This window comes from Salvia splendens, chromosome 12 (assembly GCF_004379255.2).
Source record: "Salvia splendens isolate huo1 chromosome 12, SspV2, whole genome shotgun sequence".
Classification (NCBI taxonomy): domain Eukaryota; kingdom Viridiplantae; phylum Streptophyta; class Magnoliopsida; order Lamiales; family Lamiaceae; genus Salvia; species Salvia splendens.
The window spans coordinates 12,599,403-12,671,491 of record NC_056043.1 but is presented as its reverse complement, the minus strand read 5'-3'; the positions used below and the strand labels follow the sequence as shown (position 1 = coordinate 12,671,491).

At 38.7% G+C, this 72,089-nt stretch overlaps 2 protein-coding genes and 2 long non-coding RNA genes across 14 annotated transcripts; 3 read left to right on the top strand and 1 right to left on the bottom strand.

Moving 5' to 3' along the window:
* Positions 1-12,671: 12,671 nt before the first annotated feature.
* On the bottom strand, positions 12,672-14,797 carry LOC121759191. Its single transcript, XR_006041606.1, has 2 exons — positions 13,098-14,797; positions 12,672-12,988 (listed from the first exon to the last, which is right to left on the bottom strand). It is a non-coding gene; the product is annotated as an uncharacterized LOC121759191 (long non-coding RNA).
* Positions 14,798-44,455: 29,658 nt separating this feature from the next.
* LOC121757951 lies at positions 44,456-51,659 on the top strand. 11 transcript variants are annotated; one of them, XR_006041279.1, is made up of 7 exons: positions 44,456-44,755; positions 44,835-44,928; positions 46,098-46,178; positions 47,988-48,187; positions 48,384-48,533; positions 49,526-49,599; positions 51,146-51,659. It is a non-coding gene; the product is annotated as an uncharacterized LOC121757951 (long non-coding RNA). The 11 variants fall into 11 exon arrangements; XR_006041278.1 differs by having other exon boundaries at positions 49,517-49,599; XR_006041274.1 differs by having other exon boundaries at positions 48,384-48,758; positions 49,517-49,599.
* Positions 51,660-52,119: 460 nt separating this feature from the next.
* LOC121758781 (WAT1-related protein At3g28050-like) lies at positions 52,120-60,368 on the top strand. The gene is made up of 8 exons (XM_042154174.1): positions 52,120-52,552; positions 52,625-52,690; positions 58,087-58,200; positions 58,302-58,542; positions 58,629-58,787; positions 58,947-59,098; positions 59,218-59,400; positions 60,139-60,368. Exons 1-7 carry the CDS (start codon positions 52,368-52,370, stop codon positions 59,372-59,374), a joined length of 1,074 nt encoding a protein of 357 aa, XP_042010108.1. The 5' UTR covers positions 52,120-52,367; the 3' UTR covers positions 59,375-59,400; positions 60,139-60,368.
* Positions 52,697-54,933, top strand: LOC121758780. Its single transcript, XM_042154173.1, has 2 exons — positions 52,697-54,237; positions 54,777-54,933. The coding sequence occupies exons 1-2, from the start codon at positions 53,061-53,063 to the stop codon at positions 54,812-54,814; spliced, it is 1,215 nt and encodes a 404-aa protein (XP_042010107.1). The 5' UTR covers positions 52,697-53,060; the 3' UTR covers positions 54,815-54,933.
* Positions 60,369-72,089: the final 11,721 nt, after the last annotated feature.

Sequence of the window (72,089 nt, the reverse complement as noted above, 5' to 3'; positions counted from 1 at the left end):
GTCAGTCCTAATAGTTTTAAAATATTGCACGATCTGCCCATAGCATGTACGGTCAAACATAGATTTGGTGATAAAGATGAACGGTGGATTTTTGATTGTGGGGCCACTGACACGATGACCCATGATAGGAAGGATTTTGTAAATTTTGTGGTTCTATGAAAAGTCAGATTCAGACTGCAGATGGGGAATTAACGTTAGTAGAGGGGAGTGGGACAATTGAGATTTCACCAACATTAAGATTGTCGAATTGCCTATATGTTCCCAAATTGTCTCACAAGTTAATGTCTATTAGCCACGTGACGAAGGAATTAAATTGTACATTGCTAATGCACCCTAATTTCTGTGTATTACAGGATATCAGGACGAGGAGGATAATTGGGTGTGGCACTGAGCGTCAAGGCCTCTACTATGTTGATGAGATGGCTCACTAAGGCAGTGCCGCAATGCTGGCTCACGGATCTGCAACTCGAGATGCTTGGTTGTGGCACAGACGTTTAGGTCATCCATCTCTTGGTTATTTTAAATATTTTTTTCCTAATTTTTCCCATCTCAAGGATTTTGAGTGTGAATCTTGTGTTTTGGCGAAAAGCCACAGACAGTCTTTTAAGTCTTCTGAAACTCATGTCAAGAGTCTGTTTTCTTTAGTGCATGCTGATGTTTGGGGCCCTGCGCCCGTTATTGGTGATCATGGTTTTCGATATTTTTTTATATTCATGGATGATTGTTCAAGGATGACTTGGGTATATTTTTTAAAGAATAAATCTGAAGTTTATGAAAAATTTGTCCTTTTTACAAACTAATCCAAACTCAATTTCAGACAACCATTAAAGTTCTTAGGTCTGATAATGGGAGGGAGTTCGTCAATAAGGAAACGACAAATTTTTTCACGGAAAACGGGTTAGTTCACCAAACCTCATACCCATATACCCCCGAACAAAATGGAGTAGCCAAGAGGAAAAATAGGAAAATTATGGAAATTACTCATGCATTGTTTTTTGATTCCAATGTTCCAAAATTTCTTTGGCCTGAGGCGGTTGCCACGTCTGTTTATTTGGTGAATCGTCTCCCTACAAAAATTTTGAAAATGAAGACCCCGTTACAACTTTTATCTTCTCTAGCCAAGGTGCATGAACCTCTTACCTTACCCCTTAAAATATTTTGATGCTCCATGTATGTCCACGTTCCCAAACACGAGAGAACAAAATTTTCTGCATGCGCCATAAAATGTGTTTTTTTGGGGTATGGGATCAACCAAAAAGGTTATAGGTGCTTTGATCCATCGTCTAGGAAGATAATAACAACCATGAACTGCAATTTTTTGGAGTGTGAATATTACTAAATCATTCTTAGTGGTCAGGGGGAGAGTAGTAAGACTAATGTTGATAGGACAAGTGGACCCCTAAACTGGTTTGTGCCATCACTAAGTGACTCTGCTGCGGAACCAACCGAGACAGTTAGCACTACCGCCGAGCTTGTCCCATCGGCAGTAGAGCCTCCTCAACTACCCACAGTCCTCCTCCAGTGATATCCGAGGTAATATCTGAAACTGAAGGCAATAGTACAAATATTTCTAATGACTCGGCTGTAGAACCAACCGAAGATGCAGAGTCAACCGAAAATGCTGTGATCGATGGAGATACCGGACAATATACACTTCTGTATCGAAGCACGAGGGGCGTCCCACCCAAGCGATACAGTCTAGAACGGATCTCGAAGAAAAGTAGATATTCAGTGGCAAATCTGGCTAAAGCAAATCTGACAGAAATGGCAGGGGAATTTATGACGGCTCTGTATAAGGAATAAGAGGTTCCCAGGTCGGTAGAGGAAGCAATGCAGATTCCACTTTGGAGAGAAGCAATGCTAGTAGAAATGAATGCACTAATGAAGAGCAAAACGTGGGAAGTATGCGCGAGGCCAGAAGGGTCTAGACTAGTGGGATGTCTACAATCAAGAGGAAACTAGACGGGTCTATTGAACGCTACAAAGCAAGGTTAGTAGCGAAATGCTATACTCAAACCTATGGAATTGATTATGCAGAGACCTTCTCACCAGTGGCCAAGATGAACACCATCCGTGTACTGTTCTCTATTGCTGCAACAAAAGACTGGCCACTACACCAGTTTGATATAACCAACGCCTTCCTACATGGTGAATTGACTAAGCCCATCTATATGGAAGCTTCGCCAGGCTTTGAGGGAGAATTCAAGACAGGAGAAGTGTGTAAGCTTAAGAAGACCCTTTATGGGTTGAAGCAGTCACCAAGGGCGTGGTTTGGAAAATTTATTGAAGTAATGAAGAAATACAGATACAAACAGAGTAACTCAAATCATACCCTGTTCCTAAAGAAGAAAGATGAGAAAATCACCTGCCTGATCATCTACGTAGATGACATGATCCTGACTGGAGATGATGAAGAAGAAATAAAACAGCTAAGGAAGAACTTATTTGCCTAGTTTGAGATGAAAGATTTGGGTCTCTTGAAATATTTTCTGGGTATTGAGGTGATGCGATCTAAGAAGGGAATATTCATAAACCAACAGAAGTACGTTCTAGATCTCCTAACAGAAATATGAATGCTAGATTGCAAGCCCGCAGAAACACCGATGATGCAGAACCATGGTCTCCCACTGACTGAAGGGGCAGAGCTTGCGCACCGAACAAGATATCAACGTCTGGTGGGTAAACTTATTTATCTTTCTCACACAAGGCCGGATATTGCATATGTTGTGGGAATAGTGAGTCAATTCATGCATAAACCTCAAGCCGACCATTGGGAAGCGGCGTTAAGGATTGTGCGCTACTTGAAGGGAACTCCAGGACATGGGATATTGTTTGAGAACCATGGGAACTTAGCAGTACATGAGTTCACCGATGCTGATTGGGCAGGGAATCCAAACGACCGAAGATCTACCGCAGGGTACTTTACATTCGTGGGAGGTAATCTTGTGACATGGCGAAGTAAGAAGCAAAAGGTGGTGGCCTTGTCAAGTGCAGAAGCAGAGTTTCGTGGGATCAAAAGTGGGCTGACAGAAATCCTATGGATAAAGAAGCTAATGACAGAACTTGGCTTGATGCCAAACGAGCCGTGTAGACTCTTTTGTGACAAAAAAAACAGCGATCAACATATCTGAAAATCCAGTACAACATGATCGGACGAAACACGTTGAGGTAGACCGTCATTTCATTAAGGAGAATATAGAATCAAAAGTGATAGACCTTCCATTTGTTCGCTCAAGAGATCAACTAGCGATATTCTTACAAAGGCAGTGGATGCAAGAAGCTTCAGTGAAGTATTGGGCAAGTTGAAAATAGGAGATCTCATTGTTCAACTTGAGGGGGAGTGTTAGAAATTAGCAAAGATCGTGCGAAGATTATACGAAGATTATGGAATTAATGTAGAATGATTCTTTCCTGATTTATAGCTAGGGTAAATCAATCAAAATCATACCATATGTACATAATCTCCTTACCTATAGTAGGCGTGTATCTTCTACATTTGACACATACTTGAATGAATAAAACATAGCCTTCTTCAACACATCCCCATCACCAGTTCATCATTTGACCTCATGTAGCTCCTCATGTTATGCTGTGACGCGTTCTACCCCTCACTCTTCTCCTTTGCAAAATTTGTATAACGATTTTCGTCCAAGGGTAGTTCAAAATCCTATTGAGACTGAGGTTGATGTTGATCAGGACAAGCTTGGTCTTGGTAATAACAGGGATCTTGAGTCGGCCAATCCTAATTTGATAATGTCGGAAAGTGATCTCCTTCTTCGGGAGGGTAGGTCTGATAAGGATGACTTGGGAATGAAGGGTAATGACTGGAATAGTCAGGTTGGTATGTCGGTGGGCTGAACTCATGGCTTTGAAATTCAGGGTGAGGTTGGTGGTCTGGAAATCCCATTTTCCATGTGGGCATTTGGGTAGCAATCAGATGAGGTTCTGTATGGTATGGGAAAGGTGGGTACTCTTCTGGCCAGCTCCATTGAGATGGAGCTCCTCTGTTCTCCCATTCTCCACCGTGTAGGCATCAATATTGATGCACCTCTCCTTGTCCTCCAGGATTACAGTTCCTATTTGAACTCCAGATCTCTCATGTATTCTGGCGATGGCTCACTTGATCAGTTTGGAGGGTTTGACTGACGGAACCTGTAGATGTCTTGACATAATCACTAACTGGAGTGTTTCCTCTAGCTTGTCAATCCGGCTCTTCAGCAGATTGTCATTGTCTTTTGTGGGAGTACACTTCACTCTCTCTTGCAATGGTTGATCGATATATCATCGTATTCCCTTTTTGCGTTTAGAAGCCCTTCCATGACAATTTTGGCCTTACTCAACCTGAGTTTGTAGAAACTTCCTCCGCTTGATGAGTTCACTAGGTCCTCGCTCTTTGCGTCCATCCCTTCGTAGAACCTTGAGTACACCTCCACTTCCATCAGGTTATGATTTGGGCAAGCATCCAGAAGTCCCATGTATCTGTGCTAGTATTTACTCAAGCTTTGACAAACACAGATTTTGCATGTTTTTAAGGACTAGATTTGACTTGTTTTAAATGTCAATCATGCAAATTATGTTCTTAAATTGCATATGTTATACATTTGGTATTTTTGACGTGTTTGTTGGTAAATGATAGAAAAAGGTGAAAAAAAGGCCAAAGTGCAGCAGCCTCTGTTTGAGCCCATTCTGCCAGTGATTTTGAAGTCAATTCAGTGCTTACTACATGCCATTCTCTTCGTCTTCAAAAGAGCTTCGCGTGGATATCTTGCATGTCTCAATCGAAGTTCTTTGGAGAAAGTTATGACAATTCTACGAACGTTGCACAGTGCAGTCAAAGCTGGCGGGAATTTATGCGGAAATTCACGGAAGAAACTAAATTATTATATTGGGAAGCCAAATCTCTCCTATTTCTTGTAGGGCAAGAAATTTATCAAAAATAAACCTTTTTCCAGCCTATAAATACCTCTGAACCTAATTCATAATCTTTATCTCAGAGCCTCCAATCCTTCCCCCTCTCTACACTTCTTCCATTCCATGTTCCACCCTTAAATTCATCCATCTTCCATTGGAGCGGAGTTCTGCAGATCCAGGCAAGAGAAGACTGAAGATTGAAGATTCAACCTTGGGTTTTATCAATTTCTTTCATGTCTCGTACTTTATTTGTAGTTTTTACTTGTCTATGAGTTAAACATCAATTGTGGAATTTTTAGTGAAGATATTCGATTGATTTTCCTTGTTAGCTCTTGTAGTTATTTGATTTATCCTTGCGCTTTCTATATTCAATTGATTAGCTACCTCTTGAATACATGTTAGAGTTGATTAGAGTACTCGGGAGACGAAATAGTAGACTTGGAAAATGGATAATTCACACTTTAATTCAATAGAACTCGGGAGAGTTGAGGTTTCACGTGAGGTCATTGGTCTTAACGATCTTTTAGGAGTTAGATGTAAGAGATTTAAAGGGGACTTTGATTTCAACACCTAATCTATGGATTTCTCACCTCGGGAGAGGGTTTAATCCAGTTAAGTGACCGACTTAATAACTCTAGAGACCGTAATTCAAGAAAGTCGATTGTGTTTTGGATGCTAATATTCTACATTCCTATGTCTGCTTTGTATCATTGTTTATATGCTTTCTTTTTATTTGTTTATTTATTTTTTCAGTCTAGTTTAATAAAATAAAATTAAAAAAACATTCGTGTCTTTAAATAGTATATGACGCTTAGTATATGATAGTCAGTTGCAATTTTATTCCATGTGTTCGATATCCCGGTACTGACCTTTAGCTATACTAGCTCAACCCTATACACTTGCAGGTATTTTTAGTGCTAATAAATAGTGCATCAAGTTTTTGGCACCGTTGCCGGGGAATATTATTGCTTTAAGCTGATATTGTAAAATGGTTGATAATACTAATTTAGAGTGTAATATTTTGTATAGTTTTATTTTAATTTTTTTTTGTTTTATTTGTTTTGCAAGTAGCACGAAGCATAACAATGGATTACTCTCCGCTCCAGTACAAGATAGAATTATCTGCTACAACACTTGATATGCTCCGTAGAGCGTGGGTGAGATATATACATTTGATTGCTCCCTTGTTTTTATTAGTTTTATTCTTTAGTTTTCTCCTCCGTAGAGTTGATGTTTCTCCCTATAGTTGAAGTTTAAAAGAAAATTTATAAAAAATCTTTTCTTTTAACTTTTCTTTCTCGTTTTTTTTTCGCTTTTTATTCTTTTACTTCTGATTTTCTTTTTTTCACTTTTTTCTTTAAAAAAACGTAAAAAAAAACCTCCTTCCCCTCTTTATATTTTATTTTCTCCACACAATTCACACACCCATACTCCAAATTCACACCACTTAATCACATTTTTTGGATTCCACTCATTCTTATGATCAACTGTCAACCAACCAAGGTATGTTCTTCTTTTAATATCTGAGCTTTGATTTTGAATTTTTTTCCTTGAATGGCCTTGTTGTTGATTTATATATTGGAAGTTTGGATTGGGGCTTGATGGAGGATGATGAATTTGTGAGTCTTGGATTTTTGGAATTAATTATTGTTGGGTGTGCTTGAGTGTGTTGATCTTGTTGGATGAAAATTGAATATCACTTTGGTTTGATTGTTGATACACATAGTTCATGTTCATAGCATTGCGATGCTATTTTATCTTGCATGAATTGTGTATATTTCTAGAGCTTAAATTTTTTTGCTTGATCTTAGTCTATTGTTGAAATTTTTTGCAATTAATTGGGGGATAGAGAAGATTACGGAGGATGACAAATGAACATGTTAAGGTAGATAATTTGATTTGCATATTTTATGTATTGATATGATTAAAGTTTAGGGGATTGCAACATGTTATGCATTGTACTCTACTATAATTTTCTTCATTCTATGCTCACATTGCGAAATTGTAGGTACATAAGGCATCCCAAAGAAAATCCCGAGAATTGGGGATATTTTAGGAGCCTCAAAGAACGTCAAGCTAAAGACGTTAACCAAGCGCTTGTTAGGAGGCAACCCAACATTGGTATCTTTTTTATTTAGTTTGATTTGTTTTCTTAGTTTGCTCACATCTCCACCGACTTTTCAAACTTATTCTTAACATAGTTTTGAATAAGTTTGGGGGGATGAAGTGGTGGACCGTGAGTTTAGTTGTTTTTGTTTGTTTTTATTTGTTTTTTTATAAATAAACCAGAGGTGAATCTTGTCATGAGCATAACATAGAAAATTTGGAAATACTCATGTTTAGGAACATCAGACCGAGTTGCTTATGATAAAATTTTCATTTGTGTGTTGGTTGAGTTGACTTGATGCATTGATTTGAAGGTTTAGTGAAAAGGTGCATGAATAATGAATTGCTTGTTTGCCTTGAATCATGCTTATACCTTGTAAGACTTGAGCCATAAACCTATTTCTTGTGTGATTTATCTGCATTCATGTATTTGTTTCTAGAACTTGCTCCTAGTCTGCCTAAGTTTACATAGTGTTTAAATGATAAAAGAGGAAGTTAGGCCATCCTTCTTAGCTACTTTATATATCCAAATTTATGACCTTATTCAAAATATTTTTCCCTAGCTAGTCACATTGAGCCTTTAAAGCCTTTTTTCTTTGGAAGCTAAATAAAAGGGAATATTCATACACTCTTGGTGAATTTTAGTTTATATTTTGTGAAAAGAGTTGGAGAGATAATGTAGAAAGAAAAGTAGTGTGCTTACTTGTGAAAAGTGCATAGACATCTGTGGTTTGAATGCGATAATTGGTTGTGCATAGAAAGAAAAAAAAGAAAAGATGTACAAAAGAAAAAAAATGAAAAGAAAAAAAATCAAAGGAATTTGGGAAGTGAGAAGAAATTTAGACAAAGTCTAGAATTTACTGAGATTCGAATTGTTGGTGCGGTGCTATGTTTGATGTAGTAGAAATTGACCACTTTTGCTATGTTTGGGATTAGTCACTTTTTAGTCATATTTCCTCACCTTACCAAAGAGCCTACATTATAACTGAAAATAAAGACCTTTCGGATTTTTTATTTTAATCACATAAAGTAGAGGATGGATTAGACATCGAGCAAGCCTATAGTAAACTTTGCATGTTGCATGATCTGAGAGCATATATTCTTTACCTTATACACTTTGAGAGTGAGTGATAAACACACTTCTAAACACTTGTGAGCGCATGTACTTCAAGGTGATCAACGAGCTAGTAATGAAAATGCACTAATAAGCTTTGCTTGATTTGATTTGTATTCTTGTCACACTCTTTATCTCTAGTTACAATTTTTGAAGCAACTATGAAGTCTAGTTCTTAGCATCCATGTTTCTTTAGTAGTTTTTCTCTTGTTTTGTTTGAGAACAAACAAATAATTAAGTTTGGGGGAGTTGACAAACACAGATTTTGCATGTTTTTAAGGGACTAGATTTGACTTGTTTTAAATGTCAATCATGCAAATTATGTTCTTAAATTGCATATGTTATACATTTGGTATTTTTGACGTGTTTGTTGATAAATGATAGAAAAAGGTGAAAAAGGGGCCAAAGTGCAGCAGCCTCTGTTCGAGCCCATTCTGCCAATGATTTTGAAGTCCAGTTAGTGCTTACTACATTCCATCATCTTCGTCTTTGAAAGAGCTTCGCGTGGATATCTTGTATGTCTCAATCGGAGTTCTGTGGAGAAAGTTATGACAATTCTACGAACGTTGCGCAGTGCAGTCAAAGCTGGCGGGAATTTATGCGGAAATTCACGGAAGAAACGATATTATTATATTGGGAAGCCAAATCTCTCCTATTTCTTGTAGGGCACGAAATTTATCAAAAATAAACTTTTTTTCTAGCCTATAAATACCTCTGAACCTAATTCATAATATTTATCGCTGAGCCTCCAATCTTTCCCCCTCTCTACACTTCTTCCATTCCATATTCCACCCTTAAATTCATACATCTTCCAATGGAGCGGAGTTCTGCAGTTCCAGGCAAGAGAAGACTGAAGATTGAAGATTCAACCTTGGGTTTTATCAATTTCTCTCATGTCTCGTACTGTATTTGTAGTTTTTACTTGTCTATGAGTTAAACATCAATTGTGAAATTTTTGGTGAAGATATTCGATTGATTTTCCTTGTTAGCTCTTGTAGTTATTTGATTTATCCTTGCGCTTTCTATATTCAATTGATTAGCTACCTCTTGAATACATGTTAGAGTTGATTAGAGTACTTGAGAGACGAAATAGTTGACTTGGAAAATGGATAATTCACACTTTAATTCAATAGAACTCGGGAGAGTTGAGGTTTCACGTGAGATCATTGGTCTTAACGATCTTTTAGGAGTTAGATGTTAGAGATTTAAATGGCACTTTGATTTCAACACCTAATCTACAGATTTCTCACCTTGGGAGAGGGTTTAATCCAGTTAAGTGACCGACTTAATAACTCTAGAGACCGTAATTCAAGAAAGTCGATTGTGTTTTGGATCCTAATATTCTACATTCCTATGCCTGCTTTGTATAATTGTTTATATGGTTTCTTTTTATTTGTTTATTTATTTTTCAGTCTAGTTTAATAAAATAAAATTTTTAAAAAAACATTCGTGTCTTTAAATAGTATATGACGCTTAGTATATGATAGCCAGTTGCAATCTTATTCCCTGTGTTCGATATCCCGATACTGACCTTTAGCTATACTAGATCTACCCTGTAAACTTGCAGGTATTTTTAGTGCTAATAAATAGTGCATCAAGCTCTCACCATACTCTTGGGTAGCCTATCTGATTTCCCTTCGAAGTGCATTTGTTTTTGCTGCTGGTACAAATTGGTTTAGGAATTCCCTCTAGAAATCTGACCATGTCTTGATGATGTTTCCAATCCTCTAACCCAAGCATCTGCTTCGCCCTTCAGAGATAGGGAAACGACCCTTAGCTTGAAATCCTCCTCACTTGACCCCATTGGCTTTTTCTGCACTCTACAGATTTTGCTGAACTTATGAAGGAATTCAATTGGGCTTTCAGTACTTGCTCCCAAAAACACAGGTAGAATGGTCAACAAATCTGGTTTAACACATATAGCTTCCCGTTCTCAAGTGGTGGAGATGACAGGTAGTGGTTCATTATCCAAGTGGGCACAGAGTGAACTTATCTCCAGATATTCTTCCTGGCCACAAACCATGGTGGTCTCCTTCTTGTCTGGGGTGGCTGTTGATTCAAGTGGACTCTTGAAGGTGATGTCCTCACTTTCTTCATAGTTAGCATCCGAGTCACTTGGTGGAGTGGAAGGGGATTTGTCTTGGTCAGTGTTTGGCTCCACTCCTTCTTCTTCCTCTGTTTGTCTCCTGAACTCGGTGCTTTCAAACTGGGGAAAACAAAAAACAACAAAATGTTTATTTACAAAATTTACACTAAGTTTCTTAAATAAAACCTGAGACGCTCCGCCCATCTATGTGTTCTCTTGCTACAGTTGTCCCCTTGGTTCACACCAGCAGGGAAAATGCTTGATCCACATAGATAAAGATATTGATTCTTCACTGTAGTTGCTCTAAGTTGTCTCTCAATTAAAATCAAAATAAAGAAATAGAGAAAATATCAACAATATTCACACCAAAGTGTCTTACAATAATGTAGGATAAACGCCATCATCCCCGGCAACGGCGCCATTTGAAAACCCTGTCTCTTGTTGTTCTCCTTCATTCTCATTATCTTTTGGTGTCATTGTGGATTGCTCAAGTTGGACTGCCAAACTGATCCGGTTGGTCAAGTGTACGCCTTCTACCTGTGAACACGGGTGACTGGCCCTGGGGTAAATCCAGACTGGTCAACTTGACTTAATCTGTCTTGAGTGAGATGAACAGAGTAACTCAGAGTATTTTCAAAACCTTAACACATAATACTATTAACTAGTATAGGGAAGTAAGGATCGATCCCACAGATATAATGTGTTTCACATTTGTTGTTGGACACGAAATGGGAATGGCTGCAGCCTCGCTTTACAGGGGTGGGTTAAGTTAACTACTTGACTTGAGAGACTAAACTAACTAAACTGATCCACTTGCTAAAACTTAACTACATCTACCTGATCAACCCAACTAAACTTTCTCGAAATGGACAAACAGCATAAATGGACGACTGTCAGTCGCCTGCAAAGCGTACTGTAAAGTAAAACTTTTCTAACAACTTCATCTTCTTCACAAATCAACATGAAAAATAGAGTAAGAGAAGATCTGAACAATTACGAACAACGGAACACCATAACAACTTGTAAACTTAAATCTACTCCTAAGATCTAAACTACGAGTATGTAAACAAGAAGCTAAACCATGATCATGCAGAAATAGAAACGCATCTATGAGATCTAAACGTCCTAAGGTAACTCATCCATAATTTCTTCACAATTAGACAAAGACCTAACACGAAAACTCAGATCTGACTGAATCAAAACACAACCAAACACTTTGAGCTAAGACATGCATCATGAAACGGAAATCGAAAGTAGATCAGAGCATTCATGCATGGTAAACAAACATTCTAACAAAGATCGAAACCAAAACACTAGATTTACTAAATAAAAAAACATCAAAAGTCAATAACATCAAAAGTAAACTGAAAACAAGCAAACGAAAACAGGAACTTGTTTCATCGCTCCTTCTCGAAGCGGAAATGCCGAACAAAATGATTAAAAAGCAGAAGACCAACACTAAACACAGCTAAACTAAACTAAAACAGGAACCAAGTGTGCAATCTACGGAAATCTGGAGTGTGGAGTGTTGGGAGCTCCCATTTCAGCTCTGTAAGAGAGCTGAAAACTACTGAGCGTCAAGGGTTGGAAGCTGCCTCCTTCCTCCTTCTCTTTTTCCTTTTATAGGAAGGCGTGAGGTCTTGATCCTTAGAGCATTTGTTCTCTAAAAAGTTTGCTTTACCCTTTGCCCTTGGGGATCTTTCTAGTGTGACGGGTCAGTCTTCAAGTTGGGTGCTCCTGCTGCACGCCAATTGATTCAACTTGATCCGTTTGCACAGAAAATTTGACTCCTTCTCCTAATCCATTCGTCCGCCCAGTTGATCAACTCGTTTTCTGAAAATGGCGGACTTTCATACACACCTGGCTCAAAATTAGACGTTAGTTCACATAATTTGATGTAGTTTTATGATAGAACACATGCGTGAAACGAGGCTAATCAATTATTCACTAAAAAAACGCTAGTTAGTAATAGAATTAGTGACGACAATCAATTCTTCAGCAAATTAGTAACGTGAAAGTCAAATGCTACAAAGTACTAAGACCCTACTTAGTATGAAGTAATGGAAAGGGGGAATGGAATGATCGAATACAAATTGATGGAATGACTATTCCCAAATGGGAATAATCATTCCATCCATTTAGCTAAGGAATGGTCATTCCATTTCATTTCACAGAAACCCTCCCCCAACAAAATACACACACAACAACACATACATACACACACACAGCAACACACACAACACCACACATGCATACGCACAACACCACCCATGTACACTGTAATACCCGCTCATTTATTTGCTTAAGTTTTAAGATTTTCTACCAGACTTTGAAAAGAAAATGTCACATTACCCTTTTGTTGATATACTCAAGTGATGATAACTCATGAAGCAAAAAGAAAACGCGTGTCGAACGAACCAAAACATTTTCATATATTTATGAAACATAACAAACGCCGAGAAGAATATGAAGATCCCATTCCCGAACTAAAGTTTTTGCATGCATCTCAAACAATACATTAACTTACATGATTAATTACATGTGGGTTTATGAATTGAAGAAAAAAAGAAATTATGGATGCTATTACAAAATACACATGTATGGGCCAAAAAGCTTAAGAAATTAAAATTCTATATAGCTTGCACTTTGGGCCTCTTCTCCCCAAGCCCGAATCGCACCCCTCCAAGACAGGTGTCCGATCAGCCCGTCAGGCCCAGGGCAGCGAGCCCATGTCTCGGGCAGCAACGTGGCGGCCAAGTCACTTTTCACTCCTGCAAGATAAAAACAAGTTTTAATGACTAAGGAACAAGAGAAATTAAAGAAGCTTTTGTTAGAAGAAAAGAGACAACCCTCTTTAGCTATAGAGGACCAAGGACTTACCCAAGAAGGCAAGTCAATGCCTGCAATACCCACTCCTCAAAACAGCACCTACAGACTACTTTTCCCTACAATACCACCCCTGCAATAAGCAAACAAGTGATTTTATGAAGGGAGTACTTGTGCTTCTAGAAAGAAACGAATGTATTAATTAAAAGCTTAGTGAAGATTTTCAAAAGGAGGATTCATCTGCAACATGAAACCAAAGAGTCTTGGCAGCCCCATTAATTCACCCAGGTACACCAAAGTTTGTCTATAAAAACCCCTTCATACCACCTTTGAACACTCTCCCACATACTCTAGTTTTTCCTACAGCAATAGTGAGTTTTGAGAGTTAAGAGAGTTTGAGTTCTAGGAGCAGAGGCACAAGAGCAGTAGCTACTTTCAAGAGGTAACACTCCTTCCTCCATATGATAAAAACATGAAAGCATGAACACTTGAGAATCAAGTAGGCACAGCATACTAAGCTTGAATCATGTCAGCAGCCACCCTTTACTGCTACTTCTTTCACAGATAGAAACTTATAATTTCAATCACAAATATAGGTCTTAACAGCTTCTTCACTCTAGGAATCTTACTCCTAAAATCTTTTGTACAAGGCAGTCTACCAATTCTCACAAAGAAACATTATGCTTAAATTATGCAAGTTAGCAACCTTCATGTTTTTCAAATCAGGACTCTTTCCAGTGAACTAAACTTTCTACAAAATCACGACTTTAAAACACAATAGCCAAGATCTCCAACTTCACAAAGCTCCGACATGCTCAAAACTGGAAATCTAGACTAAGATGTAAACTAAGAACTTAAATACGAGACTTAGCTATGAGGAGAAGGGGCGGCCGGATGAGCCGCAGGTTGCAGCGGCGCGGGTAGACGATGGCTGCTGACTTCGATCACCGAAGGACGAAGTCCGGCGCCGTGTCTCACGCCAGAGTCAGCGTCGAAGGCGACTCTGCGAAGATGCTGGTGACCGCGGCTCGTCGCCGGTCCATAGCTGGTGACAGTGGCGGCTGCCCAGTGATGCAGCCGAGAGAGAGAGAGTGGGGGAGGTTTGAGCAGCTGAAGGGGCTGCCTGGGAGAGCAACGAACAACGTCGGTCGACCGCGAAAGGGGTCGCTCCGAGCGTGAATTCGCCGGAAAAGACGAGAGATGGAAGAGGCGTTGTTCAGCCGAGAAAGAGAGAGCTGGACGGAGACGGAGGGTTCTGGCATGAGCCGCCGGCGACTCCGTGACGCCGAGGAGCTGGAGCCGACGACGCTCCGGCGACTAGGTGGAGCGGCCATTTCGCCGAGAGGAAGGAGGGAGATGGAACTAGGGATTTCTTCCCCAATTTGAGAAATTGAAAATGAGAGATGAGAGAGACAGATAGAATTGAGGTTGAGGGTGTATAAAGTTGGGTTTGGTCTTTTGTTTGATTGGGCCATTTCTTTTTCTTTATTTTTGGCCCGAATAATTTCTGTAAATGGGCTGAAAATAATTAGGGAAAAGAGTTGTGATGCCTTGTGTTGGGTTGAAATTTAATTAGTTTGGGCCTATGGTTGGATGCTAAATTAAATCTTGGATTCGTCATAGTTAAACGACCAAGTAATTGATTCCATGAGAGACCTTGCTAATTAAATCCCGAGATGATTAATTAAATTCCGGATTTATGTTAGTGTCCGAACAAGAGACATGGAAAAAAATAATGCTCCCAAAATTAATGGAATTATTTCTTGAATCCCTCACAATGATTTAATTTAGGTTCGAGGATCCTAGAATTTTCTTTCTAGAAAAATCAGAGAAAGAATAAAATGAGCACGCACTTAGGGTGCATTCACGTTTAAATTTTCTTGACTTCTTAAAGTCTAATTAAAGTATTACTTTATTTCTAAAGGGACGTCTTCACACGTCGTTTAAGACCAAGTCAAGGAATTTTCTGAAAAAGACTTAAGCTATCGAAGTGGGCATTTCTTTCAAAATGTGAACTTGCCTTTTAGCATGATTATGTGAAAAATTATGCTATTTATGTTTTGTCATGCCTTTTATGTTTTATGGAATACCTATCTGCTTGGCTATGCCAATTATGTTTAATCGAATTCGGGTCCCAGTAGGGCCGCAAACCCTACTCCGACTAGTGTACACATATGGGGATCGCGTGCTAACTTTCGAGTTGGTCGGTCTAGTGACCGTCGTGGAATGTGGCCACATTCCTAGTTCACATACGTTTCAGATATCGTATATATGTTATGTGATTGTGCAATCAACTTTACGAACAAAAGAAATTTTAGTGACTCGGGCCTTTTAAGTTAAAACCCCGTGTTCACTCAACTGGCTTACAAAACTTTTACGAAAATTATGTTTCGGCAATGTGCCCACTGAGTATACCAAGTACTCAGCCCTGCATGTTTTTTTTAACGTGCAGATTGAACGTGAATGGGCGAGAAGTGGTGTTGAGCAATTGGCGATAATAAGTTAGCCTAGGATGTCCAATACATTATGTCTTCATACGTGATGTATTGTCTTGAACACTTCCGATGCAGATGTATTTCTCTTTATGTTATGATTTTCGGAATTTGTCATTGCTAATCAAACACCAATGTCTCTACTCTGATTTACCTTATGATGAACCTCTTGAGTTTCTTATGAATGTCATTTCAGTCTTACTAGTCATATAAATGTTCACTTTCCCCTTTAATCTTATATTTAGTCACGATATAGCACGCTCACTATCACTAGTAAGATGTGGTCGTGACATATACACACACCCCACCACACGTACACACACACCCCCACACATGTACACACACATCACCTCATATACACACACACCACCAAATACACACACACACAAGAACATATGCACACACACAACACCACACATGTACACACACAACACCACACCGCCAAATATACACACACCCCAACACATATATTCACACATCAACACATACATACATCACATATGCACACACTCATTTACGTGTATGGTACAGAATAATATAATCCAAAATATTTGGCAAAAATATTTTTGAATAAATATTTTTTGATATAATCAACATATTAATTATTCATACTAATTCATTCCATTCCATTCCCATATCATTTGTGTTACCGAGCATAGGATTAGAATCAATCAAGGAATAATAATTCAATTCCATTTGTATTCCATACATTCACCAAGCACTAGAATGGAATGGGGATTCCGTTCCATTCTCATCTTCATTCCATCATCCCAAGAAGTCCCTTAGAATTAAACTCCTGACTAACTCAAGTAGCAATCAGCTGAGAATGAGACCTCCACAATAGATCATGTATGATTTGAAAAAAAATACAACGGTAAATTGCATCAAAAGAAATCTGAAAATAAAGCATAAACCTAAACAAGAATGTTGATTGACTACTAATCACAAGTTACAGATTAAAAATGAAGGCTAAGTATATTAATCAAATAATGTGAATTATGGAATTTACCCTTGTTGGACCACAGCCAAATCTTGGAAACAGAAAAGCTCTCACCTTTAACCGTACTGTTAATCTTGTTCCCCTCCTCACCACAATCTATGGCAGAATGCAACCTGCAGCTCTGAATCAGCCACCACATACTGAAAAGATCCCATGCAATATCAAGATTGGTGCAGCTGGTTTCCCCCAATTCCTAAATTTGATTCTCTTGCACCACAACTCCATAGTTACTACACCTCAATTTCCTAAGCCTCACGGAAAAAACCCTTTTCCCACTCAAAACAGAGCTACTCTCGAACACAAACACCAGGTTCTCGAAGGTGAACCCGGGGCTCAAGATCGCACTCTGACAAAGCAAAATATTTTTGGCAGCGACTCTTGTGTGTGTCAATTGGCCAGGAGGGTACCTAGACCTAGTCGTGTCGTTGGGTCTGTGCCTAAAACATCTTGTCAACAAAAAAACCTCAACCCACTTCTACTGGCTAGTATAGTGGAGTAAGGGTCGATCCCACAGAGATGGAGAGGACGTGTGCAATTGCAAAGACATCTTGAAAGGGTTGGTTTGCTACCACGCTTTATGGGGTTGAGATTGAAACTAGGCATGAAATGAAATGAAATCAAACCTATATCTAAAATGGGAAACTTGAACTTGCAAACGAAAACAGAACCTATGCCAGGTGAAAATGAGACCTATACTCCTCCTGGCCAGTAGGTTTGGGTGGGCTCTAAACGCTGCATGCTAAAGAAATTAAAGTGCATGTGTAAACTAGGGTGCGGTGAGAAGCTACTAGACGAAACTTATTAAAATTGGCTAGACAAAGGGTAAAGGGAATCAAATGACATGCCGGCAGACTATCTGTTAGGTGTGCAGAAAAGCTAAAAAAGTGCAAGTACAAAAGCAAAAAGCAACACAAGTGGTCTCATTCTTTGATTGTGACATTTTCTTCTTCACTAAGCTAAACTAACAAGATCTAACAAACTTCATTGATGAATGTTAAGCTCAAAAATTTGTAAATGCAATATTTAACTTGAAATCGATAACGAAAGCAAGAAAAACTGAGATCTACGCAAATTGGTGTAGCACCTCGGAAAATTGTGACTTTTTTTTATTTGATGGCTTATTTTTTTAATTAATGTGGATGATTTGTTGGTGAATGCTATGTGAATATATGAGAACATGATTGTGAGATCTTTTTGAAGCATGAATATATGTGTTTGGATGAATGTTAGATAAACCCTAATTAAAATTTGTGAAGCATGAAAACTGTGGTGTTCGGACAGTAGGTTCCGACGAGTGTTTGGCTGACCAAACGATCTTATTTTGGCACGAATTTATAACTGAGTAAAATTTGAGATGTCTTATGTGTTGTGTATAAATTTCAGCCTCTTTTTACGAAAGATCAATTTTAAATGAATTTTTAAAGTTAACTGCGCAGTTCTGTCAAACATTATATTCTCGTCGTGTGAGATTCTATTTTTGATTTGACCGACCTAAAGATGTGATTTTGATGTGAAATTTTAATTGAATATTCTTTGATGTGTCTACTGTATTGTGGTAAAATTTCAGCCCCAACGAAGGTCAGATGGATTTTTAGTGATTTTTACAAAACGACCGCGCAGTTCTGCCAGATTTCTGTCATGTTAAAATAATACTTGTAATCAAGTTTTGAGTGAATAAATGATACATGTGTGATTAAGGAAAGTATCTTATGGCGTGATTATGTGTTATACGTTGAGGTATACTATGGGGTGTTTCTTTATGTTGGTGAACGTTTGGGATGTGTAATTTAAGAAACGATGAAAGGAACGATAGGACATGCATGATAAATTGTATTGATGGAAGGCTGATTGTGTTGTATTATGTGGTTATGATGTTGATAAGGGTTGTTGTGCGTACGTGGGTACGAAGAGCATGGATTTCAATAAAGTTGTGAACCGTGTTTGTAAGCAATCGAGGTGGGCTTTCTTTTACAAATCTTTTTATTTTCTGAAAATATGATGTGGTGTTATAAGGGTGGTTTAAAGTGTTATGTCATGCCATGATTGTTTTGATGTTGAGATTGTTGCCTGATGCCTAGTTCGTTTGAGCTTGCTCCGTTTGGCTATAGGGCTATGTTGAGATTGTGCTTGATGCCTAGTTCGTTTGAGCTTGCTCCGTTTGACTATAGAGCTATGTTGAGATTGTGCTTGATGTCTAGTTTGTGAGTTCGCTCCATTAGGCTATAAGGCTATGATAAACGAATTCGGGTCTGAGTAGGGCCGCAAACCCTATCAGGCTGTGTACACAGGTGGGATCGGGAGCCGTCCTTGCAAGTCGGCCGGTCTCGTGGGCGAATAGTGTGGCCATACTTTCGTCGCACTATGGTAAGAGGATGTGAATGATTGATTGATTGATTGATGAGAAAGTGGGGAGATTGTTTTGTCTGGCCAGACTATGAAAATGTTTTTGTATTCTCGATGATATTTCTTAACTACATGTAAAACTCGAGTTCACTGGTATGGATGACATAACTGTTATAAAATATTTTCGGCATGAGCCCATTGAGTACAACAAGTACTTAGTCCTGCATTTCTTTATAAAATTTTGCAGGTTGAGCGGGATGTTGCGATGGATGTTGCGTGAGCTTTAGGAATTCCCGGATGCGTCGTGTCTTCATACATGGGCGTCATCCTATGACTCTCCTTTGATACTTATTTTTTCGCTGCCTTATTTCGAATCGTTCTTGATAAAGTCTTTCATTTTTCCCCACACTACGTTATGACATTATTTACCTTGATACATTAATCTGTTGTTTAACTATTCGATAAACCAAAATATTTCTTTTTGAAGTTAATTGGGTTTTCATATTCAATCTCGTCCTTTATTGTTGTCTTTCATTGCGTCCCCCTTTTCATCCCAGCTCCTTAGTCCCCCCTCGTCACGTTTTCCCCGTTTTCACTATCCTTAGTAAGAGCGGTCGTGACAAAGTGGTATCAAAGCTTCGTTCTTTCGCTTTGGTCCGAGAGTCTTCTTTCAGATTAAGTCTAGATTAGTACCCCTAGACTAAAGTGTCACGAAGGCTTAACAGCCGAAGCATCACGCTCAACCACAAGAAAGTGAGGTATGTTTTAAGTTATTGAAAGAATATGAAATGTATGATGATATGATAAGGGTGTATTGGCAAGAGTATGCAAGGGTATGGAAGTTATGTGTGAATATGCTAATGTGATGATACTATTATGTTAGAACGTAAGCATGAATTGTGTGATGTCATAAAGGTGTGTTATGTGTGAAAGTACTATGACGTGAGAGTTAGCAGATAAGATGAAAGAGAAGTACCCCGATTTGTTTTTGTGAAACGACCAAATTTCGGGACGATATTTCTGTTAAGAGGGGAAGGATGTAGCACCCCGGAAAATTGTGACTTTTTTTTATTTGATGGCTTATTTTTTTTAATTAATGTGGATGATTTGTTGGTGAATACTACGTGAATATATGAGAACATGATTGTGAGATCTTTTTGAAGCATGGTTATTTGTTTGAAGCATGAATATATGTGTTTGGATGAATGTTAGATAAACCCTAATTCGAATTTGTGAAGCATGAAAACTGTGGTGTTCGGACAGTAGGTTCCGACGAGTGTTTGGCTGACCAAACGATTTTATTTTGGCACGAATTTTTAAATGAGTAAAATTTGAGATGTCTTTTGTGTTGTGTATAAATTTCGCCTCTTTTGACGAAAGATGAATTTTAAATGAATTTTTAAAGTTAACTGCGCAGTTCTGTCAGACATTGTATTCTCGTCCAGTGAGTTTCATTTTTTGATTTGACCAATCTAAAGATGTGATTTAGATGTGAAATTTTAATTGGACATTGTTTGATGTGTCTATTGTATTTTGGTAAAATTTCAGCCCCAACGGAGGTCGGATGGAATTTTAATGATTTTTACAAACCAACCGCGCAGTTCTGCCAGATTTCTGTCATGTTAAAATAATACTTGTAATCAAGTTTTGAGTGAATAAATGATACATGTGTGATTAAGGAAAGTATCTTATGGCGTGATTATGTGTTATACCTTGAGGTATACTATGGGGTGTTTCTTTATGTTGGTGAACGTTTGGGATGTGTAATTTAAGAAACGATGAAAGGAACGATAGGACATGCATGATAAATTGTATTGATGGAAGGCTGATTGTGTTGTATTATGTGGTTATGATGTTGATAAGGGTTGTTGTGCGTACGTGGGTACGAAGAGCATGGATTTCAATAAAGTTGTGAACCGTGTTTGTAAGCAATCGAGGTGGGCTTTCTTTTACAAATATTTTATTTTCTGAAAATATGATGTGGTGTTATAAGGGTGGTTTAAAGTGTTATGTCATGCCATGATTGTTTTGATGTTGAGATTGTTGCCTGATGCCTAATTCGTTTGAGTTTGCTCCGTTTGGCTATAGGGCTATGTTGAGATTGTGCTTGATGCCTAGTTCGTTTGAGCTTGCTCCGTTAGACTATAGAGCTATGTTGAGATTGTGCTTGATGCCTAGTTTGTGAGTTTGCTCCATTAGGCTATAAGGCTATGATAAACGAATTCGGGTCTGAGTAGGGCCGCAAACCCTATCAGGCTGTGTACACAGGTGGGATCGGGAGCCGTCCTTGCAAGTCGGCCGGTCTCGTGGGCGAATAGTGTGGCCACACTTTCGTCGCACTATGGTAAGAGGATGTGAATGATTGATTGATTGATGAGAAAGTTGGGAGATTGTTTTGTCTGGCCAGACTATGAAAATGTTTTTGTGTTCTCGATGATATTTCTTAACTACATGTAAAACTCGAGTTCACTGGTATGGATGACATAACTGTTATAAAATATTTTCGGCATGGCCCATTGAGTACAACAAGTACTCAGCCCTGCATTTCTTTATAAAATTTTGCAGGTTGAGCGGGATGTTGCGATGGATGTTGAGTGAGCTTTAGGAATTCCCGGATGCGTCGTGTCTTCATACATGGGCGTCATCCTATGACTCTCCTTTGATACTTATTTTTCCGTTGCCTTGTTTCGAATCGTTCTTGATAAAGTCTTTCATTTTTCCCCACACTACGTTATGACATTATTTACCTTGATACATTAATCTGTTGTTTAACTATTCGACAGACCAAAATATTTCTTTTTGAAGTTAATTGGGTTTTCATATTCAATATCGTCCTTTATTGTTGTGTTTCATTGCGTCCCCTTTTCTTCCCCGCTCCTTAGTCCTTCCCCTCGTCACGTTTTCCCCGTCTTCACTATCCTTAGTAAGGGCGGTCGTGACAAAGTGGTATCAGAGCTTCATTCTTTCGCTCTGGTCTGAGAGTCTTCTTTCAGATTAAGTCTAGATTAGTACCCCTAGGCTAAAGTGTCACGAAGGCTCAACATCCGAAGCATCACGCTCAACCACAAGAAAGTGAGGTATGTTTTAAGTTATTGAAAGAATATGGAATTGATGATGATATGATAAGGGTGTATTGGCAAGAGTATGCAGGTGTATGGAAGTTATGTGTGAATATGCTAATGTGATGATACTATTATGTTGGAACGTGAGCATGAATTGTGTGATGTCATAAAGGTGTGTTATGTGTGAAAGTACTATGACGTGGGAGTTAGCAGATAAGATGAAAGAGAAGTACCCCGATTTGTTTTTGTGAAACGACCAAATTTCGGGACGAAATTTCTGTTAAGAGGGGAAGGATGTAGCACCCCGGAAAATTGTGACTTTTTTTTATTTGATGGCTTATTTTTTTTAATTAATGTGGCTGATTTGTTGGTGAATGCTATGTGAATATATGAGAACATGATTGTGAGATCTTTTTGAAGCATGGTTATTTGTTGGAAGCATGAATATATGTGTTTGGATGAATGTTAGATAAACCCTAATTCGAATTTGTGAAGCATGAAAACTGTGGTGTTCGGGTAGTAGGTTCCGACGAGTGTTTGGCTGACCAAACGATTTTATTTTAGTACGAATTTTTAACTGAGTAAATTTTGAGATGTCTTCTGTGTTGTGTATAAATTTCAGCCTCTTTTGACGAAAGATTAATTTTAAATGAATTTTTAAATTTAACTGCGCAGTTCTGTCAGACATTGTATTCTCGTCCAGTGAGTTTCGATTTTCGATTTGACCGACCTAAAGATGTGATTTTGATATGAAATTTTAATTGGACATTCTTTGATGTGTCTACTGTATTGTGGTAAAATTTCAGCCCCAACGGAGGTCGGATGGAATTTTAATGATTTTTACAAAACAACCGCGCAGTTCTGCCAGATTTCTGTCATGTTAAAATAATACTTGTAATCAAGTTTTGAGTGAATAAATGATACAGGTGTGATTAAGGAACGTATCTTATGGCGTGATTATGTGTTATACGTTGAGGTATACTATGGGGAGTTTCTTTATGTTGGTGAACGTTTGGGATGTGTAATTTAAGAAAACGATGAAAGGAACGATAGGACATGCATGATAAATTGTATTGATGGAAGGCTGATTGTGTTGTATTCTGTGGTTATGATGTTGATAAGGGTTGTTGTACGTACGTGGGTACGAAGAGCATGGATTTCAATAAAGTTGTGAACCGTGTTTGTAAGCAATCGAGGTGGGCTTTCTTTTACAAATATTTTATTTTCTGAAAATATGATGTGGTGTTATAAGGGTGGTTTAAAGTGTTATGTCATGCCATGATTGTTTTGATGTTGAGATTGTTGCCTGATGCCTAGTTCGTTTGAGCTAGCTCCGTTAGGCTATAGGGCTATGTTGAGATTGTGCTTGATGCCTAGTTCGTTTGAGCTTGCTCCGTCAGGCTATAGAGCTATGTTGAGATTGTGCTTGATGCCTAGTTTGTGAGTTCGCTCCATTAGGCTATAAGGCTATGATAAACGAATTCGGGTCTGAGTAGGGCCGCAAACCCTATCAGGCTGTGTACACAGGTGGGATCGGGAGCCGTCCTTGCAAGTCGGCCGGTCTCGTGGTGAATAGTGTGGCCACACTTTCGTCGCACTATGGTAAGAGGATGTGAATGATTGATTGATTGATGAGAAAGTGGGGAGATTGTTTTGTCTGGCCAGACTATGAAAATGTTTTTGTGTTCTCGATGATATTTCTTAACTACATGTAAAACTAGAGTTCACTGGTATGGATGACATAACTGTTATAAAATATTTTCGGCATGAGCCCATTGAGTACAACAAGTACTCAGCCCTGCATTTCTATATAAAATTTTGCAGGTTGAGCGGGATGTTGCGATGGATGTTGAGTGAGCTTTAGGAATTCCCGGATGCGTCGTGTCTTCATACATGGGCGTCATCCTATGACTCTCCTTTGATACTTATTTTTCCGCTGCCTTGTTTCGAATCGTTCTTGATAAAGTCTTTCATTTTTCCCCACACTACGTTATGACATTATTTACCTTGATACATTAATCTGTTGTTTAACTATTCGACAGACCAAAATATTTCTTTTTGAAGTTAATTGGGTTTTCATGTTCTATATCGTCCTTTATTGTTGTCTTTCATTGCCTCCCCTTTTCTTCCCCGCTCCTTAGTCCCTCCCCTCGTCACGTTTTCCCTGTCTTCACTATCCTTAGTAAGGGCGGTCGTGACAAAGTGGTATCAGAGCTTCGTTCTTTCGCTCTGGTCTGAGAGTCTTCTTTCAGATTAAGTCTAGATTAGTACCCCTAGGCTAAAGTGTCACGAAGGCTCAACATCCGAAGCATCACGCTCAACCACAAGAAAGTGAGGTATGTTTTAAGTTATTGAAAGAATATGGAATTGATGATGATATGATAAGGGTGTATTGGCAAGAGTATGCAGGTGTATGGAAGTTATGTGTGAATATGCTAATGTGATGATACTATTATGTTGGAACGTGAGCATGAATTGTGTGATGTCATAAAGGTGTGTTATGTGTGAAAGTACTATGACGTGGGAGTTAGCAGATAAGATGAAAGAGAAGTACCCCGATTTGTTTTTGTGAAACGACCAAATTTCGGGACGAAATTTCTGTTAAGAGGGGAAGGATGTAGCACCTCGGAAAATTGTGACTTTTTTTTTATTTGATGGCTTATTTTTTTTAATTAATGTGGCTGATTTGTTGGTGAATGCTATGTGAATATATGAGAACATGATTGTGAGATCTTTTTGAAGTATGGTTATTTGTTGGAAGCATGAATATATGTGTTTGGATGAATGTTACATAAACCCTAATTCGAATTTGTGAAGCATGAAAACTGTGGTGTTCGGACAGTAGGTTCCGATGAGTGTTTGGCTGACCAAACGATTTTATTTTAGTACGAATTTTTAACTGAGTAAATTTTGAGATATCTTCTGTGTTGTGTATAAATTTCAGCCTCTTTTGACGAAAGATTAATTTTAAATGAATTTTTAAAGTTAACTGCGCAGTTCTGTCAGACATTGTATTCTCGTCCAGTGAGTTTCGTTTTTCGATTTGACCGAACTAAAGATGTGATTTTGATATGAAATTTTAATTGGACATTCTTTGATGTGTCTACTGTATTGTGGTAAAATTTCAGTCCCAACGGAGGTCGGATGGAATTTTAATGATTTTTACAAAACAACCGCGCAGTTCTGCCAGATTTCTGTCATGTTAAAATAATACTTGTAATCAAGTTTTGAGTGAATAAATGATACAGGTGTGATTAAGGAACGTATCTTATGGCGTGATTATGTGTTATACGTTGAGGTATACTATGGGGAGTTTCTTTATGTTGGTGAACGTTTGGGATGTGTAATTTAAGAAAACGATGAAAGGAACGATAGGACATGCATGATAAATTGTATTGATGGAAGGCTGATTGTGTTGTATTATGTGGTTATGATGTTTATAAGGGTTGTTGTGCGTACGTGGGTACGAAGAACATGGATTTCAATAAAGTTGTGAACCGTGTTTGTAAGCAATCGAGGTGGGCTTTCTTTTACAAATCTTTTATTTTCTGAAAATATGATGTGGTGTTATAAGGGTGGTTTAAAGTGTTATGTCATGCCATGATTGTTTTGATGTTGAGATTGTTGCCTGATGCCTAGTTCGTTTGAGCTTGCTCCGTTAGGCTATAGGGCTATGTTGAGATTGTGCTTGATGCCTAGTTCGTTTGAGCTTGCTCCGTTAGGCTATAGAGCTATGTTGAGATTGTGCTTGATGCCTAGTTTGTGAGTTCGCTCCATTAGGCTATAAGGCTATGATAAACGAATTCGGGTCTGAGTAGGGCCGCAAACCCTATCAGGCTGTGTACACAGGTGGGATCGGGAGCCGTCCTTGCAAGTCGGCCGGTCTCGTGGGTGAATAGTGTGGCCACACTTTCGTCGCACTATGGTAAGAGAATGTGAATGATTGATTGATTGATGAGAAAGTGGGGAGATTGTTTTGTCTGGCCAGACTATGAAAATGTTTTTGTGTTCTCGATGATATTTCTTAACTACATGTAAAACTCGAGTTCACTGGTATGGATGACATAACTGTTATAAAATATTTTCGGCATGAGCCCATTGAGTACAACAAGTACTCAGCTCTGCATTTCTTTATAAAATTTTGCAGGTTGAGCGGGATGTTGCGATGGATGTTGAGTGAGCTTTAGGAATTCCCGGATGCGTCGTGTCTTCATACATGGGCGTCATCCTATGACTCTCCTTTGATACTTATTTTTCCGCTGCCTTGTTTCGAATCGTTCTGGATAAAGTCTTTCATTTTTCCCCACGCTACGTTATGACATTATTTACCTTGATACATTAATCTGTTGTTTAACTATTCGACAGACCAAAATATTTCTTTTTGAAGTTAATTGGGTTTTCATATTCAATATCGTCCTTTATTGTTGTCTTTCATTGCGTCCCCCTTTTCTTCCCCGCTCCTTAGTCCCTCCCCTCGTCACGTTTTCCCCGTCTTCACTATCCTTAGTATGGGCGGTCGTGACAAAGTGGTATCAGAGCTTCGTTCTTTCGCTCTGGTCTGAGAGTCTTCTTTCATATTAAGTCTAGATTAGTACCCCTAGACTAAAGTGTCACGAAGGCTCAACATCCGAAGCATCACGCTCAACCACAAGAAAGTGAGGTATGTTTTAAGTTATTGAAAGAATATGGAATTGATGATGATATGATAAGGGTGTATTGGCAAGAGTATGCAGGTGTATGGAAGTTATGTGTGAATATGCTAATGTGATGATACTATTATGTTGGAACGTGAGCATGAATTTTGTGATGTCATAAAGGTGTGTTATGTGTGAAAGTACTATGACGTGGGAGTTAGCAGATAAGATGAAAGAGAAGTACCCCGATTTGTTTTTGTGAAACGACCAAATTTTGGGACGAAATTTCTGTTAAGAGGGGAAGGATGTAGCACCCCGGAAAATTGTGACTTTTTTTTTATTTGATGGCTTATTTTTTTTAATTATTGTGGCTGATTTGTTGGTGAATGCTATGTGAATATATGAGAACATGATTGTGAGATCTTTTTGAAGCATGGTTATTTGTTGGAAGCATGAATATATGTGTTTGGATGAATGTTAGATAAACCCTAATTCGAATTTGTGAAGCATGAAAACTGTGGTGTTCGGACAGTAGGTTCCGACGAGTGTTTGGCTGACCAAACGATTTTATCTTGGTACGAATTTTTAACTGAGTAAATTTTGAGATGTCTTCTGTGTTGTGTATAAATTACAGCCTCTTTTGACGAAAGATTAATTTTAAATGAATTTTTAAAGTTAACTGCGCAGTTCTGTCAGACATTGTATTCTCGTCCAGTGAGTTTCGTTTTTTGATTTGACCGACCTAAAGATGTGATTTTGATATGAAATTTTAATTGGACATTCTATGATGTGTCTAATGTATTGTGGTAAAATTTCAGCCCCAACGGAGGTCGGATGGAATTTTAATGATTTTTACAAAACAACCGCGCAGTTCTGCCAGATTTTTATCATGTTAAAATAATACTTGTAATCAAGTTTTGAGTGAATAAATGATACAGGTGTGATTAAGGAACGTATCTTATGGCGTGATTATGTGTTATACGTTGAGGTATACTATGCGGTGTTTCTTTATGTTGGTGAACGTTTGGGATGTGTAATTTAAGAAAACGATGAAAGGAACGATAGGACATGCATGATAAATTGTATTGATGGAAGGCTGATTGTGTTGTATTATGTGGTTATGATGTTGATAAGGGTTGTTGTGCGTACGTGGGTACGAAGAGCATGGATTTCAATAAAGTTGTGAACCGTGTTTGTAAGCAATCGAGGTGGGCTTTCTTTTACAAATCTTTTATTTTCTGAAAATATGATGTGGTGTTATAAGGGTGGTTTAAAGTGTTATGTCATGCCATGATTGTTTTGATGTTGAGATTGTTGCCTGATGCCTAGTTCGTTTGAGCTTGCTCCGTTAGGCTATAGGGCTATGTTGAGATTGTGCTTGATGCCTAGTTCGTTTGAGCTTGCTCCGTTAGGCTATAGAGCTATGTTGAGATTGTGCTTGATGCCTAGTTTGTGAGTTCGCTCCATTAGGCTATAAGGCTATGATAAACGAATTCGGGTCTGAGTAGGGCCGCAAACCCTATCAGGCTGTGTACACAGGTGGGATCGGGAGCCGTCCTTGCAAGTCGGCCGGTCTCGTGGGTGAATAGTGTGGCCACACTTTCGTCGCACTATGGTAAGAGAATGTGAATGATTGATTGATTGATGAGAAAGTGGGGAGATTGTTTTGTCTGGCCAGACTATGAAAATGTTTTTGTGTTCTCGATGATATTTCTTAACTACATGTAAAACTCGAGTTCACTGGTATGGATGACATAACTGTTATAAAATATTTTCGGCATGAGCCCATTGAGTACAACAAGTACTCAGCTCTGCATTTCTTTATAAAATTTTGCAGGTTGAGCGGGATGTTGCGATGGATGTTGAGTGAGCTTTAGGAATTCCCGGATGCGTCGTGTCTTCATACATGGGCGTCATCCTATGACTCTCCTTTGATACTTATTTTTCCGCTGCCTTGTTTCGAATCGTTCTGGATAAAGTCTTTCATTTTTCCCCACGCTACGTTATGACATTATTTACCTTGATACATTAATCTGTTGTTTAACTATTCGACAGACCAAAATATTTCTTTTTGAAGTTAATTGGGTTTTCATATTCAATATCGTCCTTTATTGTTGTCTTTCATTGCGTCCCCCTTTTCTTCCCCGCTCCTTAGTCCCTCCCCTCGTCACGTTTTCCCCGTCTTCACTATCCTTAGTATGGGCGGTCGTGACAAAGTGGTATCAGAGCTTCGTTCTTTCGCTCTGGTCTGAGAGTCTTCTTTCATATTAAGTCTAGATTAGTACCCCTAGACTAAAGTGTCACGAAGGCTCAACATCCGAAGCATCACGCTCAACCACAAGAAAGTGAGGTATGTTTTAAGTTATTGAAAGAATATGGAATTGATGATGATATGATAAGGGTGTATTGGCAAGAGTATGCAGGTGTATGGAAGTTATGTGTGAATATGCTAATGTGATGATACTATTATGTTGGAACGTGAGCATGAATTTTGTGATGTCATAAAGGTGTGTTATGTGTGAAAGTACTATGACGTGGGAGTTAGCAGATAAGATGAAAGAGAAGTACCCCGATTTGTTTTTGTGAAACGACCAAATTTTGGGACGAAATTTCTGTTAAGAGGGGAAGGATGTAGCACCCCGGAAAATTGTGACTTTTTTTTATTTGATGGCTTATTTTTTTTAATTATTGTGGCTGATTTGTTGGTGAATGCTATGTGAATATATGAGAACATGATTGTGAGATCTTTTTGAAGCATGGTTATTTGTTGGAAGCATGAATATATGTGTTTGGATGAATGTTAGATAAACCCTAATTCGAATTTGTGAAGCATGAAAACTGTGGTGTTCGGACAGTAGGTTCCGACGAGTGTTTGGCTGACCAAACGATTTTATCTTGGTACGAATTTTTAACTGAGTAAATTTTGAGATGTCTTCTGTGTTGTGTATAAATTACAGCCTCTTTTGACGAAAGATTAATTTTAAATGAATTTTTAAAGTTAACTGCGCAGTTCTGTCAGACATTGTATTCTCGTCCAGTGAGTTTCGTTTTTTGATTTGACCGACCTAAAGATGTGATTTTGATATGAAATTTTAATTGGACATTCTATGATGTGTCTAATGTATTGTGGTAAAATTTCAGCCCCAACGGAGGTCGGATGGAATTTTAATGATTTTTACAAAACAACCGCGCAGTTCTGCCAGATTTTTGTCATGTTAAAATAATACTTGTAATCAAGTTTTGAGTGAATAAATGATACAGGTGTGATTAAGGAACGTATCTTATGGCGTGATTATGTGTTATACGTTGAGGTATACTATGCGGTGTTTCTTTATGTTGGTGAACGTTTGGGATGTGTAATTTAAGAAAACGATGAAAGGAACGATAGGACATGCATGATAAATTGTATTGATGGAAGGCTGATTGTGTTGTATTATGTGGTTATGATGTTGATAAGGGTTGTTGTGCGTACGTGGGTACGAAGAGCATGGATTTCAATAAAGTTGTGAACCGTGTTTGTAAGCAATCGAGGTGGGCTTTCTTTTACAAATCTTTTATTTTCTGAAAATATGACGTGGTGTTATAAGGGTGGTTTAAAGTGTTATGTCATGCCATGATTGTTTCGATGTTGAGATTGTTGCCTGATGCCTAGTTCGTTTGAGCTTGCTCCTTTAGGCTATAGGGCTATGTTGAGATTATGCTTGATGCCTAGTTCGTTTGAGCTTGCTTTGTTAGGCTATAGAGCTATGTTGAGATTGTGCTTGATGCCTAGTTTGTGAGTTCGCTCCATTAGGCTATAGGGCTATAATAAACGAATTCGGGTCTGAGTATGGCCGCAAACCCTATCAGGCTGTGTACACAGGTGGGATCGGGAGTCGTCCTTGCAAGTCGGCCGGTCTCGTGGGCGAATAGTGTGGCCACACTTTCGTCGCACTATGGTAAGAGGATGTGAATGATTGATTGATTGATGAGAAAGTGGGGAGATTGTTTTGTCTGGCCAGACTATGAAAATGTTTTTGTGTTCTCGATGATATTTCTTAACTACATGTAAAACTCGAGTTCACTGGTATGGATGACATGACTGTTATAAAATATTTTCGGCATGAGCCCATTGAGTACAACAAGTACTCAGCCCTGCATTTCTTTATAAAATTTTGCAGGTTGAGCGGGATGTTGCGATGGATGTTGAGTGAGCTTTAGGAATTCCCGGATGCGTCGTGTCTTCATACATGGGCGTCATCCTATGACTCTCCTTTGATACTTATTTTTCCGCTGCCTTGTTTCGAATCGTTCTTGATAAAGTCTTTCATTTTTTCCCACACTACGTTATGACATTATTTACCTTGAGACATTAATCTGTTGTTTAACTATTCGATAGACCAAAATATTTCTTTTTGAAGTTAATTGGGTTTTCATATTCAATCTCGTCCTTTATTGTTGTCTTTCATTGCGTCCCCCTTTTCATCCCCGCTCCTTAGTCCCTCCCCTCGTCACGTTTTCCCCGTCTTCACTATCCTTAGTAAGGGCGGTCATGACAATTGGTCAACAAGACAGGATAACAGAAACAAGTAGAAACGAATTTCATGCATTTTTGAGAAACTTAAACCTATTAAAAATTGTAAACACTTGAGGAAAGACTAGATCTAACTAAGCTAGACAGGAATAACACAAGGCATAAGCAAAAATGAATGAAACGCGAAATAAATCCAACAAGAACTCCATAGCATAAAATGGAAATCAAGATCCAATGTAAACTCAAACAAAACAAGACTAAACTACAAACTAAGCTTAAAACAAGTAGCTAAGAAATCTTAAAAAACAAGGCAAGTAAAAGATTGTTTGGCTCCTCGGAAACTGAAACTGGAAGAACTTCTGGAACTATGGCGGCTGGAATGAATTAGGCATGATGACTCCCCGCCGGCAGGTGGCTGGAATCTTCAAGTCAGGCTGCTAGATTTAGAGAGTGGAACTAAGAGCTAATAGAGCTATTCTCCCTAAAAAAGTGATCTCTCTTTTTTCTTTATGTTCAGCTCCTATTTATAGGGTGGCTTGCCCTAATTTCTAGGGCTGCCTCTTCTGGTGAAATGAGAATTTTACCCCTCATTAGTTAGGTGATCGTTCCAAGGAAGTCTTTCCTTCTCGTGTCCAGCTCCATGGCATCCATCCTGGTCAGTTTGCATCTTTTCTGCTCATATTGGTCAGTTTGCACCTTTTTCGCGTTTTTTTTCCTGAAGCTTTTGCGACCCCTTTTCTCTTTACTTATACTCCAACCTGCACAACTTAACAACTTTCTTGCACATAATATTCAATTAAGCACATCATACTGACCAGTAACTAATGCACAAAACGAGACTCATCACCTCCCCTGCAGAGGGGGCAGGTTGAATTGGACTGAAGCCATGTGTCAATGTGGAAGCCATGGCTGCAGAGAGAGGGAACAATCTCAATTTTACACTCTACACCATGCTACATCGTACACACACTCTAAAGTTAAGTGTTGATGATAGAAAGAGATGACTTACTAAGCGGATGTATGTATGATGCAGAAAGATACACCAAAAATTTGAACCAAACTATTGGGCTTTGATAGGTCACGAGATTCCATAGATACCGATAAATAAAAATTGGAAAAAATCAGTTTAGATTCGCTTGAAATTTCAATTGAGTTTGGACTTTGGAGTAATTCTATATTTATAGTACTACGTCAATCATTATATCCATCACTTATCAAACGGTGTGGCGATATTTATCAATTATTCAAAAATTCGATCGTATTTGTGAACAGAATCCTCGTTATTAGTCAATCAAACAACAATAATCATAGTATTAAATTAGTAGATTCGATATTAGTCAATCAAACAACAATAATCATAGTATTAAATTAGTAGATTCGATATTAGTCAATCAAACAACAATAATCATAGTATTAAATTAGTAGATTATTTGTAGATGAAATTTGAATAAAAAATATCGAAAATGTCAAACATTCCTTAATTGAAATACACAATTAGAGGAGAAAGATTTGTAATTGATTGAGAATTAATATTCATTACATTGTCCTAGAATAGGTTGATAGTTTACCTAAAATACTTTGTAATACTCTCCTACATAAGGAGGTAAAAACCGTGACATACATACACAGAAAAAAGCAATCTTCTTCTCATATAGCTTATCTTCTCCTATACTATGAATTACTCCACAAACTCCATAGCTCTCGATGACTAGCTTCAAGATGGTATCAGAGCAGGGGTGAGACTCAGAGTAGTCTCATCACTGTCTCGGACCAATCTCGAACCAAGAAGCCAAAACCGGCAGACCCTGAAACATACAACCAACAACCATGTCAGATTCTCCAAAAAACAACCCACCAATTACACTCTCAGCCGAACAATTCGCTGAGTTCATGAGACTAAGTTTGTCTCAGAAAAGCCAAAACCAACAGCCTTCATCCACTGAATCACTAGGCGAAGTCCGCTTGGCCGAAAAGCTCAACGGGGAAAACTACCCACTATGGGCGAAACTGATGAGTCGGGGGATACAAGGGAATGGCCTGGCATCTCACATTACTGGAGTTCCAGACCCTCCCCCTCCGACAGATCCGAGCTACAGTCGATGGCAGCAAAGGGACGACTGTTGCTTTAATTGGATCATAAACAACATTGAGAACAGCCTCGTTAATGAGGTTTCTCAATACGAAACAGCCTACGACTTATGGGGCAGTCTGGCTACAACGTATGGAAGCGGAGCCGATCAATTTCAGATTTCAGACCTGCACAGGCAAGCATACAGCATCAAGCAAGGAAATCTATCATTGGAACAACGATGGCAGAAACTACAAGATCTCTGGATTTCTATCGATACCAGGGACCCGAATCCGATGGATACCCCGTCAAGCATAGACAAGTATAATCAACATGTACAAAGACACCGATTGTGGGCACTCGACGACAACCAATACAGCAAGATCAAGAGGGAGATCCTAAACATGGACCCTATTCCAACCGCAAGGAAGGCGTACGGTTTAGTCAGAAGAGAGTCCGTAAATGAAAAATTACTCAACCCAGCAATGAAGGAACCTGGAATCGGAATGGGTCTCGCAGTACATGATCGAAACCGAGCACCCACGCCGCAACACCACCCCCATCCATCCAGAAACCCTAATTATCAGAAAGACGAAGATAAGAGCAAGTTAATTTGCAATCACTGTGGAGGAAAGAAACACACCAGAGAGACGTGTTTCCACATCCATGGGTTCCCGGAATGGTGGGAGGAGATGAAGAAGGCGAGGCAGGCCAGAAATGCAGGACGAACCGGCGGCGGAAGGGGAGGCGGTAGAGCCTCAGCCGCTGTCGCTCTCGACCGCGCCTCCTACGCCGACAATGCGACGGGTGGCAGCGGCGGTAGCGGTATCGCGGGAAGCGACGGAGAAATCAAAAATGAGGACAAGCCCCCAATCGCCTCCGTCTCCATAGCAAGATCGTGGTCAGAAGGTAATAAGTCACCAAATGGAGACCTCGCCTGCATCCTCGCCGGCGGAAGTGGCGGAACAAGGGTAGAAGAGGCGGCTAGGGTTCCCACAGATGAAGAGGGGAGGCGGCTAGGGTTCATTCGAAAACCCCTAAATGAGCCAAAAGTCCCTAAATTCGAACACCCCCCCACACACAACCGAAAAACCCTTTTTCAGCCCCCAAACTTTCCAAAATCCCAGATTGACCCCCGCCCCAAAAGATTTCCTCCCATTGACCCCCAAACTTCTGTAAAACCGAAATTCGACCCCCACCGATCCAAGTATTCTAAAACACCACCCCAAACTCCTACACTTCACAAAAATGACCCCCAACTTGCAAAAACTTTTCAGATTACACCCACACCTTCCGAAAACATCACATATCAGCCCATAATACCCTGTCAAAACTCCTTCGATGCCTTAGCCTCTGCCTGTTCCTCTATATCCACCTCCGGACCAAAAGATCCTCACTGGATTTTTGACTGTGGGGCTACCGATACTATTTCCTTCGAAGCTTCAGACTTTGTATCCATTAACCCACCAACGAAATCCTATGTCCAAACCGCCAGTGGGGACCTAGCCAGAGTAATGGGGGCAGGCACAATCAATATTTCGCCAACTCTCTGCCTCTCTAATTGTCTTTTTGTCCCATCTTTATCTCATAAGTTGTTATCCATTAGTCATGTGACCAAGGAACTGCACTGCAAATTACTAATGCAGCCACGATTTTGCATGTTACAGGATATCAAGACGGGGACGATAGTTGGGCGTGGCACTGAGCGAGGCGGACTGTATTATGTGGACGAGATTGCCCAACAGAGTGCTGCGATGATGCTGACTCCCGGACCGACAGACAGATAGGCTTGGCTTTGGCATCGTCGGTTAGGGCATCCATCCTTGGGATATTTTCGTCTTATTTTTCCAAACCTAGCTAGATCGTTGAACTCTTTCCATTGTGATACATGTGCGTTAGCTAAAAACCATAGACATTCTTTTAAGTTGAACAATACAAGAGTAAAATCTCCTTTTGCTTTAGTACACTCTGATGTTTGGGGTCCTGCTCCTATCACTGGGGGTCATGGTTTTCGTTATTTTGTACTTTTTATTGATGCCTATTCCCGCATGACTTGGATCTATTTTCTGAAAAATAAAAATGATGTGTTTGATAAGTTCGTAGATTTTTACAACCTTATTCAAACCCAATACAAAACCACCATCCAGACCCTTAGATCCGACAACGGAGGAGAGTTTGTCAATAATAGAATGCAAGAGTTTTTTAGGACTAAAGGCCTAGTCCACCAACCTCGTGTGCTTATAATCCAGAACAAAATGGGGTAGCCGAACGAAAAAACCGATACATCCTCAAAGTTACTCGAGCCCTCTTAATTGAATCCAAAGTACCAAAATCTTTTTGGCCATAAGCCATAGCCACCGCTGTCTATCTCCTAAATCGCCTACCCACCGGCATACTTAACTTCAAGACACCCTTAGATGCTTTCTCCCAGCATTTCAAAATCCCATCCTCTCTATCCCTTGAACCTAGAATCTTTGGATGCTCAGTCTTCGTCCACATTCCCAAATACGAATGTACCAAATTTGACCCATGCGCCCTCAAGTGTGTTTTCCTGGGCTATGGAAAGAATCAAAAAGGTTACCGATGTTATGATCCAAAGACCCGAAGGATACACACCACCATGAACTGTGATTTTGTAGAAGGAGAATACTTCTACGCCCAATCTAGCGGTCAGGGGGAGACACAACCTTCAGACAGTAGTACACAATATGACCTTCTAGATTGGCTACCAGATATTCAAAACCATCACCTAGGGGGAGAAGCACAAGGGGAACCACAGACAGGGGGAGAGTCACAGCCAAGCCCTGTCACAGACGTTGGTCCACCTGAGGAAGCTAGCACCACCGCCTGGCCATCAGATCCGGTAATACAGAATGTCGAGCAAGGTGAAACGAACCAACCGTCAGACCCGTCTTCGATCCCTGAGGTAACTAATTCAGTTCCAAGTAATAACGTACAATTGGATGATACTAACATTGATAGGGACAACAATGGGGAAAGTGAACCGACTGGAAGAAATGATGACTCATACGAGTTTTCCCCAAGGAGGACAAGAGGAGTACCCCCTCGACGATACTCTCCAGACTGGAAGGGTAGAAAGGAAAAGTACGCGGTATCCAATATTGCGCAAAGCCACCTATCAAAAATGGCCCGGGCCTTCGAGGCTGCTCTGTATGAGGAAGAAGACATCCCACAGACATTTCAGGAGGCAAGTAAACATAAACACTGGAGAGAAGCCAATAAGAAAGAGATAGATGCCCTAGTCAAGAATGGCACATGGGAGAAATGTTCGTTGCCAAAAGGAAAAAAACCAGTTGGATGTCGGTGGATCTATACCATAAAATGAAGAGCTGATGGATCAATAGAGAGATATAAAGCAAGACTCGTGGCAAAAGGTTACACCCAAGTTTATGGGGTAGACTATGAAGAGACATTCTCTCCTGTGGCTAAAATGGAGACTGTGCGAACACTGCTATCTGTTGCAGCATGCAAAGACTGGAATCTACACCAGTTCGACGTGACTAACGCCTTCCTCCATGGAGAGCTAGAAGAAAACAAAGAAGTATACATGGAGGTCCCACCAGGTCTTTCTGAAGAATTTGGAGATGGAGAAGTATGTCGACTGCGGAAAACTTTGTATGGGTTGAAGCAGTCCCCACGAGTCTGGTTTGGAAGGTTCTGCCAAGCCATGCTCAAACACGGATTTCAACAAAGCCAGTCCGATCATACTCTCTTCACAAAAAGAAGAGGCAACCAGGTAACTTGTCTGCTTATCTACGTTGACGATATGATTATCACAGGAGATGACGTAGAGGAAATCCAGAGGTTGAAGGAGAATTTGTTCAAAGAATTCGCGATGAAAGATCTAGGAGCACTGAAATACTTCTTGGGGATAGAATTGTTGCGGTCCAAACACGGAATATTCCTAAGGCAGAAAAAGTATGTTCTAGATCTGTTGGCTGAAACAGGTCTCCTAGACTGTAAACCCGCTGCAATGGTTCCTAACCATGGTTTGAAGATAGAAGAAGGAGCGGAGCTTGCAGACAGAGAAAGATACCAACGGCTTGTCGGAAAACTCATCTATCTCTCACACACCAGACCCGACATTGCCTACGCCGTGGGTATTGTAAGTCAGTTCATGCACCTACCCCAAGCTAATCACATGGAAGCTGCATTGAGGATTGTACGTTATTTAAAAGGAACTATAGGATATGGGGTGTTCCTAGCAAAGAGAGAAGACTTGGAGATTGATGGATACACCGATGCCGACTGGGCAAGCAACCCAGTGGACAGAAAATCTACGGGAGGCTACTTTACCTTCATAGGGGGGAACTTGGTGACATGGAGAAGTAAGAAACAAAAGGTTGTGGCACTATCTAGTGCCGAAGCTGAGTTCCGTGGAATGAAGAGTGGACTCATGGAAATTCTCTGGCTAAGAAGACTGCTCACAGAAATTGGGTTCCCACATACCCGAAAGAGTTAGTTGTTTTGTGACAACAAGGCTGCCATAAGCATCTCAGAAAACCCAGTGCAACACGACCGAACAAAGCACGTGGAAGTAGATCGGCACATCATCAAAGAAAAGCTAGACGGCGGTATCATTGAGTTTCCATTTGTCCGTTCTGAAGAACAACTCGCGGACATACTCACCAAAGCAGTTCTGCCCAATGTCTTCAAGGAAACATTGGCCAAGTTAAGCATTGGAGATACCATTGCTCAACTTGAGGGGGAGTGTCAAACATTCCTTAATTGAAATACACAATTAGAGGAGAAAGATTTGTAATTGATTGAGAATTAATATTCATTACATTGTCCTAGAATAGGTTGATAGTTTACCTAAAATACTTTGTAATACTCTCCTACATAAGGAGGTAAAAACCGTGACATACATACACAGAAAAAAAAGCAATCTTCTTCTCCTATAGCTTATCTTCTCCTATACTATGAATTACTCCACAAACTCCATAGCTCTCGATGACTAGCTTCAAGAGAAAACACCCAATCCTTACCCTAAGAGTGTCCACAATAGGGGACCGCCATGGCTGCCTATTGCAAGCTGCCTAACTGTCGCGGCGGAGGTAGAACATCCGGGTACCCGGCGAGGCATATGGCATGGAGCGGTCCACGCGGAGGCCTATTGTGCGCTGCGAGACCGCCACGGCGGCAATTCCGAGTAATTTCTTTTTTTAATTTTCTTACTTAATTTCTATAAATACAACATATCCCTCATTTTTTACCTCACACATCCACACTACAATTCCACAATCATATTTTCATCTCTCTAGACAATTTTCACAATGCAAGGACACGACAGTGATTCCCCCGACACCGGAGAATTGCTCTACCTGAGCAGCAGGATCCAGTATCCGAGCAGCGTCACTCAAGCCACGTGTACCGACACCAGCACTGCCATCGACATGGGCAGCTTCGCCGGATTCGGGGGTTGGGTGTCTGGTGCCCCTCCATCCCAGACGTAGGGTGGCTCTCCACCTTAAACGTGGGGTCAGTCCTCCAACCAGATGACTTTGGGTTGACCCCAATCAGAATTTGGGGACTACCTGCCCAACATGGATGTGGTGAAGAATCCGCTGATTGATACCACTACTCCCCCTGCTGAAGGGGTTGGCAGCGGAAGCGCGCATCAAATAAATCAAATAATAATTTCGATCTATTTAGCGGATTATTTAGACAAATTCTATTCGCGTAATTATCACATGTGTCATGTTCATAACTTGAATTAAACATGCTTTAAGTATAATTGAAAACTTAAACATGCTTTTCTACGGAGTAGGAATAATACCTTGATGATTCTCCAAAGAATCGAAGATAGTGTTAGGGTTTATATACTAGAAATCACCTTTCGAGTGATTGAATACTGTAAAACTCTAATTATTATTTTCCAATGAATTCAACAGATTATTTTTGTCGTAATGTTGTTATGTTTTACATTTAATGGATGTTTATTGCATATTTAAATGTATAAGTGAACATAACAAAGTCTAAGTCTTTGTTTTAGTAGACCGGTTGTGGACTGCGCCCAATTTAAGGTACGCGGTCAGTCCTGAACAAAGAAAAAAAACAAGAATTTCACAACCTAGATAGGCCTAGACTACCTATCGTGAAAGGTTGCAATGTCAGTCCGATTATTTCTAAGTCTTTTTGAAATATGATGACGTTGGTGTGGTATAGCACTGAATGGATCTAACAGCAAGACGAGTCTTTATGCTATCTACTGAAAGACGAGGTCTTGATAATTAATTTCTTAATCAATGTACGTTAGCATTGAGCAAATGATATCGAGTATCTACTACTTTGACTTACCAAAGGTGCGGGTTTTTCATCACCCAACGATCCAGGTATATTGGGTAGTGGTGATCATTATGTTGAATCGTGCGCGAGGAGAGTCTCGTTTGATAACATCCACAAGAGGAGCTCGAAACAAGGTTTTATTATTCGGAACCTAGCTAGTTGGAGTTTGATTACTCTATGAATAATAAATAAGAGTTTCTTGCTAAGTCCACTCTTGGAAATTAAAATATGTTAATTAATTAAGTCCATAGCAGACATTGATTAATTAATGGATGTTTCTATCTTAAGCGCGGGAAATAAAATTAAACAAATTAAAGGAAACCCGGAATACTTGTACTTTGGGATTTAGAAAGGCAGTGCAATATTACTTCTGTAGTGGCTGCTTGTAATATTCCAATATAAGCTTGTATTAAATTGTGGGTTCAATTTAATTAGTAAAAAGTTAATTGGGTGAGACCATGTCTAAATTCTTCCTTAGATCCCTGACTGAGCCCAATACGTGACTTAATATAAATAGGAGAATAAAGGAGACAGAAAACAATATTTTTTCTCTTCAAAATTTTCGTCCACTCCTTTTGAGAGAGAGAGATCGAAAATTGCTTTCTTCCGTGAGCAGAGTTCTATCTTCGTTATTCAAGTCCTAGTACACTGGTGAGATTTGCCCACAAAAATATCAGTCTACAGTCCGGGACACCAGTCAGAAGATCCGAGGTCGAGTTCTGAAGATCTTCACGTGGAGAAGACGCAAGCCATCTTCGATTCTTCAGTGAATCAACGAGGTAAACTGGCTAACTCCGTAGTATACATGATTTAGGATTTATTTGTTCTAAAGCATGATTATGATTCAAGTTATGAGCATGATACGTGGGATAATTACGCGAATAGAATTTGTCTAAATAATCTGCTAAATAGATCAAATTCATGTGATCGGTTTTATTCATGCACGCTTCCGCTGCCAACCCCTTCAGATAGCTCGCTACTTCTCCTCGTGAAGATGTCGAGTACTAGACCACTGATCTTCTGGCTGGTTCCCGAACTGTATTCCGATATCAGTGTGGGCTGATCTCACCGGGATACTAAGACTTGAATAAAATAGGATAGAAAAATTCAAGCTCACGGAGGAGAGCTGAAAGAGAAAAATCATCCCTCATAATGTAGGAGATGGGGACGAAAATTTTTGGAGAAAAATAATGTGTGTATCTATTTTCTGTCTCATTTATTCTCCTATTTTTATTAAGTTCCTTTTGTGCCCAGACAAGGATCTATGGAAGGTTTTGGATATGGCCTCCGCCAATTAGCTTTTTACTAATTAAATTGAACCCTCAATTTAATTTAAGCTTATATCGGAATATTACGACCAGCCACTACTGAAGTAATATTGCACTGCCCATCCAAAATTACAAGTAATCCGGGTTTCCATGTTGCTGTTCATTTCCCGCGCTTAAGATATAAATGTCCATTAATTAATTAATGTCTGCTATGAACTTAATTAATTAATATCTTATTAATTTCAGGAGTGGACTTAGCATGAAATACTTATTTATTATTCATAGAGTAATCAAACTCCAACTAGCTAGGTTCCGAATAATAAAACATTGTTTCGCGCTCCTCTTGAGGACATTATCAAACGAGACTCACCTTGCGCACGATTAAAAATAATAGCAATCCTAGCACCGCTAGATATTAATCACCACTACCCAATATATCATGATTATTGGGTTGTGAAAAACCCGCACCATTTGATAAGTCAAAGTAGTGCATGATCAATACCGTATGCTCAATGCTAACGTACATTGATTAAGAAGTAACCATTTATCAAGACCTCGTCTTTAAGTAGATAACGTAAAGACTCGTCTTGGTGTTAGATCCGTTCAGTACTCTACCACACCAATGTCGTCTTATTTCTGTAAGGCTTAGAAATATGTGGACTGACATTGCAACCTTTCTCGATAGGTAGTCTAGGCCAATCTAGGTTCTCGGGCATCCATGCAAACAACCTCCGCCTAGCCGAGAATGGCCGTAGCGAGGCTGACATAAAGGCCATGTCGTATGAGATGCATAGATAGTGGGAAATATCCTAAATTCACCTACTGGGAGGAATATCTCATCCCCGGAGGTTCAATAAAATTCAGGGCCATCTGTGAGGAAGAGGGTGGGGCGGCGCCGAAGAGGACGAGACTCGGAGCATCCGGGCACTACAGTAGCAACAATGGCTCACAGTCTATCGACCTCAACGAAGGGGTTGAGGAGGAGCCCTCCGCCACACTTGGCCACCGCCGACGTCCACTCGGCCAGCAGTCCAGCCTCTGGGATGCCAGAGCCGGTTCTTCTGCTTCTGGATCCCGCACGAGAATGTCTTCCCAGGCGGAGGTGTCTGGTAACTTGATGCTTCAGCGGCAGAAGCAGCTGATCGAGGTCTTGGGACGTTACTCCAGCGAGACCAACCCGATGGTTAGGCGAACGTACGAGGCCCTCATAAAGCCGCTGAAGGGCCAGCTGGGATTGCCCACCTCTGACGATGAGGCGGAGGATGCTGGGGATGCAGGTGTTGCGGAGGATTCTGATGATGACACCGAGTGAGCCGCCGGTGTTTTTATGTAATTTTCGTTGTATAATTTTCTAAAATTTATAAAACGGAGATTTGGTTTTATTTTTTTAATGAATTATTTATTATTTTTTTTACAATTAATTTAGTTCTAATCTAATTAAAGTATACCAACAATTAAAAAAAATGTGAGGCGTGGTAGGACGTGGCTAAACAAGTTTTTTATGGCAGAGACATGACTGTGATGACTAGGCGGACAAGTTTTTTTTTTGGCTGTGGATCTGCTATTCCACTATTGTGGAGACCCTAGCCTCCCATGCAATGTGATGGTTTGAAATTGATCAAGATAGATATTCCCTTGACATGGAGTTAGAATAAATCTTAGTTGCTTGTCTCTACTTAATTTGATTCTTCCTTTCCAAGATGGTAGCATTTGTTTTGCTTCCATCTTGAGGGGAGTGTTGAAATTAAAAATAAAAATATAATTAATTGATATTGTTTTCCTTTATTAATATTTAGCATTTTATTTGTTTGTATTTGTGTCTATATATAAGGCCTTCTTTTTATTTTGCAATTAACTTTTGCCAAAATGTAGTCATTAATGAAAATTTCCCTTTCTTACTCTCCTCTTTGTCGACGGTTTCTCCCAATTTCCATGACGGTTTTCTCCATCACCTACAATGGAGTTTTCTTCACCCATTTCAATTCTTCATTTTTCACAGATAGAAAGGGACGACTTACTTAGCGGAAGTATGTATGGTGCAGAAAGATAAACCAAAAACTAGTGTTAACACCCGTGCTATGCACGGGCCATAAGAATTTCAAATATGAATACATTATATAACGAATATATAGAAAATAAAAATTCAAAGCAATGTGAAGATTTACAAAAACAAAAATAGTACTTATCTAGCCTCATTTTAAATAAAGAATTTACTACTCCCTAGTGAATGAAAATTTCTAATTCATCATATGATTTTATACAATTTTATCTTATGATCTAAATGAAGAAAAACAATAAAATTATGGACAAAGATAAGACGTGACACTAATGATCAAACAATATGATTTAATTTGAGTAAGATATATCAATAAAGAATACTCCCTCCGTCCCGCTACAAGTGAGACGCTCTAAATCGGACGTTATTTTGTAAAATAATAATAAATAGTTAGAGCAGAGATAAAGTAAAGTAAGTAAAATAATAATGCATATACGACTCTCTTCTATACTATTATCTCTCTTATTTTACTTTATTTCTACTTTAACTATTTATTATTATCTTCGCAAAACGACGGCCAGAAAGAAACGCCTTACTTGTAGTGAGACAGAGGGAGTATATGTTTGAGAAAAGATCAAAGAGTAAAAATCAAATTATCGGAATAAACAATGTACTGAACAAATGTGATCAACAAAATATAAATATTCATATATAGGAACAAAAACTTAGAAAACAACAATAAACCAATAGTTCATAAGTTCAGAAAAAATTCTTTGAGAACAACAGTAACAGTGGAATCGCCTCTACTATTATCATCATCTTTACAAACCAAAATATTTAGACCTGCACGACTCGTAACTCGTGACTCAAAGATATTATTCTATTATTGATCTCATTCTTCGTATCGTAAATGTACAACTGAGCAAACATTAAGGGCAACCATCTTATGGCAACAAACTACCCATTAGGTGGTAATTTTGGCCTGCAAACGAAAAATAGGTGGAGGACGGCCAATGTTCATTCTATTATCAACTTTACCTCCCGTTGAGGTAAAGCCAAACATCGAATTATATGAAAGTAAATTACAAAAGACGAACAAATGATACTATCATGCACAATACATGAAGTAGTTTGATAAGAACAACATCACTTGAAGTTATTGAACTTTGAACGATACACCAACGTTAGCTACAAACAAAAATTTAGTAATTTAAAACACAGCAAAATACGATTCAAGATATAATTAAATATTTACCATAATTTTTTTTAATAAAATGAACATAATAATTAAACATATTTACTTCTCAAATTATTTTTCTTTTATATAAATACACTAAATAAAACAGGCCCAAAAAAAATGATTATATACCCAAAAGATATTATACTCCAGCCCAAATTAAGTAAAAGCCATAGTCCAAAGATTTTTTAAATAAAAATCTCAAACATAACAGCCCAAATTAATTATAAGAATAACCCAAATATGAAAAACTAACCGCCTTGAAACAATTCAAAGTGGCCCAAACGTGTTAATCCAATATCCAATTATCCCAAAACCATGATCACATTAATTTACTTAACCTAATGGCCTGTAATTGTGATTAAAAATAATTTAGCCCGCAGGGGCGTAGCGCAGTTGGCAACGGAGGGGCAGATTTTGCTGCAATGATTAAAAATAATTTAAACATATAGTACTAATTAAATAAAATACATGCATAGAATTAAAAAAAACAATCGACCCCAAATGAAAACCCCACCCCGCTCCCATTCCCGTCGCCGCCCTCTTCCCCCACCACTGCAACCACGCCTTCCGCCACACCACACCGCTGCACATCATCAATCCACAAAGGTCGCCTAAACGGCTACCCAATTAGCCCTATTATGCTTTTAGAACTGACTTCCAAAACTCGAAACTTTGGAAACGTGTAGAGCAAAAGATTTGGTTCGGCGGCCTCGACGAGCGGAGAACGACGGAAGCGATGGACATTCCGGCGAAAACGGGCAATAAGCGACGGCAATCAACGCGAAAGGTAATCCAAAACTCTATTCCCACCCTAGAAAATTTGTTTTTCTACACGATTTCTAACAATTTGCTAAAAACCTTAGCAGATATGAGGCAACTAATTAAGCGATCGAGTGTCGATGAAGGAGTTGGAACATCCAATGGAAGAACAAAGCAACAGATAGCTCTAAACGGCGAAAGGTAAATTAAAATCCCTTTCCCAGACTTAGAAAAATATTTTTTCTACATGATTGTCACATATTGGTGAAGACCCTAACAGATCTGAGGAAAAAATCGGAAGGACTCATGCTTGGGTTTAAACTCCCGAATGAAAAACGGATATCATATCAAAGTAGACAAAAAATCAATTATTTTTTAAATGCATGTTTAAAAATTAAACAGAACAACTTCAAAAATGGAAAAAAATCATATATGTGTCAAACTTCTAGTCAAAATAGAGCACTTAAACAATTGCTATGCCATTCTTCCAAATGTTGAACACAAAATTGTTGTCTACAGAAAATTCCAGAGCTAAGAACTCAAAATAAAACTGTTTGAGATACAAAGCATGCCAAGAACTTCATGAAATAAGGAGATGAGTACCTGAATTTGAATTAGTTAACTACTCAAATGGTAAACTCCTAAGTATTACAGAATTTTTTAATGTCTTCATTGTTGCAGGGTCTGTATTGAATCAATAAATAGATTATAGGATAAACAAGAAGGTTATCAGAATTAAAACCTAAGAAAAAAGTGAGAGACAATTGATAATGGGAAATAAGCGGATAAGTACATAAAATTGAATGAGATAACTGTTCCTGTGCAAAGAACTTAAGTATACAGAGTTCTTTAACTTCTTTCATTGGTACAAAGTAATACAGATGTCTTTAGCTATTTTCCATTTATTCTGTTAGTAATTTGTAAATGGTATCCTTTGAAGCTCCTTCTCTCTGATGCTTTTCATCAGTCACATTTGGATGAAATAAAGTGGATCATGTGTCTAAAACCAGGACTCTACATGTACTGTTATCTCATAATTAAGTTTTAAAACTGAATATAAACCAATATGGAATTTCAGTTTATCCAACAACTGAGTAACCTAAAAAATTCAATCTAGGAATAAACATCATTTTACTTAGTGTTGTGATCATATACCTGTCGATCAGAGATTAAATATTTTATGTAGACTTTGAATTAAACTATGAGAAACAATTGGACATAAAGAAAAAAACACTTCAAATTTAGATAGAGAACCAATTAAACTATGAGAACCAACTGGATTCCATTTATGCTACACAATTGTGTGTCCGTTTGTTTCTTTAAATTCTGTAATTCTTATTCTGATTCAGCTGTTTGATTATGAATTTCAGGCAGTTAGGTTAATTTGTTAATGAGAAACATTGATAAACATGGAATGAGCGGATAGAAACTTCAAACACTCCAAAAAAAAGGTTAGTGTTTGAGACTGAGACTTTAAATGGAAATTTAATAGTTTTTATATTATATACTGTACATATTCTCATTGATTTAGACACATTCTTTTGAGGTGAAAAAACTAAAATTAAGTGCATGTAGTGACTGAGTTCATTATTTGAAAATCTGCAGGAGAGAAGAAACAAAAGTTAGTTAACTGCAGTTAGTAACTGAGATAAAATAGAACTGGTGTCATTAAATGGAGTACATTCTTAAGCACATAAGCTGAATTAAAAACTGCATAATTAGAAATATATGGATTACAGTGCACTGGACACAATTCATTTAACTAAGGTAAGTAGACCAAAAATAGCTCATATCATGTTGAGCCAATAAAACAGTAATCTTCATCAAGATAAACTTAGCATTGTACTGCCTGCCAAAAACTCAAATGTAGGAAATCAAGGAACAGAAACACCTAAAATGAGTCCATGACTAATCTTCTTTACTGACTTTTTGAAGCTTGTTCTTCTGAGAGCAACAACATCATCACGACAATTAAATTCATCTTCCAGGCATATCTTAACAGAGCCTTCAATGTTGCATCCATGATGAATCTCATTAGTTACACTTGACAAATCTGGTGTAACAAAACCTTTCTGAGACACCTGAATAATAGAAAATATAAGAAATTTAATAGAGATAATCAACATAAATAAAATGACAGTAATATAAGGGAATTAACCATTACAAAATATAATTACCTCTGGGAGGACCCCAAAATGAGGTATATTGACACACCTAATATTGTTAACTGATTGTGAACCAAGGTTTTGAGGTATATACTTCTCAACTACATGAGGTATATTGCACACCTAATTCACAGTATATAGATAAGACTTGTATTATCAACAATATTGACAATAAATCTATACCTAAATAAGAAAATGTTTTAAAACATATAACTGATCAAACATTTAACTGATAATTAAAATACTCATAATTGAAAAAGTCTTAAGATTATCATACTCTGATCTTTGGTCCAACCTGACCCAAAGATCCTTGCTGAATAAATCTCCGATCACCTACAATTCTATATAAAAAATCATCCAAAATCAGTTGGGAATAAGATGATAAAATCACTATAAAGCTGTACAAATAATTTGAAAGTAACAACTGTAAGGAATTAATTACAAGCAATAACTTATACCTTTTCCTAAAATCTGTAACTACATCCAAGTCAACATTAATCAGAACCTTTGATGCTTGAAAATGTGTAGATATTCTCATCTCACCTAACAAAATAGACAAAAAAACCAAAAACTGAGAATTTACAGTAGATAAATATCACAAAATAAATTCAATACAGAAATAGCAATTGAGAAACAGGAAGAATGAAGAAGATTCAATAAAGGGGAATGCATATAAGAATTTGATAATAAACTTAACCAAGTTTGTGCTGCTGATTGGGTTAAGTGTTTTCAGTTGTGAGGGGTTGTTGAGTGATTATAGAAGTGTTAAGAAAGGATATTTATTGGGAAAAAATGATCAGCATTCTCTTCAAAAAAGTAATTTATGTTCCCAATGAAACATAATAATGAGAAAGACCTTCCAAATAACAAAATTAATATATACTATTAGTTAATAAGATTCTGACTAATAAAACAATTAACAACTAATATGCAAAAGTTTAATAGGAACTTTTTTTTAATTAATATTAAGATAGAATTAAAATTACATAATCGCATTGGTCAGATTAGGCCCAGATTTTTTCATAAGTTTACAGTCAACAACTTTATATAAGGCCAATTTCACTTATTCTATTATTCACCTATTACTATATATAGGTGGTTGCTTGAGTCAATAAAAATAAACAAAACCCTAAAGAAGCTTCAGCCGCCCTTCACTCTGCAGGAAAAAGGAGAGAAAAGACTCCAAGGAAGATGAAACGGCAGAAAGGGCAAAATGATCACCCAAAGAGCACACTTGACATGTCAGACATGGGGGGCTCAAACCTATTCTACGCCATCAACAGATAACAGAATAGGTATGAAATTCGTTTGTTTTAATACTTGAAAAGAAAATGACTCTCACTTATAGGTTTTGCATCTAACTGTAATGGGTGCAGATAATTGCTAAACCTAGTCAGAATTATATCATCCATGTATAGCTCACACAATAATATGTAATTTCTACTATAAACCCTTTCCAAACTAATAAATACTCTACATGATTGTTTACAGATAATGAAGAGATTCATGATTGTGAAGGGTGCCACTACTAGAAAATTGGCTTGTAATGACACTTAAAATTGTCACTAGAAAATTACTGTGCTGACACTTCATCTATAATGGCACTTATGCAAGTGCAGCACCGGGTACCTGTAGTAAGAGGTAGTGTGTAGATAGTACATCTATGATTGCACTTTTTATGTTGAAGTGCAGTAACAATATATTATAAAGTGCAGTGAAAAGCTAGTGTGTAGATAGTACATCTATGCTGGCACTTTTTATAAAGTGTGATAAAAAAAGTGTAGTGAGAAGCAATTTTTCTAGTAGTGTGCTAACTCTATACATGAAACAAAGAGAAGGAAGAAGAGGAGGAGGATAATACAAAAGGTAAAAAAACTCATTAGTATAAAAGGGTTTTCAAATATTATGTGAACAAAGTGAGTAGATACATAGAGTTAATCTAAAATTTCATCACCTTAGTTATATAGGATATGATTTAACCTTAGTTATACATATTTTCATACTTAATCACTTTACTAATCTAGAAACTCAGTAATCTTAATTACAGTTACTTTCAGATTTAAAAACTCTAGTTACATAAATCTTAATTTATTCTTAGGTATAACATATATCAGATTTCACCACTTTACTCCTCTAGGAAATAATTTATTCTTAGGTATCACATATACCATATTTCACCACTTTACGCCTCTAGGAAATCATTAGTTAGTAACAACATAGTGAATTTTGTACCTATATGATTTGCCCTTCAGATTTAGCGACTTTATATGCTAATATTGAATCATTAGCTACATAAATGATATTGATTAGAGAATAACGTGAATAGCTTCAATTATGGATATAATGTGTGCCAAATAATCATACATGCATATACACAGTTACACACACCACAATTTGTAATTTGATTGGATATTTACAAAGTTATATATAAATGTGCATGTATAAAGGAATTAAATGCAGGTAGAAAGCGATAAAAAAGAGAAACCCAATAAATGCATGCATTGGTAACATGGAAAAGTGTGTAATAAAGTCAGACACAATAAACGCATGCTCTAGTCTTTATTTATAGATTTTATGTTTATAAACATGTTAGGTTTTAATATTCATTACTAACGTATGAACAGATTTTTCAGGGAAAATATGATTTCCAACGATGAATGTACAATAAGTACACTTTGGAAGAAATCACTTGCAGAATACTATGAAGGTAAGATCATAATACTTGGAACGTTACACCCTTTTGGTTCAATCATAATTCAATTATACAACTGCCCTTTTGCAATTATCACTAGATTTCATTATAGATAATTTGTGTCTATAGTCATCAAAGCTTTTAAACATGAATGCTAATATATCATAAATTTTTCAGGGACAAAAGGGTATTGGAAACTGATTTATTGATCAGCGAGTGCTTTGCCAAAATATTGTAATAGAAAAGGTTTCTTTAATTAAAACCTATACAAACCTAACAAATAGAGGTTGCAGAACACGAAACACAAAAATAATCTATGCATAAAGACATATAATTACATAAGAAAAAATAACAAAATATTTACACATCAGCTGCACATTTCCCACGAAATAATCTATGCATAAAGACAAATAATTACATTAAGAAATATTAAAAAGAACAATTACACTTCAGCTGCATGTTTCCTGCCTAAAAGGGCAGCATAGTCTTTTCAACCAACTGCTAATTTTTATTAGTATAGATGGTTGTCAGTTCTCAAAATGACCAAAAGGGCAAATAAAATAGCTTCACAATTTTCCGCCAAAAAGGGTAAAAAAGTCTTTTTATTAAACTGCCACTTTAGATTATGATAGATTTGAACCATACTATTGGGCTTCGATAGGTCACGAGATTTCATAGATATCGATACATAAAAATTGGAAAAAATCAGTTTAGATTCGCTTGAAAATTTCAATTGAGTTTGGACTTTGGAGTAATTCTATATTTATAGTACTACGTCAATCATTATGTCCATCAGTTATTCAAGAATTCGATCGTATTTGTGAACAGAATCCTCGTTATTAGTCAATCAAAACAATAAGCATAGTATTAAATTAGTAGATTATTTGTAGATGAAATTTGAATAAAAAATATCGAAAACACTCAATCCTAAGAGCATCCACAATAGCGGTCGTCCGGACGGACGAGCAATCGGCTAGCGGCTCGTCCGTCGCGTTCGTCCACTATTGTAGTCGGCGAGCGGGCGACGGACGAGCGGGGAGGACGAGCGGTCGTCCGCAGTGGGTTGGCGTTAGCCGGTCGCTCGTCCGCTGTTGTGGTGACGCGACGGACGAGCGGACGGATGAATGCATTTTTCAATTTTTTTGTTTTGTTTTATTGGTTAGAGCGTCGGTTAGTCCTAGTGTCAAGCTATTATTGTACAGTGGTTAGTTCTAGTGAAATGAGATGATGTGTCTTTGGTTAGTCTGTTCAATAGTGGATGCTCTGCCTAAGGCCATCCGCAATGGCGCCTAGCGCACCGCCTAGCCGAGCGCCAGTGCTAGGCGGTCCATTGCAACCGCCCAACCATTTTCGGAATTAAAAACCGCCTAGCGCTCGACGATTTCGTGGCGCTAGGCGATGCGCTGGGCGATCCGCTCGGCGCTATTGCAACGTCCGGATCGCCTAGCGCATCGCCTAGACGATTTTTTTTTCGAAACACTATATATACGTCTTTGCACGTCATTTTCATTCGCACCACTTGTTTTAACGAGTACTCTCTCTATCTTAATTTTTGTACAAGATCAACACCGAGAAATGAAGAACAGCAACGAAAGTACTCTAGTGACGAGCGGGTCTCAAACTCCCCCGGTACTCGTGGGAGGTGAATGGGGTCCGATGCCATGGTACTATAACACGTACGTACCCGTGGCAGGGGATTATTGTACTTTTTTTTAATTATTGTACTTTTTAAAATTTTAATAGTATTATTAATGTTTCCTGTATATGTCTCGTAAATTAAATTCCGTATATTGTGTGATTGTTAATTATTTCATTTTGTATATAATTATTATTAGTGATGTGGCTAGGCTATGACTGAGCTATGTCTGGGCTATTTGCTTGTTTTGATGATGTGGCAGAAAGATTTTTAGTGATAATGATGTGGTAGAAGGAGTTTGTGTCTAGGCTATGGCTCGACTATTGCTGGGCTATTCCTATTGCGGATGCCCTAACCTCCATTAGGGCTGACAAATCGTGCGGATTGGGTCGTTATCGGGTCAACCTGATAATGACCCAACCCAATAAGGTCTAACCTGAACCCGACCTGTTAAGGAAACTGTAAATCCGAACACGAACCCGACCTGCTACCTTCAAATCCGAACACGACCCGCACCCGACACGAACCCGTTATCGACACGATATAATATGGGTTGACACGACACGATAACAACCCGAACCTGATATTACACGATTAAAACCTAATATTACACGATTAAACCTTAATTTTTAACCTAATTTACACAATTAAAATTCATTTTATACTATTTAAACCTAATTTATAAGAAATTAAAAAATTAAAGTAATATATATTTTTTTAAATAATAATAAAAATAATAATATTATTTCTTAATGGGTTACCCGTATCCAACCCGCATTCGACCCGAACCCAACCCGAAATTATCGGGTTCTTAATGGGTCAACCCGATAAGGACACGGATCCAATAAGACTTGACCCTAACCCAATAATTTCGTGCGGATTCATGTCGGATTATCGTGTCGTGTCGAAAATTGCCAGCCCTACCTCCCATGTAGTTCAACCATTATTTGATCTACGCAAATGTCCCTCAGTGGGACCGCGTCCCCACCAAAATCTCTTTGTCATCTTAAAATCAAAATTCCAATGAATCTAGACACTTATCAGAATGTTACTTAAAAAATTGTTGAATGGCCGTCACTAAATTCCGAATCTGTTTGAACAACTTACAACAAGTCAACATCACTAGCTAAAATTGACCGGCGGCGAGATGGGGCTGGCGGAGCATGATGCGACGCCGTATTTGGGGATGGTGCTTGCCTCAACGGCGCAAGTCGGCCTCATTATCATCAGCAAAAGCGCCCTTGCTTCTGGAATGACTAATTACACCTTCGTAGCTTACTCCAACGCCCTCGCCGCCCTAATCCTTCTTCCTCTATCTCTCCTCGTTCACAGGTGGAATACTTCCCTCTTTTCCTCTCACTTCTCTATTTAACTAATTGTTTTGTTTTTTTTTTCTAATTGCAGGTCATCAAACCGGCCGCCGCTGACATTCTTGATTCTCTGTGGATTTTTTTCCTTAGGTGTTCTTGGGCAAGTTTCTTGATCCCTTCCTCGCGTTTATTTCAATTAATTGAGAATGCAACCAATTTATGAAACAAAGTTCGTATTTTTATGACTCTATCCTGTTGGAAAGAAATCATGTAATTAAGACAATTGATCACAAATTGATTCTTACCATAGCTAGATTATCTCCTTACCATATGGAGGGATTGATTGTATCTATAAGAATTGTAACCCTAGCACACAATAATTGTGCAATACATTCATAGAATTACCGATCCTTAATTCTTCATGGTATCAGAGCAGGAAAAAGATCCTCGGCTCAGAAAAATCTCATCATCGCCGTGTAATACCCCTCTCGGCCTTCACCTAAAATCAAACACAATCAACCTCAACCAAAATGTCAGACGGGGCAGAAGAGAAGCCAACGACAGAATCCTCAACATTGAGGACAAACAAGAACGTTACCGTGGCGTTCAAATTGAACGGGAAGAATTACCCGTTATGGTCGCGCTTAATGAAAGTCGCGATAGGGAGCAGGAGAGGATATACGAATATCCAAGACAAGCCGCCGGAACCCGGCAGTAAGGGTTACCACGAGTGGGAGGAGACAGACCTCGTGGTCTTCTCGTGGATTATCGACAACGTCGAGCACGATATCATTGCGGATTTTGCCCACCACCAAACGGCCAAGGCGTTGTGGGATAATCTCGCAATTACGTTCGAAGGAAAGGCGGATCCGTATCAAATATACGACCTGGAGGACAAGATAACATATATGAGACAGGGAAATCTCGACGTGGAAACATATTACCGTCGCCTCCACGGATTGTGGATTAGCATTGATCGAACTCAAAAACAACCGGTCACATGCTGCGATAAAGGGATCGGGCAGTATCGACAACACGCGAATGACAAGAGGCTCATCAAATTCCTCACGGGCCTAAATCAAGAGTATGATCACATCCGACGGGAGATCCTCAAGGAACAGCCGTACCCCTCGGTCGAAGAGGCCTACGGTTGGGTGAAGAAGGAGGCGGCTCGACAACGGATCATGCCACCGGCGTCAACTCCACCCACCGGAGACCCCTCTGGCATTGGAAGTGCCGATTCGTCATCGGGGGAGATAGGCTACGGATTCAGGGCACAGAGAGATCGTCCGAACAACCGAGGGAGCCAGCAGCGTCCGCCACCAGCCGGAAACCACCACCAGACCGCAGGTAACGGAGGGAGGCCGGACAAAAGCAAACTGTGGTGCTCCCATTGCGGGAAAACCAAGCATACGAGGGAGACTTGCTTTCTCCGGGTAGGTTACCCGGAATGGTGGGATGAGAAACAGCGAGCACGAGCCCAAGGAAAGCTCGCCGCCGTCGGAGTCGCGGAAATCAGTCAGCGACAGGCCCCAAATCAGAACCGAGAAGGGGCGATCGATGGAGGAAATTCAGCCGGTAATACTCCCCAGCCAGAAATCGGCGGTGGCGGTGGTAGCAGCGGCGGCGGGAGCGGCATCCGGATCGGGAATTTTGTGGAGCGAACCAAAGCAGGGACCGAGAGCTCAAATTGGAGAAATGGCGGAGGTAAAGGGTTTGATCGAAGATCAAACCCTAATAAATCCCATCTATTATGTTTTTATCCCCATAACTCTCCCATATTACATAATAGACCCCACCATATTAAAGTAGAACCCCCAGATTCCTGTTATTTTGAAAAACCCCCCATACTTGCTAAAAATCCGAAATTGACCCCTAGAGTTGCCCAAATTAATATCCAAAACCGTTTTGCACCCTTATTAAATATTTCCGCTGCATACAACGTGCAAAATAATGATAGGATTGATAAAAGAGGTTGGATTTTTGATTGTGGAGCCACAGATACTATGACCCCTGAAAGAGCGGATTTTAGCGAGTTTAGTGAAGTCACTAAAACCTTTATTAGAACTGCAAATGGGGAGTTAATTACAGTAGCAGGGGCAGGAACCATAGAAATTTCTCCGAACCTTCGACTATCAAATTGCTTATTTGTGCCAAGCTTGTCTCAACGACTGATGTCGGTTAGTCATGTCACACGGGAACTACAGTGCACTCTTCTGATGGATCCAAATTGCTGTGTTTTGCAGGATATTCGGACGAGGAAGATCATTGGGCGTGGCACTGAGAACAGTGGACTCTACTACGTGGATGGGGTAGTTCAACATGGCAGTGCAATGCTAGCTCACGGATCTACAAGAGAAGAGGCTTGGCTGTGGCACAAAAGATTAGGACACCCTTCTTATGGTTATTTTCAACTTTTGTTTCCTAACTTTAAAATTCCTAAAGATTTTTCCTGTGAGACATGTGTTTTGGCCAAGAGCCACCGACAATCTTTTAAACCTTCGCATTCTCGTATGAAATCTATGTTTGAACTTGTGCATGCTGATGTTTGGGGCCCTGCGCCAGTTGTTGGGGGAAAGGGATTTAGATACTTTGTGACTTTTATTGATGATTGCACTAGGATGACATGAGTTTATTTCTTGAAACACAAATCTGAAGTGGTTGAAAAATTTGTCCTTTTCTTCCATATGATTCAAACTCAATTCCAAACCACCATAAAAATCCTTAGGTCCGATAATGGGAGGGAATTTGTCAACAGTGATATGTACGATTTTTTCCGGGAAAAGGGCCTTATTCATCAAACTTCGTGTGCGTATACACCCGAACAAAATGGGGTAGCCGAGAGAAAGAACAGAACAATTCTAGAAGTAACCCGAGCCATCATGATTGACTCCAAAGTCCCAGCCTTTCTTTGGCCAGAAGCCGTGGCAACGTCCATCTACCTCATAAACCGATTACCCACAAAAATCCTTCACAAAAAGACACCCCTTGACGTCCTTTCCCAACAAGCTAAAATACCCGAATCCCAGAGTCTGTCACCCAAAGTGTTTGGATGCATAGTTTATACCCATATTCCTAAACATGAACGAACAAAATTCTCTCCGTGTTCTACCAAGTGTGTCTTTGTGGGGTATGGAATCAACCAGAAGGGGTACCGTTGTTTTGACCCAAGTACCAGGAAGGTCTTCACCACCATAAACTGCACCTTCTCAGAAACCGAGTTCTTTTACACTCACCACCTTCGCAGTCAGGGGGAGCAGAATTCTGAAATTAATCATAGGGACTGTCTAAGTTGGTTTGTGTCACATCCAAGTCCTTCAATTGGGAATCCACCAGAGACTGTCGCGGTCACTGCCGCCGAACAAGCCTCCCCACCAGAGTCTCCTCAACCACCTCAAGATCAACCTCAACCGGTATCCCAGGTATCTCCTATACCACCATCTGAAGAAAATACTGTGGATAATACTAACCCTGCAGAAGAGGAAGAAGAAGATAATACCATTGATAGTGACACTGGGAGATATGTCCTCCCAAATCGAAGCACTCGAGGGATTCCTCCGAAGCGGTACTCCCCTGAGAAGATTGGTGCCAAAAGCAGATATGGGGTTGCAAATTTTGTGCAAGGGAATTTGAGCAAGATGGCTCGCGCATTTGAGGCAGCATTGTATGAGGAAGAAGAAATTCCGCAAACTGCGGAAGAAGCAATGAGGCACAAACACTGGAGAGAGGCCATGGAAACAGAAATGAAAGCATTGATGAAAAACGAGACATGGGTAAAAGACAAGCTGCCAGAAGGAGTCAAAGCCGTGGGATGTAGATGGGTGTTCACTATCAAACGGAGACCTGATGGCTCGATTGAACGATATAAGGCACGACTGGTAGCCAAGGGATACACTCAGACTTACGGAGTGGATTATGCTGAGACTTTTTCGCCGGTAGCAAAGATCAACACAGTTAGGGTGCTATTCTCAATTGCAGCCAACAGAGACTGACCACTTCATCAGTTTGACGTAACGAATGCCTTCCTACATGGGGAGCTACCTAAACCAATCTTCATGGTTCCTCCCCCAGGATTCGGAGATAACTTTCAGACTGGAGAGGTGTGCAAGCTGCGAAAGACATTGTACGGACTGAAGCAATCTCCGAGGGCCTGGTTCAGTCGTTTCACTGAAGTGATGAAGAAGTATGATTACCGACAGAGCAACTCGGATCACACGTTGTTCATCAAGAAGAAGAAAGGCAAAATCACGTGTCTTATCGTCTATGTGGACGACATGATTATCACTGGAGACGACGAAGGAGAAATCCGGGAATTAAGAAAGAACCTGTTCAAAGAGTTTGAGATGAAGGATCTAGGTCTTCTCAAATACTTTCTAGGAATTGAAGTCCTAAGATCAAAAAGGGGAATCTTCATAAATCAGAGGAAATACATCCTTGATTTGCTAGCAGAAGTGGGAATGATAGACTGCAAGCCAGCAGACACGCCAATGATACAGAATCACGGATTGCAGATAGTAGAAGGAGCCAAACTCACAGACAGGGGGAGATATCAAAGGCTAGTAGGTAAGCTCATTTACCTAGCTCATACTAGACCTGACATAGCATATGCTGTGGGAGTAGTAAGCCAGTTCATGCACTCACCACAAGAGGATCATTGGGAAGCTGCTCTCAGAATTGTACGCTATTTGAAGGGTACAGCGGAGCATGGGGTCTTGTTCGAAAAACATGGACACTTGGACATTAGTGGCTTCACTGATGCAGATTGGGCTGGAAACCCGAATGACCGAAAATCCACGGCAGGGTACTTTACGCTGGTTGGAGGAAACCTTGTCACTTGGAGGAGCAAGAAGCAGAAAGTGGTCGCTCTCTCTAGCGCAGAAGCTGAGTTTCGTGGAATCAAAAGTGGCCATACGGAGCTCTTGTGGCTAAGGAAGCTCATGACAGAGCTTGATTTGTACGTGTCGAAACCGTGTAGATTATTCTGCGACAACAAAGCCGCGATCAGCATCTCCGAGAATCCAGTCCAGCATGACAGGACTAAGCATGTGGAAGTAGATAGACACTTCATCAAGGAGAAAATTGAAACCCGAATTGTCGAGTTTCCATATGTGAAGTCAGAAGATCAGCTAGCAGACATTCTAACCAAGGCAGTAAACTCCAAATCATTCAAAGGAGTACTGAGCAAGTTAAGGATCGGGAATCCCGTTACTTAACTTGAGGGGGAGTGTTGGAAAGAAATCATGTAATTAAGACAATTGATCACAAATTGATTCTTACCATAGCTAGATTATCTCCATACCATATGGAGGGATTGATTGTATCTATAAGAATTGTAACCCTAGCACACAATAATTGTGCAATACATTCATAGAATTACCGATCCTTAATTCTTCATATCCAATTGGGAGAACATGATGTTGTAATGTGGCTTTTGCTTTTGCATCTCTGTTTTAATTTCTGATTAAGTTCTTGCACCATTGAGTGTGTGCATTGATGAATTTGGGGGAATATCTTGATTTGTTTTTATTCAATGTGTTTTATGTAATAACATTGCAGATGTTTGGCTCAGCTGACTGGATACACTGGAATCAGTTACACTTCTGCTGAATTCGCCTCAGCAATGTTGAATCTCATTCCTGGATTCACCTTCGTGCTTGCTGTCGTATTCAGGTACTTGATTTCATGGCAAACCTCGTGCTTACATCGCCCAGTGGCTTTTCTTTCATGATAGGGATTGGCAATTGCATAAACTTTGATTGTATTGTGTTTAGGATGGAAGTGCTAAACTGTAGGAATTCGAGTTTTCTAGCAAAAGCGTTGGGAACGGTCGTCTCCATTTCTGGCGCCTTTGTTGTCACTCTGTACAAAGGCCCTGAGATCCTAACTTATCTATCGTCTCCTAAGTTGCATTACGAGTATATTGGTGTAGTAGCAGCACAGTCAAGCTGGATTATCGGAGGGTTATTCCTTGCTGCAGACTGTGTCGTAGCTTCAGCCTACATAATTGTACAGGTATAACTACACAGATGGCAATGAAGCATGAAGAGAACAAGACGAGCTACGAATGGAATCTTTTCATATTTTTATTGCTTATGCAGGCCTCGATTCTTAAGAAATACCCGGCAGAGCTGGTTATAGTATTCTTTTACTGCTTCTTTGCTGCCGTTCTGTCGACATTCGTGTCTCTTATTACTGATCGGGACCTTAGTGCTTGGTCGTTGCAGCCTAATATCAGACTGATTGCTGTTCTGTATTCGGTAGGTGAATAGCTGAGCTGGTTTATAATTTCTATCTCAAATTCTCAATGTTAGGCAATGCATTAGATGGAGATCAGTTAGTTACATTGAATATAAAGTCAGGAAAATCACCTTTTTAGTATTTGGCTGTATAATTTATACAACCCTTCTTCTCCGTAGGGAATATTTGGTTCTGCATTCCAAGTCGGTGTAACTGCATGGTGTCTGCACAAAAAGGGTCCTCTATTCGTTGCAATGTTTCATCCGTTGGGAATTGTGATATCTGCTGTTCTCGGTGTTATCTTCCTGGGCGACATACTGTATCTGGGAAGGTGAGGTTTGTGCACTTTGTTTAGATAGCTCTGAAATTTTTGAATTTGCACAAAAGCTTGGGTTCTTTTATGGGCTGTTGTTTTTCTTGTTTTTGTTTATATATTTGGTTTTTATACAGTTTGTTGGGGTCAATTATCATAGTTATCGGGTTCTACTCGGTGATGTGGGGAAAGGCAAAAGAATTAAAGGTGATTGACAACAACACAACAAATAGTCAGAAGGCCCCTCTTCTGCCCATTGAGAATGAGCGGACGACGTCGATAGACAGATCATGATGCCATTCACTTACTAATATAAGGAGGTAATTTGTTTCTCTCTCTTGCGAGGGAAGTCTACAAAAAATCATTTTCTAGGTTAAAGAGATAGGTTTTTCAACTCCCGCCTCAACACGTTGCTCAATGATCATATCTCTATATTTTCTTCCATTTATTTATTTTGCCTGCCTTTATAAACTAAGTGGTACTGAAAAATGTTCAAGAATCTGTTGGAGCTTTCTGCACAGCTTATTATCGTCTGAAAAGTCAGTCGGATTTGGGTAAAGGAATGATGATCTAAGACCGATTATAGTAACTTCAGTAGTGTATTTTTAGGCAAAATGCGTTAGAATAACTGAAGTTTGATCAACACGATTACTGAGATGCGTGATTTATCAGGACTTATGTTCTTATAGAATGCTAAGAGTCTACTTTCTTCATACCATCAAGAAAATTTTGCTTCAACACGCTGTTCCTTGAGGAGGGTATAAAGCTGTTCATTTAGGTATCACAGGAGCCGCATCCATTTTTCTACCCTTTCTTGTAGAGTTGAACAACCCAGAGCTGGAGAAGTCGATGTACATGTTCGATAACCATCTTTCCTTTCACATGCATGCCTGTTCATCATATAGTAAATGATTTTCTCTTGTACAATGTCAAATCTCTCTCTCTCTCTCTCTCTCTCTCTCTCTCTCTCTCTCTTCGTTGAATATTCGTTGATGTTCGCTCATCTTGTTCTACACTATGAGTATATTTGGTGAATAACTGACCTGTCTTGGCTGCAGGTGAGACATTGTCTAAACATGGGAAGCATGGTCTTCAAACTCTTTGTTTTGATTGGGATCCAAATCTTGTATATTATTGTTAAAATGGCACTACGCTGTACACACATTAATTGTTATTGGTGGTGGGAAGTTTTTATCTCTGTAAAATGTGTACAAATTGAATTTTCATCTTCTGAAATATACATGTATTAGTATTGCCTGGGGTATTTTTCCTACAGGTTTTTATGGTATTATGCTCTGTTTTATGACTCTTATTTATTACTGTATTAGATGTCTTGTAATGGTTTCATTTAGTTGCTCGAGTTTAATGAAAAATAACTAAAATGTCATAACATGTAGTAATCAATATGTCCTGTAATAGATTTCTCATTTTAAGAAAATGTTTTTGTATTTTTGTATGTTAAGTAGCGAGAGAAAATATATTTTTATAAATTGACGTGCGAGGGAGCTTTTTTTCAAAAAAGAAAATGGTACTCCTTCTATCTCAGCTAAGTGACACACTTTCTTTTTTAATTTGTCACAAATAAGATGACACAATGTCTATTTTTGGTAACTTTCTCTCTCAAATTAATACACCCAACCATTTTTTCTCACCCTAATTAAAAGTATTCAACTCTCTTTCTCTCTTTATTTAATACTTACACTCACCTTTTCTCTCTTCCATTAAAAACATTAACCAACAACTCCTAAAATCTTGTACCGACTAAGAAATGTGTCGTTAGCTGAAGGAGGCTAGGGAATTAGACAAGTAGTATAAATTTTGTAGGATAAACTAAAAGTTAAAGTATGACATTTACTTTGGGACATGGAGATTATGTTTTACTTTTCGAAAGTTTAATATTACTTTAACAAATTTTTTACAAGTTTTAATTTAATATTTTATTAATATATTAAATAAATAATAAGTATTGTAGTATTAATCTATCTCTGTTACTCGTTTCTCCCCATAAAAATAATAATTTTTGTATATTATAATTACAACAGTATTTATTCAATAGAACAATAACATATGCTCAAAATAACAATACATTTTAATGCTCCCTCGATTCCTAAAGAGTATGCACTATTTCCTTTTTCGTCCGTCCCCAAAGAGTTTGAACATACCAATTTTGGAAACTATACTCTCTCTAATGAGGTGAGACTTATTCTCCACTAACAATACTTAAAAAACTTTCTTTATCTATCTCTCTCTTACTTTATCAATAATGCATTAAAACTCATGTCAAACTCAAAGTTCATTCTCTTTGGGGATGGAGGGAGTAGTTAGATCCAAAATTTTATTAACAAGAAGAATGACTTATATTCGTAAACCATTAGCTTTAATTTATTAAAAATAATACTCTCTCTGTCCGCGAATAGGCGTCCTGTTTTTTCATTTTGGTCCGTCCGCGAATAGGAGTCACGGTCATAATTATTATAAATGGTAAAGAGGTCCCATATTCCACTTACTCACTCCACTCCTATATCATTCAAAACTAATATATACAAGTGTGACTCATATTCCAGTAACTTTCTTTCACTCACTTTTCTTAACATTTCTTAAAACTCGTGTTGGATAGGAATGAGACTCTCATTCGCGAACGAAGACAATAATAATTTTTATCAATAAAATAAACTACAGTAGATTTTTACGAGGGTGGGGAGAGAATTTGATTTATTCTTTGCATACTTAAATTTTAATAATAAAACTAGTATCACAACCTATTGAACTTTCTCCGTACAAAATTAAAAATATAAATTAAATAAAGTATAATACTGCAGTATAAAATTTTTAAATCACTAATTATACAATACAAACCAATGACCTCAATTACGAAGCAATTATGCTACTAATAAATTTTGGTAATGTTGATAAATTAAAATAGCTTTCCATGTTGTCTTATGGATTTTTAATAATGTTGAAATATTATCCTATATTTATGTTTGAATTGATTACATTGTTCATCCATCCATTTAATTACTAATCATATATATAACATGCCATAATTTCAGTAATAGAAAATCGATTAACAATAGAAAATTAATCAACTTCATTAATAAAAAACAATAAATTAAAATACAACCAAGAAATAGAATCCTGAATCATTTATGCTCATGCAGCTCTGGTCCACCGCCCATCATCGGCCTCCGTCTATCTCCAATAGCCTTCATCTTCTCCACTCATCATCTCCAACACTTTCATCGTCTTGCGTCGACACCATCTTCTCCATCAGACCAGTTTCTTCTCATATGTAGATAAGAACTTCAAACAAATGTCAACTACATACCCCATATTGCAATTTTGAGAAATATTTTCATTCATGAATAATGCAAACACAACATTGCGTTTGTACTATAAAATTTCATAAAATACTTACCAATTTCAAAATCAAATTTGGTAAGGGGAATACTTCCATGATTTCAACCTTTGATTGATAAAGTTATGGTAGTTTGTCGATTAAGAGAGATTAGTTCCATTTTCATGGTTTCAACTATCCTTTCTGGTATGGACACTACAACAAATATTAGTAACCTAATAATCACACAAAATGAATGCGTAAAGTAGTTAAATATAAAAAGATACTTCCTCCGTCCCACAAAGGATGTCACACTTGTGGGACGACACAAGATTTTAGGAGGTTTTGTTTTGTGTGTTAAATGGAGAGAGAAAATATAATTTTTATATTCATGTGAGGGGGAACTTTTTCAAAAATGAAAACGTGACATCTTTTGTGGAACAAACTAAAAAGGAAAGTGTGACATCTATTATGGGACATAGGGAGTAATATTGTTAAAAACAAGAACCATACTGGAAATAAATATTTTTTGCAGAAAATTCAGTGATGCAATAGATTATAGTTGAAGGTAATAGGAAAGTGAGTAATAAGCTAGCAAATGATATATATATTATATATATATATATATATATAGAGTCGTGATCATATGATAACCCCTAAATATCGTAATAACCCTATAACCAAATCTGGACCACACATATTTCTAATCATGCGGTTGAGATTCAAACTTAGATTTACTTCATAAAAAAAAGCGCGGGGGTAAAACTGTCATTTCTCTCATTTAATTTCTGAATTTTGCCAAATATCACGTAAAATGATAAAATGATAGGTTTATTGCATAGAATGATAGTTTTGAGATTCAAACTTAGATTTACTTCATAAAAAAAGCGCGGGGGTAAAACTGTCATTTCCCTTATTTAATTTCTGAATTTCGCCAAATATCACGTAAAATGATAAAATGATAAAATGATAGGTTTATTGTATAGAATGATAGTTTTTCCGGATAGAATGATACTCTGAGTTGATAAAATTATACTTTTGACTAACTGATAAAATGATAAAATGATAGGTTTATTGCGTAGAATGATAGTTTTGCCGGATAGAATGATACTCTGAGTTGATAAAATGATACTTTTGACTGACTGATAAAATGATAGGTTTATTGCATAGAATGATAGTTTTGCCGGATAGAATGATACTCTGAGTTGATAAAATGATACTTTTGACTGACTGATAAATGATAAAATGATAAAATGATAGGTTTATTGCATAGAATGATAGTTTTGGCGGATAGAATGATACTCTGAGTTGATAAAATGATACTTTTAGCTTATAAATGTTAGGTTTACTGCATAAAATGATAGTTTTGCCGGATAGAATGATACTTTCAGCCGATAGAATAATAGTTTTGCCGGCTAGAATGATACTTTCAGCCGATAGAATGATAGGTATTTTTGGTGTATAAAATGACATTTTTGTTTAATAAAATGATACTTTTACCTGATAAAATGATAATCTAAGCGGATAAAATTACAGAAACCTTATAAAAAAGATAGTTTTTCCGGATAGAATGATACTTTGAATTGATAAAATGATACTTTTAGCTTATAAATGTTAGGTTTACAGCATAAAATGATAGTTTTGCCGGATAGAATGATACTTTCAGCCGATAGAATGATAGTTTTGCCGGGTAGAATGATACTTTCAGCCGATAGAATGATACGTATTTTTGGTGTATAAAATGACATTTTTGTTTAATAAAATGATACTTTTACCTGATAAAATGATAATCTAAGCGGATAAAATGACATTAACCTTATAAAAATGATACTCTGAGTTGATAAAATGATACGTTTACTACTTTGTAGGTTTGTATATTATGTATTGTGCCGATTATATTAGGTTTATTGCATAGAATGATAGTTTTTCCGGATAGAATGACACTCTGAGTTGATAAAATGATACTTTTGACTGACTGATAAAATGATATATGTTAGGTTTATTGCATAAAATGATAGTTTTGCCGGATAGAATGATACTCTGAGTTGATAAATGATACTTTTGACTGATTGATAAAATGATAAAATGAAAAATGATAGGTTTATTGTATAGAATGATAGTTTTGCCGGATAGAATGATACTCTGAGTTGATAAAATGATACTTTTGACTGACTGATAAAATGATAAAATGATAAAATGATATATGTTAGGTTTATTGCATAGAGTGATAGTTTTGCCGGATAGAATGATACTCTGAGTTGATAAAATGATACTTTTGACTGACTGATAAAATGATATGTGTAGGGCTTATTATTGAATAAACACGGTTGATTAAGTTTCAATAACTGATGAGTGCGCAGCTAGTGTGTACTACATGGTGGAGACTCTTTAAGAATCCCTCCATGTTATCGATTTGGATATTCGACGCTCTCATGTGACCTGCCTTTCATGGATCACATGCCACTGCGATTTTGGAGGAAGTCGGTAGAAGTAGTGACACTGAATTTGTTACTACTACTACTACATGTTGTGGCATTTGTAATTGCATAGTTTGAGAAGATTTGTTGTCGTGCAGTGGACCGTAGCCAAGGGACAATTGATCGAGCTAAAGCTTGCCGGTATAATGTGCATCGGTCGCTAGACTACGTAGCCGCGCCCCACCGGTACAAATATTTTCATTTGTTTGTTCAAATTTTTGTGTTACTATTAATCTTTTTTTCTTTTTTTGCACCTTTATTTTGTGGCCTCACTATTTTTTTTTCAAATGTTCTATTCTTTTAACGTCTTGGTGAATCGGGAAGTATTGCACTACTAGTAAAACTGACACAACTGGAAGAGCTACACCTTTACATGAAGACATGGGTTGATCCCAAATATTTTGAAACCATTGGCATTGCTTGCTCAAATTTGTAATCATTTACATATCACAATTGTTGTACCAGGGATCCACAATTTATAGGATATACTGTAGCAATTGGAAAAACCATGCCTAATCTGCACCATCTCGGACTTTGTCAACATACTGAAACCGATTCTCGATGGCTGCCCCGACCTCAAATCACTTGATATTCGGCGATGCTCTGGTTTTGATGATCGAGGCAAAAGATGTTCTGATCAAATAAAAGATCTGTGGCTCCAATTAAACTCTATCAGTTTTAGGAATTGGATAAAGGAATGGAAGCATAACGATGATAGTGTCTATGATTATGAATGGAAAGATGGTAATTATATTAATAAGTGTTGTGATGTTGTAGGTTGGTGTTTTTTTTATTGGGATTGATATGGAATCGATTCTCCTAATTTTGACAATTTATCTGAATTGATTTAGAGTTTAGACATTGTGTATGTTGTTCTTGTTTATCTTCACCACACTTAGCCTGGTGTCCAGTCTAAGCGTGAGAAGTTTGACTGTGTTTGAGTGATTTCTTTTAGGATAGATGTCTTCTCCCACTTAGCCCGGTGCTCGATCTAAGTGTGAGAAGTTTGTATTTGTAAATATGGTTTTTATGTTTTGAGTGTTGCAGCACTTACTACTCTTTTTCACTTTATCATGCTAGCTTGAGGGCATACTAAGAAAAAGTGGGGGGGGGGGGAGAGTAGTGTGGAGTATGTGGACAGAAGCATGACTTGACTTAATTATGTTTGGCTGTTGAACCTGTAATCATCTGAATCATTTAAGCGAAGCATGTCGAATCATGAATAGATCAGTTGATAGGTCAGTTGGTAGGATAGTAAGTCTTTTGAGCGTAGTTGTTGAATTAATGTATGAGTCTGTCCAAGTTGTAGTAGGAAAACATGAATGAACTGGCAATAACGGAAGACACTAAACCCTTAGTGAGAGTGAATGAAGAAGAAAGTGCATGTTGAATTGTGATACCCCTCTTTCTAAAAGTAAGTTGAAGTCAATCTAAATGAAGTGAGAACGATGGAAAAGCCTAGACTTTTAGCCAACAGTGAAGTCCTCTAAATGTGAGTTAGAAGCCAGAGTAGAACACTTTCTACTCTAAAAAAGGAGAGTGGCCGCCACTTGATGTTTAGGGGGAAATGACATAGATGAGTAAGGACTAAAGACAATAGGAGAAACCAGTTGAGCTTAATTCTTTCGAATCTATTTGACCCGCCTCATTGTAAGAGCACCCCCTAACTAGCAAAGTTGAGTCTATTCAGAATTGTTCCTTCTTTTGGCACCTTAGCGTCCATGTCATGTGAACAAGGGGGCAGAGTGGGGGCAAATCACCATTCGGTGTAGGAGATAGGTTGTGAAACAGGGGAATATAAAATAGAAAATGAGAAAATAAAAAATTAGAAAAAGGGAAGTTAGAAAAAGTGGGCAAAAAAAATTAGTTAGAAAATGGGCAGGAAATATTGTAATCTGACCCGGAGAAAATAATTAGAAAAAGGGAAGTTAGAAAAAGTGAGCAAAAAAAATTTGTAACCTAATCCGGTAGAGGATAGCTAGTGAATAAGGCCAAAATGGCCAAGGAACAACTCCGAATTTTGGGAAGTTAGATCTGTAAATAGGGAGGTTGTCTCCATCTTTTGTCCCTAAGTTCACATGTCCTTCATATATTGTACTTACACTTCTTGAACTTAGGCCCCTAGGATTCCTACCCACATACATTATAACCCCCTGGCCCCGTTATAACCTAATGACAAGACCTTAAGGAACTAGTCTGTGTCAATGGAACTCAAGCATCAGTGGTATGGCAAATTTAATGAGTGAATGATCCTAACATCTCTGGTGAGAAATGAGTGACCGAGTGAATCCAACAGTGGACTAGAGTAGGGGCTATCTTGACAAACTGATAGGCAGACTAAACAAAGAGGAGAGAGGAATGTGAGACTGCGAAATATTTGGAATGACCTTAAGCTTGTGGGGAATATTGCCAGAAGTTGAGCCAGTTTCAAACATGGAGATGTAAATATTTGCTTAAGTGTTGTTTATATGTGTCTGTCTGTGTTGATATCTGTTGAGTCAGTTTAGTTTGTTTTTAAGAGTATGTCAGGGATCCATGCATGTAACTCGCCCTTTTCTTGTTGTTCTTTCATACTTGAGGACAAGCATGGTTTAATTGTGAGCAATTTGATAGGGCTAGTTACAAGCATGGTTTTATAGGGGTTTATTACACTAACCGGGTTGATAATGTGAGAAAAAGTGGTGAATTTAAGTGTAAAGGAGCTAAAAAGTGTTGAAGCAGCAGTGTACAAGAACAACTTGATCAACTCGGAAAAGAAGCGAAAAATGGCCAGAGCTGAAGACAAGTTGATCAGTTGGGGACAAGTAATGGAGTCTGGCTAGCCAACAAGTTGATCAAGTGGAGTTCACCACGTGAAGACATGAGATGATGAGTCATAGGAGAGAGAAAGGAAGATGCCATCTCAAGGGAATTAATGTAAAGTCAGGATTAGCTTACCCTAGGGATTTGTGCCCAAGGCCATCCTATAAATAGTGGAGAGAAGGCACACAAGAGGACACATGAAAATCATCATCATTACACTCACACTTAAGTTCATAACATGGAGCAAGGAAGCTAGGAGTCACTAGAGTCAACATTCTACCACTATATCCATCTCTTCTTCCTCATCAAGGGATAAAGGATCTAGATCTGCCAAGAGTCTTTTCATCGTTTGTGTTTTCTTTACACCCCAAGGGGTCAAAACAATGTTACTTTGTTTTCAGTTTATCCTTTCCGAATCTTGGTTGTTTTTTATGTTTTACTTTTAGTAACTCTAGTTATCTTCCGTTTGTTGATCGATCTTTGCATGTGAGCTCAGAATTCTATTTTTGTTGTGGTTATTGAAGATCGTTTATGAAATGCAGTTTTCAATGGAAGTTGTTTTGGATCTGGTGTTTTCTGATTTCGTTTCTCTTGTTTAGATTTAGTTCTGTTCTGAGTTGAGTTAGATCTGGATAATTCAGTTGTTTAAATTTAGATCTGAGTCTGAGATGAAGTTTGCGACGCATGCTGGTTTGGAGTTGATGATCTCTGAGTTAGATTCTATTTTGATAATTGTTCGTCGTTCTATTTCCTATTTCCCGTAGTTAGATCGGAGTTTTAGTTCATCAACTTGCATGAAATTAGGGTAGTTGCTATAAGTGTGCTTTCTTTACGTTCGATTTGCATGGATCTATGTTCGATTTGTTTGTTTCACGTTCTATGTTAGAAGCTCTGTTTAGATCTGCTTTAGTTTTTCTTCCCGTCATTTGCTTAGCGAAGAAGAAGGCCGTAGTTAGTTAGAATAGCAGTCCCTGTCACCTTTTCATTAGTTACAGCTTTATGGTAGGGCGTTTAGTTGTGTCAGTGGTCCCGAGTTACTTTTTACAGAAGTACCTTCGTATCCTTAGTTTAGTTGATCGATCCAGCAGGCATCTTCGTTTTGAGTCTGTCTAGTTTAGTTGACCCATTTAGTTAGTGAGTTGATCAGTTTAGTCATAGTAACTTGATTAGTCCATGTTTTCTTAGTTTAAACTTAACCCACTGTAAAGTGTGGCCGCAGCCAAAACCCCCCAATGTCCCAAACACAACTCGACACGCCTCTGTCCCTTAGGGATTCGACCCTTACTTCCCTTTACTAGTCAATAGTATTGTGGGTTAAGGTATTGAAAGCTCTAAGACTCTCAGTTTGCAGAACCAACGACCAGATAGTAGCTTGCTTGATCCTTGACTATTTAACTTGATCAAGTTTGCTTGATCCGTTGACTGTTTAACTTGATCAAGTGCATGAACTCTATATGTTTTTAATCTATATGCGAACTATAGTAACATCTTATGATATCTCTTAGAAATCAAAGCTTTCAAATGGCGCCGTTGCTGGGGATGGATGGTGTTATATGTGCATGTGTCTGAGATACTTGGTGTACATATTTTTAATTATTTTATTTTCATTTTCAATTTATGCACCGGGGCCTGAACTTTGGGCATTGGAATAACACAGCCAACTGGAGAGATACAAAGTCCAATTGGAGAATCAGAGAAGTAGCCAGCCCTGTCATCACTAGATCTGGGTTGAACACAGGGGGACCATCGAATACAAGTTCTGAAGGAGAGGAGGATCGACCCCTATTTATTGAGCCGAAGGAGGAGACTATTGCAGAGGAAAGATCAGTCAAAATGGCTACACTAGTAGATGACGATCCCGAGATCGGTTCTCTCAACGCTCACTTACATGGTGAGCCAGCGCAGGCTATCGTGGTGACTCAAGGGAAAGCGAATATAGAGGTGAAAAACAATATACTAGCCGTTATGACTCACTACTATGGAAGAAAAATCGAGAGCCCATATGACTTCCTACACGAGTTCTGCAAAATCTGTGGAATTCAGAAACGCCCGACTGGATCAACTGAGGACGATTACCGACTAAGAGTCATTGCTTTCGCATTAAAAGCAGAAGCCGATACTTGGTTTATGAGGCTGCCTCCAAATTCTATAAGGATTATTTTTTGGATGATTTTTTCCCCTCCACGAAGACTAATGCTCTGAAGAAGGAGATACAAGGAGTCCATCAAGATTGTGATGAAACTTTGAGTCAGTACTGGAGTTGGTTTAAAGTGATGTTGGATGCCAGCCCAAACAACCACATGGTGGAGGCAGAAATCTTCAACAATTTCTATGAAGGAATGACACCCGAGAGCAAGGATTTGATGAATTCCTCAAGCGACGGTGATTTCTCTAAGTTAAAGGTGAGCGAAGCGTAAAGGGTCGTTGATAGGCTGGTCAATGCCAAAAAGGCCTATGACACTCCTAGAGCCTTGATAATGGGACGCATAGCAGCAAATACAACTACAGAAACAACTGAAGATAGGATGGAAGCCCGGATGGATAGGTTGGAGAAGGCAATACTGACTGCCATGGAGAAAAATAATTCATCTGCTCCCTCAGAGAAAGTGAAATACTGCTCCTTGGAAGATTAAGGATGCCCCATGGATGGATCACCCGAATTTCAGATGGGCAGATCCGAACACAGCCCAACAACAACCACCCGCGATTACCTACCAGCAACCACCAGCGTTGAGTTATCAACAGCCGCCATCCATGAGTTATCCACCACAGTCTGAAGGGCAACCTCAGTGGAAAAACCGTAACCATGATGGGCAAAATAACTGAAACAATAACAGGGGACAAGGGAACCAGCCTAATTGGTCAAATCGGAATCCAAATAATCAGATGGTTTCCTACGTTCCACCGTACCAGAGGGGATACCGGAATAGCAATCAGAACACTCAGCCACAACAACATGGTAATCAAGGGCCACATGGGAACTTCCATCATGGACAGGGGTCAACGTCCAATATTCCACCAAGAGTAAACCCGAATCAACCAATTTCCAAATTACCTAAGCACATAGATGACTTAGTGGGGGATTTGATGAATTCTCAACAGCACATCTAGGGGAATATGCAAGCTAATAACGATCTGGTGCATCGGATATAGGATGCGCAACAAGAGCAGAAGACAGTTATGGATATGCATACTAAACAACCGTTGTATGAGATACGTGGACATGATGGTCGGATCCCTGCTACTGCCAAGGTTCCTGACAGAGCCAACATTAGCAAGATCACCTTGCGATCAGGAAAAGATTCCGCCGAGCCCTAGGGAAGGGAAGAAAGAGGAAGCGAAGAGCTAATCCCGGGAGGAAGTGGAAAAGAGAACAATGAAGAGAATACTATGAATGAGGCGGAAAAACCTCTGCCTTAGTTAGCTGACCACTACCGATTGATCAAGTTGAGAATGAGCCGATTGAAGAAATAAAGGTGCATGAGGGTCAAATGAAGGCTCTAGTAATGCAGTCAAATGTACTAAACCTTACCCCTATAGAGGGGAGGTTAAGAGGCAGAAGGAGGATCCGACCGATTTCATGGAGATTTTTGACAAGCTGGAGATCAATCTGTCTTTTCTACAAGCATTGAAACTGCCTCCGTTCAGCAGGTTTATCAAAGATTTCATAGCTGGAAAAGCGAAGGCTGGTGGGAAGATTGTGATCAGAGAGAGTGTGTTTACTGTTATCCAGAAGAAGAGACTTCCTTCCAAGAGAACTGATCCCGTGATGTTCACACTACCCATCATCATTGGAGATGATAAAATTGAGCATGCTATGTGTAATCTGTGAGCTTCTATTAATCTGTGAGTCAGATTAGTTGATACAAAGGTGGTCATTCCGCTTGCAGATAGGTCATGCATCAATCCTGAAAGAGTATTGGAAAATGTGATAGTAAAGGTACATGATTTCCTCTACCCTGCTGATTTCCATGTGATTCGTAGGAACGAGTCTGAAGCCGGTGAGTCAAGTGGAGTATTATTGGGGAGACCATTCTTGCGGACTGCAAAAACCATAATTGATATAAGCGATGGTACAATTTGCTTGGACTACCATGGAGAGAAATCACCTTTAATATTGATGAAGCTATGAAGAAACCATTGGATACTGAAAATATGCATTCTTTGGATGTAATTTACCCATTAGTCCATGAATTTCTTGAGACTGAACTTAAGCAGGAGCAACTGACAGCTGCTGAACTGAGTGACTCAATTGAAGAGGAAGTCGCTGAGTGGCGTGAGACAATGCTAACACAGGATTTGACCGGTGAAGAAATAAATGATGCAATAATGGGGTTTTGTCAGAAACCAGGTTCTACCAGATCAAATGACCGCACCCAACTGAGTAGTCTAGAGA

Coding starts and splice junctions, on each gene's coding strand:
- LOC121758780 (XM_042154173.1), top strand. CDS start 53,061: ATGTCAGACGGGGCAGAAGAGAAGCCAACGACAGAATCCTCAACATTG. Junction 54,238..54,776: donor AAATTGGAGAAATGGCGGAG/GTAAAGGGTTTG, acceptor TGTGTTTTGCAG/GATATTCGGACGAGGAAGAT.
- LOC121758781 (XM_042154174.1), top strand. CDS start 52,368: ATGGGGCTGGCGGAGCATGATGCGACGCCGTATTTGGGGATGGTGCTT. Junction 58,201..58,301: donor GTGCTTGCTGTCGTATTCAG/GTACTTGATTTC, acceptor TATTGTGTTTAG/GATGGAAGTGCTAAACTGTA. Junction 59,099..59,217: donor GACATACTGTATCTGGGAAG/GTGAGGTTTGTG, acceptor GTTTTTATACAG/TTTGTTGGGGTCAATTATCA.